The 60,948-nt window shown below is 57.4% G+C and overlaps 4 protein-coding genes across 12 annotated transcripts; 2 read left to right on the top strand and 2 right to left on the bottom strand.

Annotated features, from left to right (window-relative positions):
* Positions 1-562: 562 nt before the first annotated feature.
* On the top strand, positions 563-20,897 carry HCN2 (hyperpolarization activated cyclic nucleotide gated potassium and sodium channel 2). The gene is made up of 8 exons (XM_055552662.1): positions 563-1,212; positions 10,413-10,836; positions 11,837-11,998; positions 13,219-13,437; positions 14,515-14,661; positions 17,735-17,975; positions 18,138-18,302; positions 19,574-20,897. Exons 1-8 carry the CDS (start codon positions 563-565, stop codon positions 20,278-20,280), a joined length of 2,715 nt encoding a protein of 904 aa, XP_055408637.1. The 3' UTR covers positions 20,281-20,897.
* A 70-nt stretch (positions 20,898-20,967) lies between these two features.
* On the bottom strand, positions 20,968-34,381 carry POLRMT (RNA polymerase mitochondrial). Of its 2 annotated transcripts, XM_055552648.1 has the most exons (21): positions 34,202-34,381; positions 33,618-33,716; positions 30,764-31,356; positions 27,711-27,841; positions 27,435-27,627; positions 26,317-26,466; positions 25,971-26,135; positions 25,672-25,827; positions 25,204-25,428; positions 24,205-25,011; positions 23,722-23,844; positions 23,307-23,429; positions 22,931-23,110; positions 22,704-22,790; positions 22,514-22,627; positions 22,384-22,436; positions 22,176-22,274; positions 21,520-21,592; positions 21,293-21,384; positions 21,147-21,208; positions 20,968-21,063 (listed from the first exon to the last, which is right to left on the bottom strand). In XM_055552648.1, the coding sequence occupies exons 1-21, from the start codon at positions 34,287-34,289 to the stop codon at positions 21,014-21,016; spliced, it is 3,663 nt and encodes a 1,220-aa protein (XP_055408623.1). In that variant the 5' UTR covers positions 34,290-34,381; the 3' UTR covers positions 20,968-21,013. The 2 variants fall into 2 exon arrangements, with proteins under 2 accessions (XP_055408623.1, XP_055408630.1); XM_055552655.1 differs by lacking the exon at positions 34,202-34,381 and having other exon boundaries at positions 33,523-33,661.
* Positions 34,382-45,761: 11,380 nt separating this feature from the next.
* FGF22 (fibroblast growth factor 22) lies at positions 45,762-49,726 on the top strand. 4 transcript variants are annotated; one of them, XM_055552722.1, is made up of 4 exons: positions 45,762-46,030; positions 48,085-48,188; positions 48,286-48,488; positions 49,482-49,726. In XM_055552722.1, exons 1-3 carry the CDS (start codon positions 45,817-45,819, stop codon positions 48,478-48,480), a joined length of 513 nt encoding a protein of 170 aa, XP_055408697.1. In that variant the 5' UTR covers positions 45,762-45,816; the 3' UTR covers positions 48,481-48,488; positions 49,482-49,726. The 4 variants fall into 4 exon arrangements, with proteins under 4 accessions (XP_055408697.1, XP_055408686.1, XP_055408706.1 ...); XM_055552711.1 differs by having other exon boundaries at positions 48,309-48,488; XM_055552731.1 differs by having other exon boundaries at positions 48,085-48,184; positions 48,309-48,488.
* Positions 49,727-49,796: 70 nt separating this feature from the next.
* On the bottom strand, positions 49,797-57,741 carry RNF126 (ring finger protein 126). Of its 5 annotated transcripts, none has more exons than XM_055552681.1 (9): positions 57,559-57,740; positions 54,964-55,018; positions 52,566-52,624; positions 52,017-52,261; positions 51,255-51,323; positions 51,114-51,183; positions 50,571-50,664; positions 50,324-50,439; positions 49,797-50,236 (listed from the first exon to the last, which is right to left on the bottom strand). In XM_055552681.1, the coding sequence occupies exons 1-9, from the start codon at positions 57,631-57,633 to the stop codon at positions 50,090-50,092; spliced, it is 930 nt and encodes a 309-aa protein (XP_055408656.1). In that variant the 5' UTR covers positions 57,634-57,740; the 3' UTR covers positions 49,797-50,089. The 5 variants fall into 5 exon arrangements, with proteins under 5 accessions (XP_055408656.1, XP_055408665.1, XP_055408677.1 ...); XM_055552690.1 differs by lacking the exon at positions 54,964-55,018 and adding an exon at positions 52,354-52,420 and having other exon boundaries at positions 52,017-52,228; positions 57,559-57,738; XM_055552702.1 differs by lacking the exon at positions 54,964-55,018 and adding an exon at positions 52,354-52,420 and having other exon boundaries at positions 52,098-52,261; positions 57,559-57,738.
* Between the last annotated feature and the right edge of the window lie 3,207 nt (positions 57,742-60,948).

The raw sequence follows: 60,948 nt of genomic DNA on the forward strand, positions 1-60,948 counted from the left end.
CTCAAGTGACAAGGCAAGGAAGGGCTCTTGTGGCCTTTTATTATGGAAATTCTCAAACCTACAGAAAGGAGGGAGGCTGTCGCAGGGGCGGGTGGGGGGGCGGCCCCACTTCTCCGAGCCCCAGCGTCAGTGGTTCCCGCCCCGCTCTGCCCTCTGGAGAGAGGAGAACCGAAGCGCCAGGAGAAGGCCCCTCGCCAAGGTTGCGCGCCAAGGCCCCAGCTCCGCGGCTGGGCTCGGTGACCTTGGGCGCGTCCTTCCGTTTCGCGGGCCTCAGTTTCCCCTTCTGGGACTCAGCTTGATCGGGTCTCCAAGATCTTGAGCCGCGTGACCTTGGACTGTCCCCGACCCGGCGGCCTCAGTTTCCCGGGCGCAGGACCGGGGCGGGGCGCGCCGGGAGTGGGCGCGGGCAGAGGAGGGGCTCCCACCCCCGCCCCTCCCCCGCGACCGCGGCTCCGCCCCCCGCGGCTCCGCCCCGCCCTACCCCCGCCTTCCCCCCTCCCTTGGGCTCCGGCCGGCGGCGGCGGCGGCGGCTCCGCTCCGCACTGCCCGGCGCCGCCTCGCCATGGACGCGCGCGGGGGCGGCGGGCGGCCCGGGGAGAGCCCGGGCGCGACCCCCGCGCCGGGGCCGCCGCCGCCGCCGCCGCCGCCGCCCGCGGCCCCCCAGCAGCAGCCGCAGCCGCCGCCACCACCCGCGCCCCCTCCGGGGCTCGGACCGGCGCCCCCTCAGCAGGCGCCCCGGACCGAGGCGGCGCCCCCGGAGGCAGCAGATGAGGGCGGCCCGCGGGCCCGGCTCCGCAGCCGAGACAGCTCTTGCGGCCGCCCCGGCACCCCGGGCGCCGCGAGCACGGCCAAGGGCAGCCCGAACGGCGAGTGCGGGCGCGGCGAGCCGCAGTGCAGCCCCGCGGGGTCCGAGGGCCCGGCGCGGGGTCCCAAGGTGTCGTTCTCGTGCCGCGGGGCAGCCCCGGGGCCCGGGCCGGGCTCGGGCGCCGGGCCCGGGCCGGCGGACGAGGCGGGCAGCGAGGAGGCGGGCCCGGCGGGGGAGTCGCGCGGCAGCCAGGCCAGCTTCATGCAGCGCCAGTTCGGCGCGCTCCTGCAGCCGGGCGTCAACAAGTTCTCGTTGCGGATGTTCGGCAGTCAGAAGGCCGTGGAGCGCGAGCAGGAGCGCGTTAAGTCAGCGGGGGCCTGGATCATCCACCCTTACAGCGACTTCAGGTACTGTCGCTCGGAGGGCCAGCCGGCCCGCGCGGAGGGGCACAAGGAACGGACGCGCGCGGAGGCCGTCCTGGGAGCGCTTTTGGAAGGGCGGGGCGGTGCGCCCCACGGGTGACCTCGGGCCCCCCTCAGTGACCTCGGGCGAGTCCGGGACCCGCCCCAGAAGGACCTGGGCGCCAAAGGCGCCGCCCTTGGAGGGGCGCTGGGAGTTGCACGCAGGCTCGTGCCGTGACCCTGGCGCGCCCCCTCCCACGCAACCTGACATTCCCCGCCCTTCGAGTGGGCGCACGTCACGGGCCGCAGGACCAGGGTCTGAGCGCAGAGGGGCGGAGAGGACAAATAGAGGGGAACGTGGGCGCCAGGGAGGCGGAGGAGCGGAAGGAAGGAGGAAGGAAGGGCGCCCGGGAAGGACGCGCCTCGTAGAGGCTGGCGGAGAAAGGGTTAAGTGGACACGCCGGATCCCACGGTCTCCACCTGCGCCCCACGCCGCAGAGAGGCGCGCCCCGGGTCCCTGGGCCTGGGTGTTGCGCGAGGAGTGGATGCTGAGCGTGCTGGTATCCCACGGCCGTTTCTTCTCAGCCTCATAAGCTCTGGCGGCCGGGTGGCGTGCCCAGGTGTCAGTGGTTGGGTTGTCGATGTGGAGCCGGCTGGTGCGTGGAAAGGCTCAGAGCGAGGCTGGAGCAGGGTCATGCCGCGTTTGTTTGCAGTTCCGTTCCTGGGCGTGCGCTGTGTGGCCTGCGAGTGAAAACGATGCCTGTCACTGCAGTCCGTGTGTGTGATCAAGAGCATGTGACTGCGGGGGACGGGGGTCCTGGGGGCGCAGGCCGAGCGCTCTGGGGGGTGTGTCTGCACGGCAGATCGCGGCTGTATGTTGGGGAGAGATGGTGTGTGTGTGTGTGTGTGTGTGTGTGTGTTTAGTGATGTGCCCCTGACTGGAGTGTGTGAGCTAGGGTGCACAGGGTCTGTGTGCCCCCCTCCGCTCGCCTACTGGCTGTGGCTCCCAGGGAGGATGCGGTTTCAGCACCACGGACAGCAGTCCGGAGGCCTGCGGATCCTGTCCTTCCGCGAGTCCTCTCCTTCCGCGAGTCTCGGGTCTCCCCTCCTCTGGAGTAGGAGGTCTTTTGCCCCTGGACTCCCAGAGCTGTGAAAAGGGGCTGCGGGACTCTCCCTTTCTCTGGACGGCTGGGGAAACGGAGGTCCAGGGACACAAGTCAGGGGTAGAGGCTGGAGGAAAGTCCATGATTCCAGCTCCTCACCCTTCAGACCCTCCTGGGAGGTGAGTGCAGCCTTGACTAGAGGTTTGGGTTTGCGGAGAGGCCAGGGGCAGAGGTCCCAGGGTCATGTCCTGATGGGGTGGTGGGGGGCGGGGGGGTGCCTCCAGATGGTCCCGACCTGCCTGGGGGCTTTGCATCCTTCTGTAGATGGTTCTGGTCTGTGAAATGGGGATGGACTTGACTTCCAGGGCTCTCTGGCCCACCTGGTCCCCCTATGAACCGGGGGCTAACACCAGCTGGCTGGAAAGCGATATGGGGGACATGTGGGCACCGGGAGGTAGCTGCAGAAAGTAGTCATTCCCCTGTCCCCTCCAGCACGTCGGTTTGCAGCTTCCCCAGGACAGTGGGTGGCCCAAGCTTCCTCTCAGCTGCAGAAGGGATGGTGGTGCTGGGAGAAGGAGCTGGATGTCCCCATCCTTCTGCCTGTCCTGCACAGTCATTTGTGTGTCCCTGGGCAGGTACATTGTAAACTGGGGGTGATCAATGGGGTGGGGGCGAGGGAAGGGGCATGTGTGGCCTGTAGCTGGGACAAGGTAAGCCAGTCAAGGTAAAAACCCTAAGATCCTGCCAAGTTGGAGTGCAGCTACCCCAAATTTACACACCAGGAGAGGGGCACAAAGAGGTAAATTCACTTGCCCAAAGCAACACAGCTAGTCCCAAGCCAGGTAGAATGGGGATTCACGCCTAGGGAGGCTGGCCTCTGAATCCGCACTTTGGATTGTCAGGCAAGCTGGTCTCTGGCCATGTCCTGTCCAGGCCAAGAAGAAACAAGAGGAACAAAGGCATCCTGTGTTCATGGGTGTGTGTTAGTTTTAAGAACCATTCATAGAGCAGCAGGGAGGGTCCTTGGGTCTGCTTGTCCACACTTGGCTCTGTCTGTGCTGATGACCTGATGGTGCAGACACTGTCCGCGCTGGTGCCCAGGTGAGCCCTGGACACGACTGAGAAGGGAAATGAGGCCAAGAGGCCAAGGCTCCCACACCAGCCCTAGGACCACTTCCTTGAGCAACAACTTTGTTCAGGTTGACCTGGCACCTGTCTGGCATGGACGACAGGACAATTCACGTTTGATGAGCTGGAACAGCTGCAGCCACGCCTCAGTCCAAGGACCACGAGGGCTTCCAGGGAGAGGGAGTGTCAGCAGAGGCCTCGGGGAGGAGGGCTCTTGGGGAAGGTGACCAGACCGAGGCTTGGAGAGAGGAGCACAAGGTCTGGAACAGGCTGCGGAGGGGCTGGGGAAGTCTGTAGTGAGGCTTGCAGTCCCTGTGTATAGCCTGGAGCCCTTCCCAGGCTTCCCTGCCTCAGTTTCCCCAAATTCAAGGTGTACCCCACTTCTCTTGATCCGATTTGTGCCTGCGCCACCTGTGCACTTGGAAGCGGCCTTTTCCCCCTTGATACATTTACCGGCCGCTCACACACTCCCCCACCATGGTTTCCTGGGGCCTGGCATGCAGGGGGGGCCAGGATGATTTGGGGAGCCCATTGAGGGGCCCATGTGGGTGCCAGGTGAGGCCGTGAGTCAGGTCATGAGCCCCATTTCCTGGCAGCTTAGGACCAGCCCCAACCCCTTCTGGCATGTCTTCACTTTTTCATGGGGCTGTGGGTAACCCTAGAGCTGGCGCCTGGATACAGTCTACGAGCGTCTGTGGGGTTGGGGAGGGGAAAAGCATGTTCCAGGAACAACAGGAAGCTCTCCCCTCTGGACCATCCACTCCTTCTGCCACTTTCTTCACCTCCTCGGATGGTGGTCACTTGGGGATCAAGGCAGCTGTGGTTGAGTGGGGGCCTGGGCATGTCTGGGATGGGGGGCCAGTGGCCTTATCTCCCCAGAAAGAGTATGGGCGGTGGCTTCCCAGAGCCTTTCATCCTGTTTCCAAGTCTGTAAGCTCCTCTGAGTTCTGACCTGAGTCTCTCCTGCTGCTCAATGTTCCCAAATTGTGTGCCACCAGAAGGCCTGGTTTTGCAGGGAAAAGAGAAGTGGGTCCCTTCCCTGGCCCTCAGCAGAGTTCAGACAAAGCCAGGTCCTGTGGATGCTGGCCTGTATCTGTGACACCCTAGGGGACCCCAAGAGCCTGGGGTGGTAGAGGACTGGCCTGAAGATCCAACAGGACTAGAGGCCTTCTCCTGCCCCAGATGGCCCTATGGATCAGTGGGAGATCAGGATGCGTCAGCTCATGAGAATAAGCCCTGAATTATCCCAGGGGTGGTGGGGGTGGGGTGGGGTGGGGAGGGTAGGCAAGACAGGAACGGGGCCCAGAGCTTCCCTGGTTCTGAATCCAGCACTCAGAGTTGGGGGCAGTGGACATACCCATTTCCCAGGTGGAAGACCTGTGGCCCAGGCCCACCCAGCAGGGAGGAAGGGAGCTTCATTGTCCCTATGGGGGGTCGGGACCCCTTGTCACTCTACGGGGTTCCTGCCTGAAGTTGGAGCTTCTGGTCCTTGAATTCCCTGCTTCAGATTGTCACACACCTATGCCCTGTGTCCACATCCAGGGCCTGGGCATGACCTGGGGGCTCAGGGGGAATGCTGGGAGAGTTTACTTTATATAAGCTAGCTTCCTCAGCTACTCACTTGCTCAGGAAAGACCCTGCTTCACTTCCCCCAAACACAGCGAGCACAGGCCACCCCACCTCCTGCCTGAACACCACCCTCCACCCCTTCCTGGCAGGGATGTTTGTCCTTCTTACTTTAAACTCACTCCGGCCATGGCCCCCACAGCCCCACAGAGCCCGGCTCCCACACCTCTCATCGCTTTTCACCTCCCTTTATGCCCCTGCTCCAGCCCCAGGCCTTCCAGCTGCCCAAAAGGCAAACTCCATGCTGGCTGTTCCCTGGGCCCAGGATGCAGTGCCCTGTACTTTGCCTAGTGGCCCTTCTCCATCTTCTGCCCACATGCCACTTCCTCCGAGAAGCCCTCCTGATTCATCCTAGCTAAAGCAGCCCCCCTGAAGCATCCCAGTCATTTTTCTGTCTGTGTGGAACATCCAGCTCCCCACCTGGGCTGGGGCCCCGAGGGACTGACAGGTTTGTCTGGTCACCACGTATCCCCCTGGCCTGGCACCCAGTTGGCCCCACAGTCTGCCCTGTCTTGGGATCACCCAAGAATCCTCCCCCGGGGAGTCTCCCTTTCCAGATCACTGACACCTGCCTGGGATCTGTAACTCATGTCCAAGGGCTCAGGCCCTAATCCTCCACCACCCCCCCTTCCACCCCTCCAGGCTCATCCTTAATTGCAGATCTCCAGCCCCTAATCCCCTGGGATTTGCCTGATCTGATCCATAATTCCTAGACTGCCTCCTGCCCAGTTCTTGGTTCTCCAACCTGGAACGGAGGGAGCTGCTGCCCTTGTTCACCATGTCCATGGCCACCAGCTTCAGGCTCCTGGGACGCCCCTGCCGGCCCCTTGCCTAGTCCTGCCTGCCCGGTCCTGGAAGCACAGGCTGCTTGTCCAGTTTCCAGAGTTGAAGGGAGGGGCCTGGAGCACTGGAGATAGGAGGGTGATCACGTGGTCCCCAGCTCTGGTCCTGAGGTCTGACTGCCTGGCTTCCATCACTTAACTGTTTCCAGCCTCGGTTTCTCCATCTGCACAGAGAAAGGCCGGAGAGCTGCTGGAGTAGGTGCTGGGCTCCCGGTGGGCCCCACTGACATCAGAACCACCTGGGAGAGGGTTCTGAGTGCTCCTGTTCACAGAGTGCTGGGGTCATTGTGCTGAGCCCCCCACTTCCTGCCTGGGAGCCCTGGCCTTGCTGTCTTTCAGGACCCAGTTCCTATCTGGGCACAGGTGGGAACCAGGGCCTGAGTGTTTTCTCATGGGGTCTGTTTGTTCGGGAGGACTTCTCAGTACAGGGTTTACTTACCATCCCCAAAGACCCTGGGTAACTGAGGTAGCTGTGACCCCAGACCCTGAAGCCCTGACCTTGTCCTGGGAGTTCTTGGGGTCCTGGGGTGTTCCCTGGGTCCTGGTGGGAGGGGTCTCTGGGTCCCAAGGGTCCCTGGGTCCCAGGGAGTCTCTAGGTCCTGGGGGATGTCTCTGGGTCTCAGGGGTCTCTGAGTCCTGGGGATACTGGGAGGTATCTGGGTCCTGGGGGAGGTCTCTGAGTCCTGAGGAGTCTCTGGATCCCAGGGTGGGTCCATGAGTTCTGGGGAGGACATCTCTGGGTCATGGGAGGGCATCTCTGGGTCTTTGGAGGTCTCTGAGATGGCCTACTGTAGGAGGGGCTGCCGGGATTGGGCAGATAAGGCATGGAGGCTCAGAAGAGAGTGATCAGCCCTGGGGCTGCACAGCCCAAGGGGGCAGGCAGGCCCAGGAGAGGTGGAGGTACAGGCGAGGGGGGCCTGGAACCTATACCCCAGGCCTCAGTCCCCTCCTCCTGCCCACCTTCCAGGAGGACCACGTTGGCTGAAGGAGATGAGGCTGAGACCCTGGGCAACCAGGGATAGTTCCCAGTGACCAAGGGGCACTGGCCAGGGCTCAGGCCTGCAGGTGGAGATCCTGGCAGTGTGGGCAGTAGACAGGACAGGCCCAGGGGTGGCAGGCTGGCTCTCAAGTCTCTGACCCCGCATCCCAAGGCTGGGCCACCTCTCTGGTCTGTCAGTGGGGAAGTGTGGTGTCTGCCCACACCTGCCCCCCTGCCCACACCTGCCCCCCTACCCACACCCTGACTGCAGAACAAAAGGAGAGAACGTCTGTGATGTGTCACCTGGGGAGGGGAAGCACTTCTGCTTCTGGCCATTTAGACTTTCTGCCCCACCCTGGTGATTTCTAGGCCCCCCAATTTAGACTGTTTCTAACCCCCTCTCATGGGTTTCTGGGCTCTCTGGAGGTTTCTTCTTCACTGGCCTTCAGTTACTCTTTCCTACTTGCTTTGTCCTCAGGCATAAGCCCTTCAACCCCAAAACTGGGGCTGGGGGAGAAGGTCTCAATTCAGAAAGCGGGGAGTTAGGAGCTTTGCTGTGGACATGCTGGGGGTGGAGGTAGGGAGCAGGCAGGTGAGGCCCCTCAGTCAGGTTGGGGCTGGGGTCCTGGGGGTCTCAAGGCTGAGTAGATGATGCAGATCAGAGGTCTGAGCCCTACATCTGCTCTAGATTTATGTAAAGAAGGCCTTGAACTTGGAGCAGTCCTTTGTTCTGCCCTTATCACTCACCCCAGATCATGTTGACACTTTCATCTCTAAAGGTCTCCATCTATCTCCACCCCAAGGTGGGTTTCCCAGCTGGAGTCCCCACAGCCACTGGAAGAAGCCCTCAGCACGTGTGGGTGGACAGGGCCAGGTGACCCTCAAACCCTGCCTTTCCCTGGGCTCCTCCCAAACAGACAGAAGAAGAGACTGAGGTTCCCAGGGGCTGGAGGGACTTGCCAAGGTCACACTTGCCAGTGGGCAGGAGCCCAGACCTGGCTGTTGTCACCACCGTTTTGGACTTTGGGTCCTTTCCAGGCTTGGCTCTCGCAGACCAGGCTGCTGTGAACATCTTGTTACAAATCACTTTTTAATTTTTTTCTCTTCCTCTTGGATGATTTCCTTGGGATCAGTTCCCCGAAGTGGAAGGCCTGGGTTACTGGGCAGGTGAGGTGCTATGCTGCTGCTGCTGCTGCTAAGTCGCTTCAGTCGTGTCCAACTTTGTGCGACCCCATAGACGGCAGCCCACCAGGCTTCCTCTTCCCTAACAGGGCTGCTCCCGAGAGAACCAACCCACTGCGTCTCCCAAATCAGGGTGCTCACTGTAGTCAGGTCAGCACTGCTGTTTATACCTTTCTGTTAGTTTGTGCTAATTTGGGAGAGTCCCTCCAGCCCCTGGGAACCTCAGTCTCTTTTTCTGTCTGAGGGAGGTCCAGGAAGTGGCAGGCTTTGAGGGTTCCTCAGCCCTGTCCTGCCTGCATACACTAGAATCTTCTCCAAGAGGACGTGGGGACTCTGGCCATGATGGGGAGGGCGCCTGGCCTACCAGATGGCCCAGGACACCCACCTCAGGGTGGGCGTCTCTCCCTGCACTGTGAGAGGCAAAATCAAACAAAGGACTCTGTTCTGAATTTTAGACCATCCTTTGTCTGAATCTTGACAGGGAGTGTGGCCTCAGACCCCGATCTGGGGCATCCCTTCATCGCTAAGATCCTGGTCCTCGGTGTTCTCTTGTATACATGTGTTAACATAAATACAACATAGCATTTGGCCTTTAACCATTTAAAAGCGTACAGTCAAGTGACATTAAGTACATTCACAATGTTGCTCTATCACCACCTTTCATCCTTGCCAGAACATTTTCATCTTCCCAAACAGAAACTCCCCAGCCTCTGACAACCAGGAACCCACTCTCTGTGTCTGTGTATCTGCCTGTTCTGGACGTTTCCCATCAGTGGAATCACACCCCACGTGTCCTCCTGTGTCTGCTTCTCTCACTGAGCACCATGTTCTCAGGGTCCATTCACGTGGTAGCGAATATCAGGGCTTCTCCCCTTTTTGTGGCTGAGTGATGCTCCCATGTGTGGAGGGAACACATTATGTTTATCCACTGATGGATGCGTGGATTGTTTCCAATTCTGGCCACTGTAAGTCATGCCATGGTGGACACTGGTGTACAAGAGTCTGTTTGAATACCTGCTTTCCATCCTTGGGTGTAGGTCCAGGACCCATGTGGAATTGCCAGGCCACATGGTAACTTTAACTTTCTGCAGCGCTGGACAGTTTCGCATCAAGTAGTTTTGATTCCTGTTTGTTGCAGGGCTGGGCATCTTTCCATGTGGCCTTTGCTGCGTCCATCTGTCCTCACGGGTGAATGTTGAACTCAGGACACGGTGCCCGGCTGTTGATAGATTTATTCCTCAAATGACAGGCCGTTTCGCAAGAGCATAGCATTCCCAGGTGGAATTCTGGAATTGACCTCAGGCACACATTATCAGTCCTGGGTGTGTGGGTCTGGCAGCAGAAGCAACCAGTCATCCCATTTTTAGGCATATTTATCACATGAAACATCCAAGCCTGGCCAAGTTGGGTCACTCAGGTTCCTCTGTTGCCTGGCCCTGTGCTCTGCCTGCCAGGCCTTCCTCTTCCTTTCTCCCTGCCCCTGGGGCACCCCAGCCTCTTCCCTGTCTCCAGCGCCTCCCCTCCGCCCCCCGCCCCGTACCCTGAGCACTTTCAGAAATGGAGGGATAGCCAGTGACCCCTGCTCAACCTTCTGGTGCCCTACGGGGAAACCCAGTGGGGGTGGGGGTCCTGCACTCTGTCTGGCACCCATCCCATACCTGCAGCCACCGCCCAACCACCCAACACTCCTGGAGCCAATCCCCACCCCACCCCTCCAGTTTCTCCCTTGTCTCCTCCCTCCCTGCTCAGCCTTACTTCCTTTGGCACGCCAACCTTATGCCAGGCACATCGGACCTTTTTGGTCCCAGGAAACATTTAGTCAATTTTTGAGTGGCTATTCTAGGTCTCTGACTTCTTCAAAGAAAGACGGTCACGCTGGGCCTGTGAGAGGAACCGGGCTGGAGGAGTCCAGGCAGCAGTAGAGTGCAATCTGGGATGTGGGAGGGCTTCCTGGAGGCAAGGTCCACACTAGCCCTGTGTGCTAAGTCGCTTTAGTCATTTCCTATTCTTTGCAACCCCATGGACTATAACCCTCCAGGCTCCTCGATCCATGGGATTCTCCAGGCAAGAATACTGCCCTCCTCCAGGGGATCTTCCCAATCTAAGGATCGAACCTGTGTCTCTCACATCCCCTGCATTGGCAGGAAGGTTCTTTACCACTAGCGCCATCTGGGAAGCCCTCACCAACTATGACCCGGGGTGGGGGCAAATTGTCAGCTTCGCTGGAGTATGCGAGTTCTGGGCTGGTCTTCAATGGTACCTGCGTGCACAATGGGCCAGGCAGAAGCGCTCAGAGGAGGGCCCCACACAAAGGCAGAGTCGTGACTCATTGCACCTCGCCCCCAGGTTCTACTGGGACTTCACCATGCTGCTCTTCATGGTGGGAAACCTCATCATCATCCCCGTGGGCATCACCTTCTTCAAGGACGAGACCACGGCCCCATGGATTGTGTTCAATGTTGTCTCGGACACATTCTTCCTCATGGACCTGGTGCTGAACTTCCGCACGGGCATTGTGATCGAGGACAACACGGAGATCATCCTGGACCCCGAGAAGATCAAGAAGAAGTACCTGCGCACGTGGTTCGTGGTGGACTTCGTATCCTCCATCCCCGTGGACTACATCTTCCTCATCGTGGAGAAAGGCATCGACTCTGAGGTCTACAAGACGGCCCGCGCCCTGCGCATCGTGCGCTTCACCAAGATCCTCAGCCTGCTGCGCCTGCTCCGCTTGTCGCGCCTCATCCGCTACATCCATCAGTGGGAGGAGGTGAGTGGCTGCGCGTGGGCGCAGGGGCGGGGCCAAGGGCATGGGCGGGGTTTTGCGGGGCTGGTGGGCAGGGCCTGTGGGGCTGGGGCACAGAGGCAAGGGTGGGGTCAGTGGGGTCGTAATGGGCTGGAACTGGGCTGGGATGTAGGGGCAGGGTTGTGATGGGCGAGGGGGTGGTGATGGGTGAGGATGCCGTTGTGATGGGACCAGGCGATGGCTACAGGAGGCACCGGCAACAAAAAGGCCGGGCCATGATGGGAGACCCTTGGCGGGGGGTGCTGCAGGGTCCAGGGGCGTACTACAATGAGAAGACAGGCGGGATTAGACACACAAGAGTAGCGGTGTCACTTGAGTACACTGGGCGGAGTTACAGGAGCTGCGGAGACGGGCCTGGGAAACACGGGTGGAACCTGGGCGGATTGGGGGCGGGGAGCTAGGGGCGTGGCCACAGGAGCCCCTACCTGCTGGGGAGTGGGGTCACAGAAAGCACTGCATGAATCCTTGACACATCTGCAGCCCTTCCTTCATTCTGCCCTGTGAGAGGCAGACTTCACAGCCCTGTTGGCAATGGGGAAACTGAGGCCCCAAGAAGTGAAGTCTTGACCCTCTCTCCCAAGTTCAGACCCACTTCTGGACTCAGTGTGACCTGACTTCTGCAACCCTTGGCCACCATACGGGCTCAGTCACCAGCACTTTCCAGGACGGCGACAGGCTGCCAGGGGGGGTGTCGGTGGGGACTGGGTCACTGGAAGAGGCAGTGGTCCTCAGAGAGGACACTGGGTGGCTGGCCAGGCAGAGATTTGGTGCCTGGGTGGCAGGCTGGTAAGGGGCCACGTTCTCTAGTCTAGGGCACTTCATTACCTTGAAAGGCCTATGGGGAGTGGGGGCTACAAGGAGGTAAGGGCTGCCCCTCGTGGGGGACTGTGTCTTCCCACTGCTGGAGCATGAGTAACCATGGGTCTGCTGGACGCTCACGTGAGCTGCCCTGCCTCGCCCCTAGATCTTCCACATGACCTACGACCTGGCGAGCGCCGTCATGCGCATCTGCAACCTCATCAGCATGATGCTGCTCCTCTGCCACTGGGATGGCTGCCTGCAGTTCCTGGTGCCCATGCTTCAGGACTTCCCACGCAACTGCTGGGTCTCCATCAACGGCATGGTGGTGAGCCCCGCGCTCGTGTCCCCCCTGCGTGCCTGGAGCACAGGGCACCTGAAACCCTCTCTGGTGGTGAGCGCTCCGCTGGGCTGCTGTCCCAGTTGGAGCCTTGCAGGTCCAGAACTATGGAGATCCTTTGCCGTTTGAGGGCAGTAGAGCTGCTTTTGTCCCCCTCTCCCCTCTAGAAATCACGTCATCTGCTTATTGTGTTTTGTGATCCATTCCACTTTTATTTGCACGCATTTGTGTGCATGCTGTTGCTTAGTCATGTCTCTTTTCGACCCCCTGGAGTGCAGCCCACCAGGCTCCTCTGTCCGTGGGATTCTCCAGGCAAGAATACTGGAATGGGTTGCCATTTTCTCAAGGGGATTTTCCAAATCCAAGGATCAAACCCGCATCTCCTGCATTGGCAGGCAGACTCTTTCCCACTGACCCACCTGGGAAGCCCATTTTATTTGCACCCGTGTGTTTAAATGACAATTTTATCATAGTCCTCAAATGGGAAAGTGGTATCATCGGTCTTGAGAAGTAATAAATTGGGAGATTCAGGAGCACCTATTGCATTCTGGCTGAGACTGTTAACAAGTCTTTCTCCCGCTGGGGTGCATTTGGGGCACAGGGCAGGTGGGCATTAATGGGCGGGAGCAGTGGAGGGGAAAACCCTTGGGCGCCCAGCCCAGCGCCTGGCACAGCTGCCTGGCTGAGGCAGCTCATTGTCTGGCCGGACACCCGGGCATGTGGTCCTGTTTCCTGAACGGGGCCTGCTGCCCCTCCCCGCTGGTTCAACTGAGGACTGGCAGGGGGTGGTGGGTTTCTTCCTGGTCCTGTCTGATGCCTCTTCCACCCTGCCCCTCTGATCAGTTCAGTGTCCTCAGCTCACTGTCCCCAGGACTTCCCCATTCTTTGGCCTCAAAGACACTCATCAGAAGTTGTAAAGTGGTGAGGGCTCTTGAACACCCAGGGCTGGACTCTAGCTGCTCGGAGCCTGTTTCCCCAGGAATGAAGTGGGGAGGTGGCTTCACGCCGGCCCTCTGCTGAGTTGCTGTAACGTGTACACATCACGTTGGCTGCCTGAATCTAGTTCCCCTTGGTTGACTCTGGACACAGGGAGCTGGATGCCTGGGGAAGGGTGGGCAGGCAGGGCCCTGGGAGGGGGGGGGGGCGGTTGTCAAGAGGCTCCCTGGGGACTGTGAGCCCCTGCCCACCACCCACCCTTGGACTTGCAGAACCACTCATGGAGCGAGCTCTACTCCTTCGCACTGTTCAAGGCCATGAGCCACATGCTGTGCATCGGGTACGGGCGGCAGGCGCCAGAAAGCATGACGGACATCTGGCTGACCATGCTGAGCATGATCGTGGGTGCCACCTGCTACGCCATGTTCATTGGCCACGCCACCGCCCTCATCCAGTCGCTGGACTCCTCAAGGCGCCAGTACCAGGAGAAGGTCTGAGGGGGGAGGAACTGCCGAGGGTATGGGGTTCACCCCACATCCCTCCAGCTCCATGCATTGTGCTCAGGATGGAGGCCAGAGGGGTAGAGGGGATGGGGACCTCAAAAGGGTCTGTGGCTGTGATCAAGACTGAACACCCCCCTGCCTTGGTAGGGGGAGCAGCTCACAGGACAGTGAGAAAGCTCAGAGCCCTGAGGAAGAAGTCTAGAGGGGACACGGGGGCCGATGAAGGGGAAAGGACAGGGCCAGGAGACCCCTTGGTGAGGGGTGTCTCTGGGCTGTCCCAGGAAGGGTGGGGGTGCTGGGGTTGCTCAAGGACACAAGGGAGGCCTCTGGGAAGCAAGGATGTCCTGGGACTTGGCCTCCCTGGGGCCAGTCCAACGTGGCCCCATAGACCAGCACTTCCTGGAGGTCAGCTTCAGTCTTTTGCCTCAGTTTCCCCTCCCTCGGGCCAAGGGTGGCCCAGTTCCCCAAACCCTGCCCCACTGTCCCTGTACTGCTACCCCAGGGCTGGCCTTGGCCCAGCAGCTGCCGCACCCCCAGCAGTGGCCCAGCAGTCAGGTCGGCCGGGTCAGCTGGGCCTGGTGCCAGGCGCCCCGGCTGTCCGGAAGCCACCAGCCTCTCACCCAAACACGAGCTGGTGCCGCCACCCGCCCGCCGTCACGGGTTCCGCTGAGCTCAGGACAGCTGTGGCTGGGCGGGGCTAGCGCGGAAGCGGGGCCCGAGCTCCCCTGGGGGTGCCACCCTGGGGACAGTAGGGCCTGGCACCCTTCACTGGTGCCCTTGCCCCCAGCCCTGTTCAGGATGGGCTGGGCTGGCGATTTCTAAAAAGATCATCGAGGAGGGGGCCACCAAAGGGTCAGAGGCGGTGGGAGGGGTTGCCAGAAGATATTCAGGACACAGGAGTTAACTTTTACTGCCAGGGTTAAACTTATCGGGGGCATTTTAGCCGTTCATCTGAAATTCAGATTCCCTGAGTGTCCCATGTTGTCATGGTCATAAGCTGAGGCCCACTCAGGCTGGGGCTCTGGAGCAGACACTGCTGACCCGGGCCCCCCCATCCTGTTACAGTACAAGCAAGTGGAGCAGTACATGTCCTTCCACAAGCTGCCAGCCGACTTCCGCCAGAAGATCCACGACTACTACGAGCACCGCTACCAGGGCAAGATGTTCGACGAGGACAGCATCCTGGGCGAGCTCAACGGGCCCCTGAGGGAGGTAGGGGGTTCTGAGAGAAGTTAGCTCCTGGTGATCTGTATTTGATCTTTACTTAGACATTTACATCAAGTTAAACTGGCAAAACTGGATATAGGCAGAAAATAGCCATCTTCTGTCCTGTCCCTCCACAGGGTTCCTCCGGCTCTCCATCCATTTTGTTACAAAACCATGGACGCCTGTGGGCCTCCAGGTGTCCGCACTCCCAGTGCCCCCTCTCTGAGCCCCTCCTTCGCATTGAGGGAGGAGCTCGTGGTGCCCAGAGAGGCGAGGGAGGGGCGCACCCTTCGATCCCTCTGAGGGTGACACAAGGGACGCCCTGGGAGATGGTTCCCAAATGCTCAGTGAGAGGTGTGCCCCAAGGAGCTACACTCAGGTGCATTCTCTTCTTTTGGGAGAGTTTTCCTGTGATCAAGGGCTTGTTTATTTGTGTTTCTGTGAATTGTCCGTAACTTTTGTTTTCCTTCGGAACTTTTGGCCTTTTTTAGAAAATCTTATTTTTAATTGAAGTATAGTTGATCCTCTGGGAAGATCCCCTGGAGGAGGCCACAGCAACCCACTCCAGTATACTTGCCTAGAGAATCCACAGAGGAGCCTGGTGGGCTACAGTCCATGGGGCTGCAAAGAGTCAGACACTACTGAAGCAACTTAGCACAGTACACAGTTGATTTATAATGCTGTCAGTTTCTGGTGTACAGCAGTGACTCATCTATCTATACACACTTTTATAGATTCTTTTCCATTATGGTTTATTACAGGTTAAGAGCCTTCTGTGCTACATAGTAGGACCGTTATCTATTTTACATATAATATCTGCTAATCCCAAACTCTTCAATTACCTACCCCTTTCCCCTCTGGTCACTGTTTTGTTTTTGGCCAAACCATGAGGCTGCCAGATGGTTCCTCAACTAAGGATCAACCCAAATCTGGGCCCTTGGCAGTGACAGCGTCGAGTCCTAGTCACTGGACCTGCCAGGGAATTCCCTAAAAACCTGGAGGACTTTACCTCTTGGTGATGTAGATTTCCACCCCGTGACCATTTGTCTTTTTTGAGATTTTTTTCTGACATGGACCATTTTTAGTCGTCCTTGAATTTATTACACTATTGCTTCTGTGTTACGTTTTGGTTTTCTGGCCACAAGGTGTGTGGGATCTTGGCTTCCTAACCAGGGGTTGAATCTGCTGCAGCCCTGCATCAGAAGGTGAAATCTTAACCACTGGACTGCCAGGGAAGTCCCACCATTTGTCTTTAAACCTTGCTGATTGTGGTTTCTCCCCCATGTGGAATTTTTATGCTCTTTACATCAGGTACTCTGTGTATGCTTGCTGTGTACAACAGGTATTCCATGTATGCTTGCTGCATACAGCAGGTGCTCAAACCTGACTGCTGCACACAAGTCTTCAATATCTCCTCTCTGTGTATAGCAGGCATGCAGTATACATGCTCACTCTACAAAGCAGGTACCTAACACCTGCCTGCTATACACCTAGGTTTTAGAGAAATTCTCCTGTGTCTTCTTCCGATATGTGTAGTCTGTTTTGCATGTGGATCCCTGATGCCTTTGGAACCTGTCCTGGAACTGGTGTGAGGAAGGGTCCAGGCTCTCCTGCTGCGGGGCTGCACCCTCAGGCTCTGGGTGAACCGCCCTTGTGCTTGGTCTGTTTCTGGACTTTTCATCTGGCCCACAGGCCTGTCTGCTTTGTGTGCACCAAACCCACACTGTTTGTATCACAAGTTTTCAGTGTGTTTTGGTGCCCTGGAGGCTGAGTCCTCTGCTCTCTTTTATTTTGGGCTAAGCTGGGTCTTTGTTGCTACACAGGCTTTTCTCTAGTTGCGGTGTGCAGGCTTCTCATTGTGGTGGCTTCTCTTGTTTCAGAGCACAGGCTCTAGGGTGTGTAGGCTTCTCATTGCAGTGTCTTGTTTCCTGGACACAGGCTCTAGAGTGTGCGGGCTTCAGTAGTTGCGGCACACAGGCTCAGTAGCTGCGGTTCCCGGGCTCTAGAGCACAGGCTCAGCAGTTGCGGTACACTGGCTTAGCTGCTCCGTGGCATGTGGGATCTTCCCCAATCAGGGATCCAAGCTGTGGCTCCTGCATTGGCAGGCAGATTCTTTACCAACTGAGTCACCAGGAAAGCCCCCTGCTCTTCTTTAGTCATGGGTTTCCTGATGTTTCTGCTTGTGTATTCTGAGTGAACAACCCTGGTTGTTAAGAAGCGAGCCAGGCAGCATTTCCACAGGCTGTGCACTGTGGCCCTACCCAGGGAGAAAGGGTGTCTCCTGTGTCAGAGATGGTAAGCGGCATGTGTTCATGGCTCTTCTGTGCCTTTGGGGGGTTTCAGTGCATCTTCATGTAGGGTTGGACGTGTCTTGTTAAACTCATGCCGCGCCACCTCATGTAGCTCTTTATCTGGGTGGATACAGGGTCTTCTCACGCATTGCATCTTCTTTGGAGTGGCTTTGTTTGTACAAAAAGCTGGGTTTTCTCTTTATGGTAAGCACTCCTTCTTATTGAAATGTACCTTAGAGAAAAGTGCCCCTCCTGTCATCAGGGCTCACCTGATGGACATTCTATCAAGTAAAATCCGCACTTAACCCCTACACAGATCAAACATGAAATCTTCCCATCCCCCAAAGCTTCTCCACCAAAGATAAATGGTACCCTGTCTTCTACACCATGCATTCACTTTAAGACTCTTGGTTTTCATGTTGTTTTTTAAAAATCACTTGCTATTTTGACTAACTTCCCTTGTTATAGTTTTCCATTGACTCTTTTGGGTTTTTCAGGCAGTCCTATTAATAGAAAGAGTAAAGAGATAATTTTACTTTTTCCTTTCCAGTTCTTATAATGCTGGAATGCTTTCCCATGTCTAACAGCATCGACCAGTGTTGCCAACACAGAGTTAAACAGTAGGGAATCTTTCCCTGATCCTGTCCTTGGCAAAACTGCCTATTAAGATGCTGGTCTTTGGGCTGAAGTGTACAACTGCTTTCACAGACGGAGAATTTGAGAGGTGCAACCTCCAAAAGGAAGATAAGATGAGGAAGCCTGACACTGTCCCCCTCCCACCCCCACAGGAGATCGTCAACTTCAACTGCCGGAAACTGGTGGCCTCCATGCCACTGTTCGCCAATGCTGACCCCAACTTCGTCACAGCCATGCTGACCAAGCTCAAGTTTGAGGTCTTCCAGCCAGGCGACTACATCATCCGTGAGGGCACCATTGGCAAGAAGATGTACTTCATCCAACACGGCGTGGTCAGTGTGCTTACCAAGGGCAACAAGGAGATGAAGTTGTCTGATGGCTCCTACTTCGGGGGTGAGTGTTGGTGGGGAGCCAGAGGCCAGGGTGGCAAGCTTAGGGGCACAGGTGCAGCAGGAAGGACCCCAGATTGGGTGAGGGGAGCTGGGGTGCTCCGCTGGCTGGAAGGGCCCTGGGGGATGGCCCAGCAGTGAGGCCGCCACCCCTGGCCACACGCAGAGATCTGCCTGCTGACACGGGGCCGGCGCACGGCGAGCGTGCGGGCCGACACCTACTGCCGCCTCTACTCGCTGAGTGTGGACAACTTCAATGAGGTGCTGGAGGAGTACCCCATGATGAGGCGGGCCTTTGAGACAGTCGCCATTGACCGCCTGGATCGCATTGGTGAGTGGACACAGCGGTCAGCCTCAGTGGCCGCCCAGCAGGGACAGTCTGGGGGGTGGTGGTGCTATGGCCTAGCTGACCCTTAGGGCCTCTTCTCTGGTCTTGGGACCAGATTTCCCAACCCATTTTCTCCCTTGACTAAATACAGCCTGGCTTTCCCAAGGAAGAGGAAATTTCTGCTCAGCAGGCAAGTATTTGAGAACCTGCTGTGTGCCAGGAGGTGACAATGTGGCCCCTGAGGAGGATGTGGCAGCCACCCTCAGGCTTGTCACAGAGGAGAGGTGTGGGGGCAGGGAGCTTCCTTGTGATTCCAAGCAGAGACCCAGATGAGTAGGTGTTACCAGTAGAAAGACAGAGGGCATGACCTGGGAGTGGACACAGCATGTGCCAAGGCCCTGAGGTGGGAAAGGGGCCTAGATTACCTGGAGTCAGGGAAGCTGGGAGGAGGGAGGCTTGAGAGGGGTGGGCAGGCACAAGAGCCCTAGTGGGTGGTAGAGGAAAGCATATGGACTGTAGATCAGAAGCAACAGGGAGCTATGGATGATTCTAGGCAGGGGAGGACCTGATCAGATGTGTATCCTATGAGGCTGTGTGTATACAGGAGGACTCTGGGAGCCTGGCCTGTGTGTGTGTTGGGGGGTGTCCTGGGGAACCGGGGAGAGGCAGTGGAAGGGGTAATCTCAGAAATGGCTGAGCACTAGCTGAAGACTAGATGCAGGAGTCAGGGAGGCCCTTGGTACCGTGTGTGGGAACAGACACAATGAATGGCTGCAGGACCAAGAGAGGGTGTGAGGGGAGGAGAGCCAACAGAAAGAGGACTTCCCAGGATACAGAAAAAATACTCAGTATGTTTATAGACAACAAGCACATACAATGTAGCTCTATACAATAGGTGCTTAACATATGTACCATGTACAGTAAGTGCTCAACAGCAGCTTGCTACATATACCATAGACCTTCAGCATGTTGAAGGCAGCGCGCAAGGCACACCACGGGAATTCCTGACTGTGTACAAGCAGGAATTCCACATGTTAGCTACACATAAAGGTGCCTGCTTCCTGCTTTCTGTATACAGTAGGTGCACAATTTCAGCTTCTTATACGCAGCAGATACTGGAATCTGCTCACGCTGGCTGTGCAGTCAGGGTCCAATACCTGCTTGCTGGGCACACCAGGCACTAGGACACTGGCCTACTGGTTGGAGGAGGCGCCCAGGCATGCCTGCTGTGCAGAGGCTGGCACCTCTGACACCTCCCCCCGCCCCGCCCCCAGGCAAGAAGAACTCCATCCTGCTACACAAGGTGCAGCACGACCTCAACTCTGGCGTGTTTAACAACCAGGAGAACGCCATCATCCAGGAGATTGTCAAGTATGACCGCGAGATGGTGCAGCAGGCCGAGCTGGGCCAGCGTGTCGGCCTCTTCCCACCACCACCGCCACCTCCACAGGGCACCTCAGCCATCGCCACGCTGCAGCAGGCCGTGGCCATGAGCTTCTGCCCACAAGTCGCACGCCCGCTTGTTGGGCCCCTGGCACTCGGCTCGCCGCGCCTCGTGCGCCGCCTGCCCCCGGGGCCCGCGCCCACTGTTGCCACTGCTGCCGCCTCGCCTGGACCCGCCCCCGCAGCCAGTCCCCCTGGCGCGCCTGCCAGCCCCAGGGCACCGCGGACCTCGCCCTTCAGTGGCGCACCCGGCTCCCCTGCTGCGCCCCGCGCTGGGCCTGCGCTACCTGCGCGGCGCCTAAGCCGCGCCTCGCGCCCGCTGTCTGCCTCGCAGCCCTCGCTGCCCCACGGCGCACCCGGCCCCGCGGCCACGGCGCGACCGGCCAGCAGCTCCACGCCGCGCCTGGGGCCCACGCCCGCCACCCGGGTCGCAGCGCCTAGCCCGGACCGAAGGGACTCAGCCTCGCCCTCACCGGGCACCACCGGCGGACCCGACCCGCTGGACTCCGCGCGCTCACGCCTTTCGTCCAACTTGTGACCCTCACGCGCCGCCCCGAAATGGGGCGGGGCCGTCACCCAGACCAAAGCCATGCCATTGCGCAGCCCGGGCCGCCTGCCCCAGAAGCCATAGAGGAGATGTAGGTAGTTGTAGTCGGACGGGCGGCCCGGGCAGGTGGGAACAGCCCCCACCGTGCCCCATCCCCCCATCGCCCTGCGCCCACCCACATCGCCCCTGCCCCCAGCAGCCGCGCACGGGCGAGGGGGCTCCCTTCACCTCGGTGCCTCAGTTCCCCCAACTGTGAAGGGGGGACGGGCTGGCCGCGGCCGAGGGGAGAGGGCCGGGGAGGCTGCCCGCGCCCGCCCTCTGACGAGGATTGGTTTCTAAGTGCAATACTTGGCCTGCCGGCTTCCCGCTGCCTCCGTTGGGCTCATGCAATAACCAGCCCAGTCCCTGTCCAGGCGCATCCGCGGTGACCTCCCCGGAGCGGGCACACCCTTCTCCCTCCAGCGCCCCGGCGTGAGGGTGAGGCCGGGGGTCCCCGCCGTCGTGATGAATGTACTGACGAGCTGAGGCAGCAGCGCCCACCGCACCCCCCACGCCCCACTAACTCCCACACCCCCATTCCGCGCAATAAACAACAGCATTGGCGCCCAGCCTGCCGCGTCTGATTGCTCGGCGGGGACACCGAACGTAGCCACCCCTCCCCAGGCAGCAGCCCCCATGTGGCGACAGACCTTTATTCACACTAGAGTACAGGGTGGCCCGGCAGTCAGCTGAAAAAGAACGTGGAACGCTTCACCTGGTCCAAGTCAAAGGTCCCTGCAGAGCAGAGGGAGACTGTGGGTAGGCTCTGGGGGCCCCACCCCCAGCCCACAGGGGTGGCCACCCCGCCGGGGTCCCACCTGTCGGAGGCACAGACAGCAGAGTGTCCTTTAGTCTGGAGACCCACATGCTCTTGGAGGTTCTGAAGGCAAAGACAGGGTGGGGGTGAGGCCAGGGCAGCCTGGGGAAAGGACAGTAGCAGTGCGGGCGGGAGGGGGGACCTTACCTAGAATCGGAGCAGAACCGCTTGATGAGGAACCTGGACAGGTCATGGAGGATGGGCTGGCTGTGCAGTCTGACGAATTGCTCCCGGCAGACCTGGGGACCGGAAGCAGGGGCGGAGGGCATCAGCAGCCAGAAACCAGACCCAAGCGGCGTGGAGTGGGCTCCCCAGTCAAGTGGGGTGGGGAGGAGGCTGGGGATGCAAAGCCGCTAGTGGGCGCAGGGCCACACCTGGTTCATGACCCCGACGTCAGCCGCATGCGTCCAGAAGCAGTCGTGCACCGAGACGAAGGTCAGGCCCTTCCTGCAGCCAGAATGAGGGGCTCCTATAGAGGCGCTGCACCTCGAGGTCCCCTGCTCACAATCCACACCTCCCCCAACCCCCACCATTGACCCAGTTCTCACCTCAAGCCCCTTCCCACCACTCAATGATGCCCACCCTCCTCCTGCCTGCACCCCTGCATGCTCCAGCGGCTGTCTGTGTGCACACCCCGCTCAGCGGGTAGGTGACAAGTTCTCCTCTCAGGAAGATGCCTCTTTGCCACCAACCCCCAGCTGCTGCCTGATTCTCAGCTCCCTGTAGGGGGCTGCTGATGCTGGGCCCTGGTCCACCACAGGGCTCCATCCCAGGGTAGCCACCCAAGGGGAGGGGAGGTCAGTAACACAAAACTCCAGTGGACACCAGGCTCAGAACAGCCACACCACCATGTGAGCAGCTGTTCCTAACAACCGTCAATACTTCCCACCAGGTCAGAGGAGCTCAGGATAAACCAGACACCTTTGCCCGAACCTAGAATGTCCATGCACGTTGGGGGACCCTCAGAGGGCCAGCTTCACACTCAGAGCCCCTCCCCTACACTCCCACACGAGGACCCTGACCAGCACACCTGTAACAGTGCAGGGCGGTGAGCATCATGTGTGTGGAGTCCAGTGAGTGGATGAAGTTGGGTGGGAAGCCATTCTTCTGCTTCAGTGTGTTGGGCTTCCTGGGGGCGAGCAGGGTACACAGTCAGGACTCAGAGCCTGGCCACAGCCTGGGCCCCGCCCATCCCTACCCGGGTGGCCTCCTGCATGTCTGCCCGTGCCCACACTCACTGGTTGGTGTCCACGCTGCTGCTGAACGTGAGGCTCTGGAGCCCGCCTTTTATCTGCAGGGTTGGCATGGGGACACAGAGGTTGAGTCCTGCCCTGCTCAGTGGGGGTGGGCGTGGGGGACGGCACGTACCATGACCTTGGAGTCTCGGTGGTAGGGCTGGATGATGGGGACGCCCAGGGGCGTGATCCACTCCACAGCTGAGCCCGTGAGTGAGATGAGCCGGGCACTCTCAGTCAGCCAGCGCTGCGGGGACGGGCACCAGGTCAGCAGGGCTGGGTCTGGGGCCACAGCCCGGGGCAGGGGGAGGATGAGGCCTCACCTGGATGGACCGGGTGCCAGAGAACATCTCCTGGAGGCTGTTGAACACCTGGCGCACAAGGTAGTGAGATGCCTCCCACACGAACTCCTGGAGAAGGGTAGGGTGGATAGGGTTCAGGGTCCCTCACAGGAAGTCCCCCTGCACGCAGGGGGTGGGCTTGCTCTAGGGACCCCGCAAGTGGCAGAGCCAAGCCCCTCCGTCAGGACTACCTACTGCTGGATGCGCACCTGGGGGAAGTCCTCGAGCTCCCGGAGGCGCCTCTCGATCTGCAGGCGGCCACCGTAGCGGGTGACGCCGTACACCACGGTCATCACTGTCTGCTTGACCACCTTGCGGCTAATGAAGCCCTCCAGCACCTGGGCCACCCGCACTCCCTGCTTGGCATCCTGCCTGCGGAATACCTCCACCTGCAGAGGCAGTGGGCGGGGCCACCCACCCAGAGGTGGAAGTCTCCTCTCCTCTTGGGGGTCACCCCCTCTGCCTCCCGGGAACCCTACTCACGGCCTGGTATGGTGACAGCTGGTGGCCATGGGGTCCAGCATCCAGACCCTGGTGGGTTTGGGGGATCAGGGCACACGGGGGTGGGGGGGTCATGGCGCCTACCTGTGCAGCTACCTCACTGTACACGTCCTGTGGCAGGTCAGAGGGCGACAGGTTGACAGAGGTGGCCCCCGTGCTGTCCCGGCCCAGGGCAGCATAGTGCTGGAGGCCATTACAGGAGCCGTCCTGGGCAGGGGGTGGACAGTGACAAGACTGGGTGAGGTGGGCCAATGTCCGCAGTGGGGGGCTGGGGCTCCTGTTTCCCCAGCTCTGCTTAAGCAAGACCGCCCTGGACCCGCACACTGACAGGCAGCCAGGAACCTCTGCAACAGGGAACTGAGGCACAGAGAAGCCCTACCCGGGAACACCAGCCAGTGCAGAGTGGACACCATGCCATCCCTCAGCTCCTTAGCCTGAGGAAACTTTGGCCGAGCCCATGAGGGCTGGGCGTGCTCCACAGCAGGGTCCCCCAGCTTACCTGGTGAACCGGAAAGTGGGAGATGTAGGTGGTAGGGTCGGGGGAATGCACCACCTGGGCAATCTCCATGCAGCAGGCCAGGGTTTGCCAGGGCTCATCTGCTTCCATCCACCACTTCCGGCCCTGTGGGAGGCAGTGGGCAGGGTGAGGCCAGGCCCACGGTCTCCAGGCCCCACCCAGTGGGGTCAGAGCCAGCCTGGGAGTACTTCCTGGGCACAAGCAGCAGCTGGTTGGGCCCAGGTGGTAGAAGACATAGGAGGCCCTGGAGGCATGGAGAGGACCAGAGCAATGGACCAGGGAGGGGACCGGCCTGGAGAGAGGGCCACAGTGGTATGAGAGGTGGCAGTGCTGTCCACGGCCCAAGACAGAGAAAAGGCCAGCAGGAGAGTGCCAGGAAAGAAGCAAGGCTGGGGGTGCCTGCAGGGTTCTGAGGTGGGTGCGGGGGCGGCGGGGCACGCCCGATGGTGAGGGGTCAGAGCCCACCGTCATGGGTCGTTCAGCTGAGTCCAGGATGTCCTCCATCACCGCGTCTGCGTAGTCGCGGCGTGTCTGTAGTGACTCGCGCTTCTTGAGCCCTGTGAGGTTGATCAGGTGGATCTTGAGCCAGTCGAGGCCATGGGGGCCAAGTGGACGGCCCTGGGCAAACTCCAGCAGCGCGCGGGCCAGGTCACTGCCAAGGTGGTTGAAGTGTGGTGAACAGGGGTAGGTACGGCCTCGGAAGTCCATGTTATGCGGCAGCCAGAAGACGTGGTTCCGCAGATGCTGGGCCAGCGACAGACGGTAGAGTGCATCTGCGCGTAGGCTCTGCATCTCCCGTGCCACCTTCAGCCGCCGTGCCAGCTCCCGCCGCATCTCCGCCTTGTCAGCGGGTGAGGCCTCGGGCAGCAGGCAGCCCTTGGGGGTCTGGCGGCCCTCGGGGGGCCGGGGGGCCTCAGTGGGTGGGGCGGGCACGCCCAGGCGGGGGCAGCCCTTGTCCCTGAAGAGGTCAAGCACCAGGTCGAGCACGCGCCCATTGACGCGCCAAGCACAGTTGCCCAGCTGAGTGAGGGCATCCAGAGCGCCGTGCAGCTCGGCGGGTGGGCAGCGCTCCAGCAGGAGCTGGTGCTGCTGGGTGCCCTCCAAGGACCGCATCATCTTGGTGGGGCTCAGTAGGAAGGCGCCTGAGTGTGGTGACGTCCAGGGGAGGGGCGGGCACAGCATGGGCACCTCCGTGGACTCGAAGATCAGCGTGCGCTCCGCCGCTGTCTCCTGCAGCTGTGTGAAGGCTGGGTGTGGCTTCAGGATCCCGATCTGGAGGCAGGATAGGCCAAGAGGTCAGGATGCACTGTGAGGCAGCGAAGGAAGACACCAGGGTCCCCTCAGATGCCAGGACCCTGAGTCCAGGTCCTCAGGGTCTGGAGCCACAGCAGGATCCCAGAGCCCCACAGCCCCTAGGGTGCCCCCTCCCCCTTCCAGCACAGAGGAGCACCATCAGAGAAGTACCTGGCGGAAACTGCGGAAAGAATACACATGGTAGAGCACAGGGATGAGTGTGCTGGGGCCCCGGGGTGCTGCCAGGCTGCTGGGCATCTGCACGGCTCGCACCAGCACCTCTGCCAGCTGCTTGCCCAGCTGCACCAGCACAGACACAGGCCAGGGCTGCTCCGGGGGGGCCTCAGGCACGCCCAGCGCTTCCCAGTGCTGGCGAGGCAGGCAGGGCTCTGCTACCTGCGGGTGGGAGGGTGGTTCAGAGACCTGAGAGTCCAGATGCAGACCTAAAGACCCCGGCTCAGCCCCTGGCAACGAGCAGGGTTAGGTGAGGAAACTTAGGTGGAGTCTGGGGGCCAATCTGGCCACCCCAGGCATGGAGGGGGAGGGGGAGGGGACCTCTGCTTGAGGCCTGGGGCACCCGGCCCGGGCTCCCCAGAGCTCCTCGCCCGGGCTCCCCCTGCTCAGGCTCCCTGGCCTCACCTGGGTGTCCGAGGCCAGCAGGTGCAGGTACTCGAAGTAGCGCTGCTCTAGCTCTTCCACCTGGTTCCTGAGCCGCTTCCTCTTCAACACACGCAAGCCCAGCTCGTGCGCCAGGAAGAGAAGCGACTCGCCATGTGGGGGCAGCGCCTGCAGGGTCTGAGGGGCAGCCCCGGAGGACAGCACCATAAGCCCCATGCTCCATCGGGACCACCTGACCCACCCCCTGGCCCCTGCAGGAGCGCTCCTCCCACAGCCCCCCAGCCTATAGCAGTGGCCCCGCCCCCTCCTGGTGTGCACACCTGCAGCAGCAGCCCCACTAATTCCTTCTCACTGAGCAGGCACAGGTAGGGGAAGAGGGATGGGCGGCCTTCTGCGGCAGCGCGGGCCTCACTCTCCTTGGTCTCCTGCAGCTCCAGGGACAGCACCGACTCCCATTCGGCACGCAAGGCCGCCAGGGTCTTCCGCTGGCGATTGGAGGGGACAGGGCAGGGTTGTACAAGGAGTCACTACTGTGCCCAGGCAACCTGGCCCAGCCTGGTGGTAGAGGTCCTGGCTCAGAGAGAGGACCTAGTAGGACGGGTGCTGGGATGAACCCTGCCCAGCGGACACCCAGCTCAGCAGGCAGGAGCACCCCCAGCCCCTTACCGCCTGCAGGACCTCCTTGGTCAGGAGCGGGGCCTTCTCCACGGACTCCACGGTGACAGTGGTGGCCATCTCCACGCCAAGCTGCTGTCGGAAGAGGCCCTGCAGTTCCTTCAGGGACAAGTGCAGCTTCGGGTAGGACACAGAGGGGTCCTGCCGGGGCAACAGGCTGCCAGTGAGGCCCCGCTGCTGACCTCTCCACCCACCAGAGTAGAGCAGCGTCTCCCTGGCCTGGGGTGGGGGTGGGGGAGGTGCCAGAGACAGTGTGAGGCCCCGGATGCTGCTGTTTTCTCCTCCAACTTGCAACTGTGTGACCCTTCTAAAGATAGGTACACTAAAGATAGAAAACCCAAAATGTACATCCACACAAAGACTGGTCCACAGACAGCCACAGGAGCCTGGTTTATGGTGATCGAGTGTCCACCAAGGGATGATGGATAAACACCACGTGGTCCCTCCACACATGGGCATCCCTCAGCTGTGAAAAAAGAAGCTCAGACACTCGCTACCACCTGACGCTGAGAACATGATGCTCAGTGAGAGAAACAGACACAGGACACACGGGGTGTGATTCCACTGATGGGAAACGTTCAGAACAGGCCGATCCACACAGGGAGTGGGTTCCATGTTGGCAGGGGAGAGGGTAGGAGGTGACCACTGATGGGGATGGGCTTCCTTTCAGGGTTATGGAATGTTCTGGAGGTAGAGATCAATGTACTAAAAACAACCCACTGGATTATACTTTAAAAGGTGAACTGCAGGTCAGGAGAAGTCTGTCCCAGTAAAAAAAGAAAACTCCTTGCGTCGCCCCAGGGATCTGGGTGTTACGCTCTCCTCCACCCTGGGAGGTGGCTTTACCTCATGCGCCCTGTGCCGCCTGCAGCATTAGCTGTGCAGTTTCAGGTGGGTACACTGGCCCTGCAATACCCCTATGCTGTGCCTAGGGTGCGTCTCCATGTGGAAACCAAATATGGCAGGGTGTGGGCCCCCCAGGACAGGGCAGCCTCCCATCCACCAGCATGGGGTGGGGGGGCCAGTGCTGCCAGGAGAAACAAGGGGAGGGGCCGAGGCGCCCAGTGACCACCCGCCCCCTTCAGGTTCCCAGATGCAGGCCAGCTCACCTTGGCGTAGATCTCCTGGAGCAGTGGCGAGGTGTTGACCTGGGGTGGGGGCGGGGGTGGCGGCTGGGGGCTGAAGGCCGGTCTGGCCTTGCGCACAGCACGCAGGAGCTCCTCCCGCTCCTCTGCGCTCAGGGGCACGGCTGAGAAGAGCCCCTGCAGCGAAAGCCCGTCCTGCTCCATCTGCTTCAGGCACCTGAGGGCACACACACCCAGCTATTAGCACCAGCGGGGAGCCCCTGGGGTCCCACCCCAGCTCCACCACCGCCCCCTGCCCACCTTCGGATGGTGCCGGCATCCTGGTCCAGGCGCCCCATGCACTGCAGGGCGGCTGCATAGGACAGCAGGTCCGGGGCCAGGCCGGCATCTTTCAGCATGAAGAACACGTACATCAGCTCTTTGAAGGAGCCCTGGGGGGACCAAGCTGGGTGAGAGCCTGCAAGGGGGGTACGGGGGTGGGGGGGGCACGCCTGCTCCTTCCCCCAATTACCCCACCACAGGCCTCCCAGACAACTCAGCCAGCACCTTCCCCTTGGCCCTGAGGATCTAGGAGAAGTGCCACAGAGATGGGCATTGCCTGTGCCCTGCCCTGGGGCCTGCTCCCTGTCTGAGAGCTGGGTCTACACCCAGGACAGATGGGCCGGGGGCTGCTCAGTGTGGTGGTCACTGGGCACGCTAACCAGAGCTCAGTTTCATACCCAGTTTGGCAGCAGCAGGAGGCTGGTGCAGCTGAAGGAGATTGGCAAGGTCACAGAGAGCTCCATTGGACACGCTGGTCTAGAAGCAGCCCATCTCTCCTGCCTTTCTAAACTCACAGGACTGTCACCACCACCAGGAAAACACGCACAGACCCTGCACAGCATCCCCCCGCCCCCAGTGCCGAAGCCCTGGGCAACAGCCTTCACAGCTCCCAAAACCCAGCAGGGCTCCCCGTTCTGCAAATAGGAAAGCCAAGGCCCAGAGGGGAGGGGAAGGGTGTGGATCGAGGGGAGCACATGGCAGAAACAGGAGGGCCGCCTGACACATCCACCTGGAGCCTGAGCAGAGGGCCTTGTCTGGAACAGGTACTGTATACACGCTGGACGCTGTATGGCACTCAAGGCAGAGGTCAGGGAGACAGAGACACGCCTGAGGGACATAGCTGCCCAGGAGCCGGCAGAGGCAGGAAGGAAGGATGGGATGCAGGGAGGGGGGCCTGTCTCACCCTGACCTTGAACGTCAGGCCTCTGGGACTAACAGAAAATGAGCGTCTACTGCTGGAAGCCTCCCAGATGGTTCAGGTGTTCTGGGGCCCCAGAAAGCTTGTCTAATCAGAAACCTGCCGCCCTGACAGAACTCTCCGCTGGCAGATGCCAGAGGGCCAGCACCGCAGGAAAGGAGACTGACGCCTGGAACTGAGCAGGCCTCCCACAAAGACAACGCAGGAAACCCCCTGTGACTGTTGCCGTGGAGACCCTGGCGCCTCCCAGTGCTGCCAGGCTGCTCTGGGCCCCATTCTGTGCGTGAGTCAGCACAGCTGAGGCCCTGTTGAGAACCTGCCTCCCCAGAGCTGCACCCGCACTCGCCTCCCTCCTTCACCGCACTAAGACTTTCTCCGATGCTCCTCAGATGAGGGTGCAGACGCACAACAGGGAGGGTGCTGGGGAAGCTGTCTCCACAAGGGTGCTTAGGCAACTCTCCTCAGCAGTCACAGGTCAGAGAAGTCACAAGTGAAAAGAGCACTTCCCTTGAGGGAAGTGGCTAAAGCTGCACCCAGAGGGAAATTCACAGCTGGGGATGGCTGCACCATAACGTTCTCGTCCCAGACAGGAGCATCGAGGAGGCTGCCCTGAGAAGGGCCTACAGTGCCCCGTGCACCAGAGCCCTGGCTGAGTAACCACACAGGAATGCTGTCTTCTGGCCGTTTTGTCATTCTCACATTTTCCATCGAGGGCCACGTGTGACTTATAATTAACAAGTCTCAAGAATTGTTAAATGGCCACTTAAGAAAAGATGCTCAACATCACTATTAAAGAATGCAAATCAAAACTACAATGAGGTATCACCTCACACCAGTCAGAATGCCATCATCAAAAACTCTCTACAAATAATAAATGCTGGAGAGAATGTGGAGAAAAGGGAACCCTCTCAACCTGTTGGTGAAAATGAAAATTGATATAGCCACTGTAGAGAGTGGTATGGAGATTCCTTAAACAACTAGGAATAAACTACCATATGACCCAACAATCCCACTATGGGGCATATACCCCAAGAGAGCCACAATTCTAAAAGACACATGTAACTCAATGTTCACTGCATTCTAAGTCACTTCAGTTGTGTCAGACACTTTGAGACCCCACAGACTGTAGCCCGCCATGGGAGCAAAGAATACTGGAGTGGGTTGCCATTTCCTCCTCCAGGGAAATCTTCCTGACCCAGTGATCGAACCCACGTCTCTTATGTCTCCTGCACTGGCAGGCGGGTTCTTTACCACAAGTGCCACCTGGGAAGCACCCAAGATGTGGTACATATATACAATCGAATTCTACTCAGTCATAAAAAAAGAACAAATTTTGAAAAGTCAGTCCAAATGAGGTGGATGAACCTAGAGCCTGTTATACAGAGTGAAGTGAGTCAGGAAGTGAAAAACAAATATCGGTATTAATGCATACATATGGAATCTAGAAAAATGGTGCTCATGAACCTAACTGTGGGGAACAAGTGAAGACGCAGATACAGAGAACAGACTTGTGGACACGGGGTAGGGGGAAGGTGAGGGCTGGACGAAGGGAGAAAGCAGCAGCGACATATATACACGATCGTGTGTGAAACAGACACTGGCAATAAGTTGCTATGTGATGCAAGGAGCCAAACTGTGCGCTCTGTGATGACTGAGAGGGGTGGGGGGAGGGGGAGGTTCACAAGCGAGGGGTATTTGTATAATTATGGCTGATTTGCGTTGTTGTACAGAAGAAACCAAGACAGCATTGTAAAGCAATTTTCCTCCAATTAAAAAATAAATCAATGAAGAAGGAAATGACAACCCACTTTAGTATTCTTGCCTGGAAAATCCCATAGACAGAGGAGTCAATGGGCTACAGTCCACAAGGTCACAAAGAATCAGATAGGACTTAGCGACTAAACAACAACAAAAAGAGTAGATATAACTGATTCGCTGTGCTACCTAACACAACACTGTAAATCAACTATACTCCAATAAATTAAAAAAAAAATCTAAAAAAAAAAACCTGTCAGAATAATAAAAACTGAAGGCCTGACTCCTGGGGCTGAGAGACCAGAGTTGTGATCTAGGTGCCCCGGGTTGGCTCCCGCCTCCGACCCCAGCCCCTTACCTGGCGAGCCCAGCCAAGCATGACGGTGTTGTACATGGGGAGTGTGAGCAGCTGCTGCTGTGGGGCCCGGCTGTGCTGTGCAACCAGCACGTGGTGGGCCAGGGGCAGGTGGCCCGTGAGCAGGCAGCACTCCAGGAAGGCCAGGAGCTTCTGGCGCTGGCCCTCCAGCCGGGATTCGGAGCCCTCATCTGCCTCCTGGCTCAGCCTCTGAGGGGCCTCCTGCAGCAGCCGGGCCAGCTGCTCCTCCCAGGGGCTCTGCGGCCTCTTGCGCTCCCACTGCTGCAGCTGGCCCGCCAGCTTCCTGCTCAGCAGCCGCGGCTCCATGCGCAGACGCTTCTCCCAGGTCGGCTTCTCCATCTTCGGCAGCTTCCCCTCCAGATGCTGCCAGCGCTTCTCTATCAGCTGCTGATCCTTGTCCAGCTTCTGCACCCAGTGGCTGCTGAGCACGGGAGCAGCCCCTTCAGCCCCCACTGGGGCCTGCCTGGGGGGCCAGATGCCACCAGCCTCCGGGGCCTGAGCCATGGCCACCCTCTTCACCGTCACCTCCTCTGCCGTGCCCTCAGCCTGCAGTTGCCGCACCCGTGCCTTGAGCACTGTGGGGAGAGAGATGTCAGGGGACCCCGCTGTCAGGAGTGGGGATCAGTCCTGGGTGTGTGTCTGCTCACCACCAAATGCACAGGTCTGCCTGGGCTGCTCAAACCCAGCCCCGAAGGAGCTCCTGGAGTTGCCCACCACCTGCTCCTCGACATCCTCCCACCCCGGCAGCTCTGTCCTTCCCAGGGCTCTCTCCCTCCAGGTCTAGCCAGTCAGCGCCTCCTTGGGGCTCTGCCTTCAAAATCTACCCACAGCCCCTGCCTCCTTGAATCCCTGCCTCCCTTTCCTGTCGCCACTCCAGCTGTAATGCACATGCACAAGCGTTCACAGCCACAGCCCACCCCTGCCCTGTGCTGCTTCACAGCCAGCTCTCATGACCCTATGGGGTTTGGAGCCATTGAGTTGGTGAACAGGGATCGACCTCACCCAGGGAACACAGGGTTCCTGAGTGCCCCATCCCACTAGCAGATCCATGCATCACCCTGTTGTGAGTTTTCCCATCTGATACACCTTATTTCGTACACATATTCGTGATATATACATATACAACGGCCAATACTGGAACTCACTTCTGCACAAACTTCGCCGATCAGACAAATTTTCTCCAAAAGGCACATTACAGTCCCCTGGAGCTGAGGGGCTCAAGATGGTCCTGCAGCACCATGCCCGGGGCCATTTTAAACAGCTAAACCACCAACACACAGCACAAAATGCAAACACAGGGCACTAGATATACCCTGAAAAGGACGCCTACTGACAGAGTGTCACCCAGCTCCACCTCAGCTGAGAAGGTGTGCGCTGACTGGGGTTTCAGGTAAAGTTCAGCTGGTAGGAGATTCTGCAAACACAGAATCCGCGAATGTGAGGACCAATGGTACTTGTCTCCTGCCTGTGCCTCTCTCACTGTAACATCAGCCCAGACACAGGAGGGCTGGTCTGGAGCAGAAACACAGCAACAAGAAAGGCACAGCCCCCGCCTCAGTGGATGGAAAGTCAGCAGACACTTTCTGAACGTGCAGATGGTCAGTGGCAAAGTGCCACAAAGGGCACGAGGTGGCCACATCTGAACCCCCTGGGGGGTGACCGGGGACAAGTAGGTGCACTGATCCCGCTGGCAGAAGCCAAGGACGCTTGCAGAGGCCACAGGGCTCTGAGGCCCTCAATGGGGGTGGAGAGGGAATTCTGCCAGAAAGGATACAGCTGGAGGGTCGAGACTAGGGAGTGACATGAAGTGATCACATTTTCACACCCTGGGCTTTGCCTTAAAATAATGAGGTGGGTGAGAAATCAAAGAAGGTTGCTCTTAAAGCTGGTAGGACCTGTGGCTTCACTTCTGCACGTTTGGGATTTTCTGAAATCAGGCTTTTCTTTTTAAAGGCTCCCCCATCCCACTCCTGGCTGCTGGCCACTCACTGGATGTGGGGCAGGAGGGAAGCAGGAGGCATTGGACACCTGAGAGGGAGGGGACAGTGATGCCCCCAGCTCGCTCTGGAGATGCCAGGACCTGGCTGTCCATCCCCAGTGACAAAGACCACCAGCAGGCCCTATCAGGCGCCAAGTCCAGGAAGTTGAGCCAGGACCACTGAAGTCCGGCATGTCACAGGGCAAAACCCAGCTCTGCACACAGCAGTCCAGTCTCTCCAGCCACAATTTAGGCTTCAAGTCTCTCATCTATTAGGACTTCCTTGAGAGTTCAGTTGGTAAAGAATCTGCCTGTAATGCAGGAGACCCCGGTTTGATTCCTGGGTCAGGAAGATCCCTCAGAGAAGAGATAGGTTACCCACTCCAGTATTCTTGGGCTTCCCTTGTGGCTCAGCTGGTAAAGAATCTGCCTGCAATGTGGGAGACCTGGGTTCGATGATGCCCTGGAGAAGGGAAAGGCTACCCACTCCAGTATTCTGGCCTGGAGAATTCCATGGACTGCATAGTCCATGGGGTCTCAAAGAGTCCAACCCAACAGAGCAACTTTCACTTCATTCTCTCATCTGGAAAGTGGGAGCCCCTGGTGGGTTTGGGAAGACAAGGGAACTATAAGAGCTCACTGCACACAGCATTCACTTCACAGTGGCAAAAAGGGGGCCCGTGGACCACTAGAGAGCAGGACCCAGTGAGTTACCCCATCTTGCAGACTGACAACCCTTCTCAATGGGGTGGAACCAAGGAACCTTGGAGGAACGAAGGAGGTGGCTCCCAGGAGTGTGGTCGGCGGGGTGACAGTGAGAAAGGAGCATCAGGACCAGTGCCCTGGAATCAGGCTCACCCTCCAGCAGTTCCGCGTGGCCGCAGCCCTTCCGGCGGTCCTGCTCACAAGCGCTGGCAGACAAGCTCCTCTTTCGGCCCCAGACGCCACCAAGGGTCCCTGAGGGAGAGACCAGGGAGGCTGAGGCGGGTGGGTGTCAGGGCTGGGGCGGGGAGGGCCGTCGCAGGGTCAGGAATCGCAGGATCCGGGGCAAAGGAACCCTGAAGACCGTGCAACTGTCAGTGGTCACCCGTCTCAAAGGAAATACCACAGGGTAAGGGAAAAAGGAAACTGGGGCCTGAGTTCGAAGATAAATGGTTCCGCGAACTAAGGCACAGACAGTTCAAAGGTTAAAAACTCTAATTCGTAAATAGTGGGTCATGGGACTCCAAAAGAACCCAGGAATCAAAGGTCAAAGTGCACCGACGACCCCGGTCCGTAGAGTGGCCCAAGGGCGACTGAAAGCGGGATACAGTCACTCGGTTCGGCAGAATCGCCAAAGCAAGTCAGCTGGATCCCTGGGGTCGAGAAGCCAAAAGTCACGGCGGCGGGTGAGGGGGCAGAGCAGCGGTCCCGGCGTCATCCCCGGGCCTCCCCTGCGTTACCTTCTTCGGCCAGGAAGCAGGGGTGGCCCTTCGGCCACAGGGCCCTCCGAAGCCCCGCCGCCCCGCGGCCACAGCGCAGCGCCGACATGCCGCCTGCACGCGGGACCACCGCGCCACTGCAACGCGCCTGCGCCGCCTGCGCCCGCCGGGAGTTGTAGTTCCGCTGCCTACGGCGGCCGCGAAGAGACCACAAACCGGGAAGGCACCAGGGGAACCACAACTCCCAGGAGGCAGCGGGCCCTGAAGGGTGGGGCATGAGCCGGTAGTGCCCGCTGATTGGCTGTTCCCTGTCCAGGAGGGGCGGGACAGAGCCGTTGCTTGGGCAACACTCTAAGCCATCTTTGGGAGGACCCGGAACCTGAGTTTTGTTGTTATTTCTGTTTAAAGCGGTGGTTTCCAACGTTTTTGCCACCAGGGAGCGGTTTCGAAGACATTTTTTCCATCGGGGCGGAGGAGGAGGAAGATGGGTTGGGTTTTCCTCACTACTTACCTCTTTCTGTGTAGCTGGGTTCCCAACAGACCACAACGGGCAGGAGTAGTGGCCCAGGGGGTTGGGGACCCCTGGTTTAAGGAATAGTCCCCGAATAATTGGGCTTCTTAGGTGGCTCAGTGGTAAAGACTCCACCTGCCAATGCAGGAGACACGGGTTCCATCCCCGGGTGGGGACGTTCCCCTGGAGGAGGAAATGGCCACCCACTCCAGTATTCTTACCTGGAAAATTCCATGGACAGAGGAGTCTGGGGGCCTTACAGTCCACGGAGTCGCAAAGAGTCAGGCATGACTGAGCACTCACGCATGCCAAATAATTAGGACAGCATTCCGCAATTTACAAATTCCTGTCCATCTTCATTGATCCAATGATAGCTTTGGGGAGGTAACTATTACTATCTCCAGTTTATCGGGAGGAAACTGAGGTTCAGAAGGTAAATAAAGTTGCCCAAAGACACATCACGAATATCAGAGACACTGGAATGACCCCAGGCCCATCTGACTCCAAGTCCCAAAGCCAAGGATGAGCTGCATCACGGTGTTTCCTAAACTTTACCCTTATACACTCTTTCTGGCCTCTGTTTACCCACTAGTTTCCAAGGCCAGAAGTGGAGTGGGATGGGAAGAGCAATGATAATTGGAATAAAATACTCCCTGGAGCCTGAAACGTCTCCGCCCTAGTCTCCAGACAGATCCCACTCAGGGGTGAGCAAGCCAGAGCTTTAGAATCAGACCTGAAAGGTATGCCCCACCTTATCATTCGGGTGGAGAAACTGAGGTCAGGGGAGGGAGTGTCTATTCTGGGATCAGCTGGTATGTGAAGGATGATAATAGGAATAAGTGGTGTAACTTCCCTTCAAGCTGCAATCCTATCTAATACAAAAGCCTTGAGGCAAGAACAATTGTGGATAAACTGTTGGAATTGGAGCAGTGTTTGGGAGAGAGATGGTTGTTGTTCAGTTGCTATGTTGTGTCCCACTCTTTCTGACATGGACTGCATCACACCAGCCTCCCCTGTGATGCTATCTAACCAACTCATTCTCTGTCACTCCTTCCTGTCTCCAATCTTTCCCAGCATCAGGGTCTTTTCCAATGTCACCTCTTTGCATCAGGTGTCTGAGGTGTCGGAGCTTCAGCTTCAGCATCAGTGCTTCCAAAGAATATTCAGGGTTGATTCCCTTTGGAATTGACTGGTTTGATCTCCTTGCAGTCCAAGAGACTCAGTGGCGTCTCCTTCAGCACCACAGTGCAAAAGCATCAGTTCTTTAGCACTCAGCCTTCTTTATGGTCCCACTCTCGCATCCATACATGACTACTGGAAAAACCAAAGGTTTGACTAGACAGACCTTTGTTGGCAAAGTGATTTCTCTGCTTTTTTAATAATCTAGGCTTGTCATAGCTTTCCTTCCAAGGAGCAAGTGTCTTTTAATTTCATGGCTGCAGTCACTGTCCACAGTGATTTGGGAGCCCAAGAAAAGAAAATGTGTCACTGCTTCTACTTTTTCCCCTATTTGTCATGAAGAGATGTGACCAGATGTCATGATCTTAGTTTTTTTAATGTTGAATTTTAAGCCAGCTTTTTCACTCTGCTCTTTCACCCTCATCAAGAGGCTCTTTAGTTCCTCTTCGCTTTCTGCCATTAGAGGGGTATCATCTGCATATCTGAGGTTATTTATATTTCTCCTGACAATCTTGATTCCAGCTTGTGATTCATCCAGCCTGGCATTTTGCATGATGTACTCTACATAGAAGTTAAATAAGTAGGGTGACAATATGTAGCCTTGACGTACTACTTTCCCAGTCTGTTGTTCCATGTCTGGTTCTAACTGTTGCTTCTTGATCCACCTATAGGTTTCTCAGGAGACAAGTAAGATGGTCTGGTATTCCTGTCTCTTTAAGAATTTTCCACAGTTTTTGTAATCCACACAGTCAAAGCTTCCCTTGTAGCTCAGTCAGTAAAGAGTCTGCCTGCAATGCAGGAGACCCAGTTCGATCCCTGGGTTGGGAAGATTCCCCTGGAGAAGGAAATGGCAACTCACTCCAGTATTCTTGCTTGGAGAATCCCATGGACAGAGGAGCCTGGCAGGCTATAGTCTATGGAGTCGCAAGAATTGGACACGATTGAGTGACTAAGCACACACACAGTCAAAGGCTTTAGTGTAGTCAATGAAGCAGAAGTAGATGTTTTTCTGGAATTTCCTTGCTTTCTCTATGAGCCACGAATGTTGACGATTTGATTTCTGGTTTCTCTGCCTTTTCTAAACCTAGCTTGTACAGCAACTTGTATATCTGGAAGTTCTTGGTTCACATGCTGCTGAAGCCTAGCTTGAACGATTTTGAGCATTACCTTACTAGCATGTGAAATATGTGCAATTGTACAGCACTTTGAACATTCTTCGGCATTGCTCTTCTTTGGGATTAGAATGAAAACTGACCTTTTCCAGTCCTGTGGCCACTGCTGAGTTTTCCAAATGTGCTGATGTATTGAGTGCAGCACTTTAACAGCATCATCTTTTAGGATTTTAAATAGCTTAGCTGAATTCCATCACCTCCACTAGCTGGTTCATAGTAATGCTTCCTAAGGTCCACTTGACTTCACACTCCAGGATGTCTGGCTCTAGGTGAGTGACCACACCATCGTGGCTATCCAGACCATTAAGACCTTTTTTGTATAGTTCTCTGTGGCATAAGTAGTTGGGTCATAGATTTGGGTTACCATGATGTTGAATGGTTTGTCTTGGAAACAAACTGAAATCATTCTGTCATTTTTGAGATTGCACCCAAGTACTGCATTTTGAACTATTTTGTTGACTATGAGGGCTACTCCATTTCTTCTAAGGGATTCTTGCCCACAGTCGTAGATTTAATGGTCATCCGAGTTAAATGCACCCATTGCTGTCCATTTTAGTTCACTGATTGCTGAAACATCGATGTTCACTCTTGCCATCTCTGGCTTGACCACTTCCAATTTACCTTGATTCAGGTAACTAACATTCCAGGTTCCTGTGCAATATTGTTCCTTACAGCATTGGACTTTACTTTCATCACCAGACACATCCACAGTTAAGCATCATTTCCTGTTTGGCCCAGCTGCTTCATTCTTTTTGGAGCTTAGTAATTGCCCTCCCCTCTTCCCCAGTAGCATATTGGACACCTTCCAACCTAGGGGGTTGGGACTCATCTTCTGGTATCATATCTTTTTGCCTTTTTTGTTGATGGGGTTCTCAAGAATACTGAAGTGAGCTGCCATTTCCTCCTCCAATGGACTGCATTTTGTCAGAACTCTCCATCCTGACCCATCCATCTTGAGTGGCACAGCACAGCACGGCTCACAGCTTCACTGAGTTGTGCAAGCCCCTTCGCCATGACAAGGCTGTGATCTGTGAAGCAGTGGGAGAGAGAGACAAAGCTGGAAGGGTGTTCAGGGGTCACACTACAGCTGGCCTTGGGGCCTCAGCTCAAGCCGACACCTATCCCCAGATGCTCAGACCTCAGTCTCCCCAGTGTCAGTGTCGAGAGTGGAGGCTGAACCTGAACTTTAAAGGGGCCTTACTCCCAGGTCTGGGAGCTCTTAACAGCACATTCCAGACGCAGCTGCCCACGCGGGCCTGTGCGACGTGATGCCACTGGCTGGGAATGTTTTCAACAGATGGCAGCGTCCTCTGGAACCCACCCATTCCACCCCAATATGCCCTGGGGGGCCGTGACCTCAGAAGTGACTCACACCTGGGGTTGCCTTCCTGGTCTCAAGCGGGGTATGCTGAGTCAGCTGGACCCCCCCGCCCCCCCTACTCCCTGAGACCTAAAGACAGCCACTTACATCCCCACAGGCTGGCAGTGCAAGGAGCCTGGGCTGGAAGCCAAGACTTCTGAATTCTTTTGCCTCAGTTTTCTCTTCTGTTCACTGGGACATCACATGCCCTAAAGCAGTGTCTCCTCACAAGCCAGCTCTTCTCTCAGTTTCTGCTCAGTTTCTGCCTCTCAGTTGCACTCAGGTTCTGAGTGGGGGTGGTCTCTTTTGGTGCCACCTGTGTGTCACCATATCATGGCTCGCAGGCTGGGGTCCTGCTGCTCTGAGACCTTGTCACATGGTCTCTTCTCTTTGTATTTCTTCTTCAGCTGTCAGTGAGTCAGTGTGTGGCTCTGGTTTTCCACTCCGGATGGGGATATCATGTTTCCTTGTAAAACTGAAGCAAGAAAATATGAATAACCCATGAGACAGGTGGAGACAGATGCCCTTAAGAGAGGGACGTGGTGTCGAGATGTTGTGGCTTAGGCAAGACTACATTTCAGAAGCTGTTCATGTATGCCAGTGAACATACTAAAGAGATGCCAAAACATCTCACCCAGATCAAACAAAGAGATGGTCAGATGAGTTTAGGCTGTGGCACTCTCTATGAGACTTCAGTAGTGTTGAAAGGAAGGAGAGGGATAACTTGGGAGATTAGAATTGACATATACACACTGCTATATATAAAATAGATAACTGAGAGGTCCCTGGTGGTCCCAGAAATCTTCCTGCCAGTGTAGGGGACATGGATTTGATTCCTGGTTGGGGAAGATCCCTTGAGCAACTAAGCCCATCTGCCACTTTGGGCTATTGAGCCTCTGCTCTGTAGCCTGTACTCTGCAATAAGAGAAGCTACCATGATGAGAAGCCCGCACGCCACCACAGAGTAGCCCCACTTCCAGCAACAAAGAGCCAGCAGAGTTAAAAAAGAAAAAAAAAAGGGGGGCGGATAACTAATGGGACTTCTCTGGAGGTTTAGAGGTTAACGTTTCAAGTTTCCACTGCAGGAGGCATGTGTTCGATCCCTGATAGGGGAATAAGATCCCACATGCTGCACAGCGTGGCCAAAAAGGTAAAAATAGTTTTAAAATAAATAATGAATAACTAAAATAGATAACTAATAAGGACCTACTGCATAGCTCAGGGAACTCTACTCAATACTCTGTAATGACCTATATGGGAAAAAAATGTAAAAAAGAGTGGATGTGTGTATACGTATAACCAATTCACTTTGCTGTACCCTAGAAACTAACACAATATTGTAAATCAACTACACTTCAATAAACAATTAATTAAAAAATGAAGACGTGTTGAGAAAGGCAAGGGCAACTCTCTAGATGAAAGGGTATGGCATCACATTCTCTGGGCCACTGTAACAAATGACCACAAACTTGGTATCTCAAACAACAGATATGTCTTTTCTCATATTTCTGAAGACAAGACATTCAGAACTAGCATCACTGGGATGAAATGAGGGTGTGGGCAAAGCCGTGACTTGTTCGGAGGTGCCCGGGGAAGGTCCTTCCTGCTTCTTCCAGCTTCTGGAGCCCCAGGCATCCTGAGCTGGTGGCGGCCTCCCTCCAGCCTCTGCCTTTTTTGTCACTGGCCTCTGCTCTGAGTCTGTGTCTCTCATAAGGATACTTGCAGCTGCATTTAGGGCCCCTGAGGACAATCTCCTTGTCTGAAGACCTTAATTTAATGGCAGCTGCCAAGACTCTTTCCAAATAAGGTCAAATCCACAGGTTCCGGGGGTTAGAATATAGACATGTCTTTGTGGATCTTTATTCATTCAGTCACAGAGACAAAGGGGAAGGGAGGGCCCTGCATGTGCCCCACCTGGATTTGGGATGAGAAAAAAAGGTGCTGGAGGATGTCACAGTGACAAGAGGGGACACTGGAGCATAGATGAGGGATGATGTTGCAGCCTGGCTTCTGTGGAGGACCTCAGGGTTCAAGGCTCATTTGGGAATTCCCTGGTAGTCCAGTGGTTAGGACTTGGCTCTTTCACTGCGGAGGGCCCAGGTTCAGGGAACTAAAATCTCACAAGCTGTGCAGCCTGACCAAAAGGGAAAAAAAAAAAAAAAGGCAAAACAATTGAACCAATAGACTTAAGGGTGAAGCAGCCGAATGTCAGAGGCTGCCTCTTGAACAGCCATGTACATAAACAGACCACAGGTGTGTATTTTTCCTGGTAAAACATGGAACACTGCACACATCAAAAATACAGTTCAATTAATTTTCCAGAACACAGGGTGTTCCAGAGAAGACCCAACCCCTGAAACCCTCTCACACCCCCCATCACTGCCCTCAAGGATGACAGCCTTTGGACAGTTCTCACGGTGGGTGGGTTGGTTTTCTAGACTGTCCCACAGACAGACCTCTGCTATGTCCAACTGCTTCTTGTTCTGAAAGTCATCCACGTTGTTGTGTGTTCAGGGTGTTACTCTTTTTTCATGGCTGCATGGTGTGATTTTGCTGCAGTGTATATATCCATCCTCCAGCTGATGGAAATAAATAATATGAAGAATTGAGAACTCCCAGAACAGGGCGTTCATTGTGCTGCTCTTGTAACTTGTCCATAGGCTTGACGTCTTCCAGAAAAGCACAGCAACACACCACTGTACCCTGCTGGGATGGCTGCAGTCAAAACCATGGCCCATAACAGCTGCCAGTGAAGAGGTGGGGACACTGGAGCCCTTGTGCACAGCTGGTGGGAATGTAAGATGGGGCAGCTGCTGTGGAATAAGGCCCTCAAAAAGCCAACCAGGGACTTTCTTGGTGGTCCAGTAGTTGAGAATCTGCCTTCCAATGCAGGGGATATGGGTTTGATTCCTCCTTAGGGAACTAAGACCTCACATGCTGCAGGGCAACAAGGCCTGTGTGCCGCCACTAGAGAAGCCTGCCTGCCACAACTAAGACCCTAGGTAGGCAAATAAATTAATTATTTAATTTTTAAAAAAGAAGCCAACCACAGAATCACCATATAACCCAGCAGCTCCACTCCTGGGTACCTGCATGAGAGAAATGGAGACTTGTGTTCACACATAAACTTGTACATGAATGTCCACAGCAGCACAATTCACAACAGCCAAAATGTGGAAACAACCTCAAATCCATCTATAGATGATCGATAGAATATGGTCCTTTCACACAGGGAGCATCACTTGGTCATGAAAAGAAGAGATGCCCTGACACCCACTACCACATGGATGGACTTTGAGAACACGATGCTCAGTGAGAGAAGCGGACATAGAAGGACACACAGGGTGTGATTCCACTCATGGGAAACGTCTGGAACAGGTAGATCCACAGACAGAGAAATTGGGTTGTCAGGGGCTGCGGGAGGGGGTGGGAGTGCTGCTGATGAGAACAGGGCTTCTCTTTGGGAGATGGAATGTTCTGGAATTAGAGCTAAGCATCAACAACTCTGTGCTAAAAGCACTAATTGCAGTTTCCTGGGTGAACTGTGTGATGTGTGAACTCTGTCTCAGTGATGCTGTTGTTAGAAGCACCTGGAGCACAGCTGTCTTTCCAGGCATGTTCCCCTCAACCCTGGTCACACAGAGTCCTGGATCTTGTCCTCCTGGCAGGTTGGGGTTGGGACAGTCTAGGAAGGGAAGACCAAGCTCCTGGTGGGCCGGGACTGAAGGTGTCATTCGGAGGACCAGCAAGGTCATGGACTATCTCATCCATCCTTCTGGCCTGCCTCTCCTGCCCTATCTTCCAGAGGAGGAGCCAAGACTTGGGAGGGTGATGCCCGTGGGCAAATCCCTCTGAGTATAAGGATACGGGCTGAGCGGGACCCCCATCTCAGTCCTGGGTGTCTGTCATACCCCTGCATGATCCTACTAGGCAGGATGAGGAGTGGTGGATCCCCAGAACCACCAGGGAGGCATGTTGGCCATGCATCTGGCTGGACTGGTTGCCCCCCAGAAGTCCATTAGGGCAGGCTTGTGCTACTTAAATGTGCCTTCTGTAGCTGTGGCCGTAGGAATGAGGCACCGGAAGCTGAAAGGCAGGGCTCTGAGCCCAGGCATGTGTCCTGTGTGGGGCTTGGGGGAAGGCCCTGCCCTGCTTGGGCCTCAGTTTCCCTGCTTGGCAATGTTGCTGCTTGGCTGAGTCTGTGAAGCTTCACTGCACTCACCTCGTGGGGCCCAAGGCTCCAGGTGTGTCTGTACATGACAAGCAGGTGTGGGTGTAATTGAGGTAGCCCCATTCCTACCCCCTTGGATGGGCAAAGCCAGATGCTAGGGATGGGCGCTGGCCTTGGTCAGCATCCCTGTTCCCATTGGCTGGCCTTGGACACGCCTACCTCTCCATCCTCCTGTCAGCCACCTTCCTGCCCAAATACCTCTGCTCACAGTATCCTTCAAATAGTTCACCTGCTCCTCTACCACATTTCCCAGGGCCAACCCCTCAGTGGAACCCCAGCCACCAGCCTGGCTCTCAGGAAGCTCCAGTTGGAAGGGTAGACTGACCCCCACCCCCGTACTCCTGGGCATGGCCACCCAGTCCAGGGGTCTGGGTAACATGGACAGACATTTGGGCCAGAACTTCCATCCCAACCTCTGACCCCTGGGCAGCTCTCTGTCTCCTGTTTTTCTGCCCAATTTTTCCATCTCTCTGTCTCTCTCATGCTGTCTCTGTCTTACCCATCTCTATCCCAACTGACTCTGTCTCTCCTTGTAGCTTTATCTCTTGTTTCTCTGTCTCTCCCTCTCAGTCTCTTGTTTCTGACTGTCTCTCTGTCTGTCTCTCTCTGTTTCTGGCTCTCTCTCTCTTTTCTAACCTTTTTTTGACAAATTGAAGTGTAGTTAATTTACAATGTTGTGGACTTCCTTAGTCAAGAGAGGACACCGGTTCAATCCCTGGTAGGGGAAGAATCCACATGCCATGGGGCAACTAAGCCCATGCGCCTCACCGCAACTCCAGAGTAGCCCTCACTCGCTGCAACTAGAGAAAGTCTGTGTGCAGCAACAAAGACCCAGCACAGCCAAAAAGAAATATATAAATTTTTTTACAATGTTGTGTTAGTTTCACATGTATAGCAAAGTGATTTGGTTATACATACAGATTCCTTTTCAGATTCTTTTCCTTTAAGCTGCTCCTTCTTAGTCGCTCTGTCTGTGTTCGACTCTTTGCGACCCTATGGACGCATGATGCCCTCCAGGCTCCTCTGTTCATAGGGATTCTCCAGGCAAGAATACTGGATGGGTTGCCATGCCCTCCTCCAGGGCATCTTCCAAACCCAGGTCTCCCGCATTGCAGGTGGATTCTTCACCGTCTGAGCCACCAGGGAAATCCAAGAATACTGGAGTGGGTAGGTTATTATTCAGATCAGATCAGTCGCTCAGATGTGTCCGACTCTTTGCGACCCCATGAATCGCAACACACCAGGCCTCCCTGTCCACCACCAACTCCCGGAGTTCACTCAGACTCACGTCCATCGAGTCAGTGATGCCATCCAGCCATCTCATCCTCTGTCGTCCCCTTCTCCTCCTGCCTCCAATCCCTCCCAGGATCAGGGTCTTTTCCAATGAGTCAACTCTTCGCATGAGGTGGCCAAAGTACTGGAGTTTCAGCTTTAGCATCATTCCTTCCAAATAAATCCCAGGGCTGATCTCCTTCAGAATGGACTGGTTGGATCTCCTTGCAGTCCAAGGGACTCTCAAGAGTCTTCTCCAACACCACAGTTCAAAAGCATCAATTCTTCGGCACTCAGCCTTCTTCACAGTCCAACTCTCACATCCATACATAACCACAGGAAAAACCATAGCCTTGACTAGACGGACCTTTGTTGGCAAAGTAATGTCTCTGCTTTTGAATATGCTATCTAGGTTGGTCATAACTTTCCTTTCAAGGAGTAAGCGTCTTTTAATTTCATGGCTGCAGTCACCATCTGTAGTGATTTTGGAGCCCAGAAAAATAAAGTCTGACACCGTTTCCACTGTTTCCCCATCTATTTCCCATGAAGTGGTGGGACCGGATGCCATGATCTTCGTTTTCTGAATGTTGAGCTTTAAGCCAACTTTTTCACTCTCCACTTTCACTTTCATCAAGAGGCTTTTGAGTTCCTCTTCACTTTCTGCCATAAGGGTGGTGTCATCTGCATATCTGAGGTTATTGATATTTCTCCCGGCAATCTTGATTCCAGCTTGTGCTTCTTCCAGTCCAGTGTTTCTCATGATGTACTCTGCATATAAGTTAAATAAACAGGGTGACAATATACAGCCTTGACGTACTCCTTTTCCTATTTGGAACCAGCCTGTTGTTCCATGTCCAGTTCTAACTGTTGCTTCCTGACATGCATACAGATTTCTCAAGAGGCAGATCAGGTGGTCTGGTATTCCCATCTCTTTCAGAATTTTCCACAGTTTATTGTGATCCACACAGCCAAAGGCTTTGGCATAGTCAATAAAGCAGAAATAGATGTTTTTCTGGAACTCTCTTGCTTTTTCCATGATCCAGCGGATGTTGGCAATTTGATCTCTGGTTCCTCTGCCTTTTCTAAAACCAGCTTGAACATCAGGAAGTTCATGGTTCACATATTGCTGAAGCCTGGCTTGGAGAATTTTGAGCATTACTTTACCAGCGTGTGAGATGAGTGCAATTGTGTGGTAGTTTGAGCATTCTTTGGCATTGCCTTTCTTTGGGATTGGAATGAAAACGGACCTTTTCCAGTCCTGTGGCCACTGCTGAGTTTTCCAAATGTGTTGGCATATTGAGTGCAGCACTTTCACAGCATCATCTTTCAGGATTTGGAATAGCTCCACTGGAATTCCATCACCTCCACTAGCTTTGTTCGTAGTGATGCTTTCAAAGGCCCACTTGACTTCACATTCCAGGATATTATTAGTACAAGATAATGAAGGTAGTTCCCTACACCGTTGGCTCTGTCTTTATGTCTCTCTGTCTCTGACTCCCTGTGGGTCTCTGCAGTCTACCTCTTTAACACTCACACGCCCGCAGTCCGTTCACACCAATCTGGTGACTCAAGGAGAAGCACCGCTCTCCCCGCCCCGCAAGACAAACACGCGCAGTGACCGCAGGGTTTTCCTCAATCTGCCGGGGCCGCCCACCCTCCCCGCTCCAGAGGCGTAGTTGTTCCGCCGTCTGGGCTCTGGCCCCGCCCTGAGGAGCCGCATTGGTCGGTCCCCGGACCACATCCCCGCCCCGCATCCTGACCCGCCCCCTCTGGAGCTGGCCCCGCCCCCGAGGCTTCCAATTGGCCTGCGTGGGGCGGCCGGGTCGGTTGCTCGGCTCGCAGATCTCGCAATGGCAGAGCCGCGGATGCTCGCGGGGAGGCGAGAACAGGCAGCGAGTTGGGCGCGTGGCCATGCGCGGCCGCCTATGGCTGGGCCTGGTGTGGCTTTTGCTGGCACGGGCGCCCGGCGCCGCGGGGACACCAAACACTCCGCGGAGACCGCGCAGCTACCCGCACCTGGAGGGCGACGTGCGTTGGCGGCGTCTCTTCTCTTCCACCCACTTCTTCCTGCTCGTGGACCCCAGCGGCCGCGTGCAAGGCACCCGCTGGCGCGACAACCCTGACAGTGAGTAGCCGGGACCGCTGCCCGGGGCCGGGGGACAGGGCAGATAGGCGGACAAAGGCAAATAGCAAAGGCAGGGCTGGGCAGCAGGGATGTGACACCAACTCAGGTTCTGTGCACAGTTCTCGTTCCTTCTCTCATTTGAGGGAGGTTCTGGAGGCTCCTTCGGCTGCGTGGTGGCGGCCAAGTCATTTCCCGTCTGGGGCCTCAGTTTCCTCAACTATAAAATGGGCCCAACCCACTTGGAAGGAGGGTTGAACAGTTGAGGTCAAGGTCATGGGGGAAGCTCCCACCTCCAGGCCTGGCTCAGCAGCAGAAGGGTCTCAGAGAGATAGTTGAGGTTGGGACCACGGGGGCTCCAGAGGGGAAGGGGAGGGGAAGCTGGGACTCCGGGAAGAGCCTCCATGGGCCCAGCACATAATGAGGTGAGGGCAGAGTTGAGTCTGAACTCTGAACTCCCCAGCCTGCAAAACCAAACTCAGGGCCCTTCTGAGTTGGGGTCCCCTCTATGTCTTCCTGGACACCCACTTGGCAGATGAGGAAACTAAGGCACAGAGAGGGCAAATGACCTACCTGGGGTGGGAGGTGGGGGTATGGAGCTGGGGCTCTACAGTGCCCAGAACCTCACTGAGTTGGTGTCACATCCCTGCTGCCCTGACCAGGAAACACTCAATAAGTGTTTGTGGAATGTATGAGGTAAGAGGAGATGAAGGGGCAAAGAAAGAGAAGGAGGAGATTGGCAATAAAAGGGAGGCTAGGGCAGTCAATGACCCCAGGCCTGTCTCAGTCTCCCTGCAGCTCTGAGACTGGGCAGAGTGGGAGTAGGGGAGCTGAGGCAGTGCTGGCCACTGCCTGAATCACCACCATTAGGGCAGATAATCACCTTGCCCTTCCCAGTTGCTTTCATCTGGGGCTCTCAAGGCCCTCATTAGTCTCACCAGACGAGGGCAAGGACAGGGGCACTGGCTGGGCGGGTCACTCAGTGGTGGGCATGGCCAGGCAGGGTGGCCCTGGGCTGGGGGTGAAGTCTGGCTCTGCTGGATGGCTTAGGATAGTCACTGCTTCTTTCTGAGCCTTGGTTTCCCCACCTGGAACTGGGTGTCTCACCCAAAAAACAGCTGGTGCAGATGTCCTGTGGGACATGGGGTGAGTGCCCCATCACCAAAGGCATCCAAGTCCAGGCTGAACACCAGAGGGCAGGGCTTTGACTCCAGATTAGGCCCCTGTGCCTGGGTGGGGCTCAGAGTGTGAGCTGGGGCTTGTCCCCCAACCCTGCTCCACTGGACAGGAAACATCAGCTCAGATGGGGCAGGGCTGCCCTAGGGTCACCCATCCAGCAACAGGGCCTGAGAAACTGGCTCTGCCACCTCTCAGGCCTCAGTTTCCCCACCTGGGAAGTGGGCACAGTTAGCACCTTTCTCCTGGAGCTGTGTGTGGGCTTGGTGGGATACAATGCCTGGCATACAGTTGGCACTCAAGCAGTGTTAGAGGTAGTGTTGATCTGAACACCTTGTGCCCCACCCCCAGGCCGTTGGCTGGGCGGTGTCTCCCCTGTAAAGACATGGGCCTGGCTAGCCGAGCTGTCACCATCAGTTATGGTAACAGCACTGTGGGGACTGTGGGCAAGGCCCGCGGGGCCTGTGCTCACTGCCAGGGGTCTATATCTGTCACAGAGGCACTCACCTCCTCTGACTTGGTTTTCTCACCCCTGACTAACAGGCTCCCCGCTACTGCAAAGCTTGGGGATGATCTCCACTGGCCTCCAGAGAAAGGCCTTACTCCTTCCCCACTGATTCCCACCCCTACCACCTCCCCTGCCCCGCCCCCCTGGCTTGGAGTACTCTTTCCCCCACCCGTCAGTCCCACAGCTTCAGGACTTGCATGGCCCCTGGTGCGTCCCCACGCCCAGCACAGGGCCAGGCACACAGGAGGTACTTGGGAAATGTTTCCAATGGGGAATGTTTCCCGCGTGAATGAATGAATGAACAGAGAGAGCGGGTGGGGGGGGAGTAGGGGAGTGGGGAGTGGGCGAGCCCTGACAGAGCCCCTCCCTGCAGGCGTCCTGGAGATCCGATCCATCCGTGTGGGCGTCGTGGTGCTCAAGGCGGTGCACAGTGGCTTCTACGTGGCCATGAACCGCCTTGGCAGACTCTATGGGTCGGTGAGTGGAAGTGCACAGGGCGGTCGGGGGTGCGCGCAGAAGTGTGCGGGGGCGTGTTCGGGGGCGTGTCCAGGGCCGCTCACTGCCCACCCCGCAGCGGTTCTGCGCTGCGCACTGCAGGTTCCGGGAACGCATCGAGGAGAACGGCTACAACACCTACGCGTCAGTCCGCTGGCGCCACCAAGGCCGGCCTATGTTCCTGGCTCTGGACGGTCGGGGCGCCCCGAGGCTCGGGGGCCGCACACAGCAACACCACCCGTCCACGCTCTTCCTGCCAGTCCTGGTCTCCTGAGTCCCAGGGTCAGTGACGCCTGGTCCGAGATTCCGGGAGATGCGTGAGGCTGGGGAAGGCGGGGTTTGGGGCGAGCCCGTGTCCAGTTACTCACTGGTTTCACCTGCATTGAGCACCTGCTCTGCTGGGCACAGGGAACACCACCAGACCCCACAGATGTGGCCCCGCGCTCAGAGAGACTGAGTTGGAGGGGAGGTGGACAGTGAGCTGAGCAGGGGCGTAAGGAATCCAGCCACAAGCTGGGGGCCAGGGAGGCTTCAACAAAGGCACCAGTCAGGCTGGAGACGGGGAGGCAAACATGCCGGGGTGGGAACCTACTGGGGTGTTTGAGGCAGCAAGGAGGTGGGGAGGCTGGGGGCTGGGGTACACTGATGCCATGGACTGGCAGGGCCTGGTCCCAGGGCTCATGGACATGTCACCTCATGGGGCATAGGGGACTTTGCAGGTGGGATTAAGGTCCCTAAGATGGGGACAACCCTGGATCCTCCGGGGGGCCCCAGTGTCATCACAGGGTCCTTATAAGAGGGAGGTGGGGGGGTCAGAGGCAGAGAGACAGGAGATGCTGCGCTGCTGGCTGTGAGGATGGAGGGAGGGGCTGTGAGCCAGGGATGTGGCACCTCTAGAAACTGGAAAAGTGGGGAGTCGGTACTCCCCTGGAGCTTCGGGAGGGACTAGCCCTGCCCACGCCTGGATTTAGCCTTCTAAGACCCAAATTGTGACCCCAAGACTGAAGTTGATAAACGTGTTGTTTTAAGCCATCAAGTTTGGTGATTTGTCACAGCCATCCTTGCAGACCCACACACACTGGCCTCAGAGCCCCTTATAAGGTGTGCAGCGCCTTGGGGTGTGCAGGCCGAGGGGGGTCCCAGGTCAGCTTCCTGGGGGCTGAGCTCCCCCAGGGGGGGCAGGGGTGGAGCCAGGAGGTGGGGGAGGCTCCCACCCCTCCCAGTGGCCATTTCCACTTAAAAGACCAATTTGGGGGGCACTCCCATGGGGTACAGGCTGGACACTCACCCACAGAGGGAGCAGAGTGATCCTGCTGTGGACAGACTGGGCCCCAGGCTGCACCGACGCACACAAGGAATACGCCGACCACCGGCTTCTTTCTAAGTAGGTGTATTTTTAAATAGCTTTCAAGATACACATATTTTCTCCTTTAAAAAATGTCTGTCAGAGCAGTCTTGTCCTTGTTTCACTGGTTATCCTGGTGTCCCAGGCCCTAGTGTTCAGGGTGGGGAGCAGGGCCTGTCCACGCAGCCAGGACCCCAGCTGAGTGGCTCCACCCCGTCTCTCCATAGATCATGCAGGGCCGCGAATGAACTCAAATGTCCATTTATTTCAAAGCAGTAATAATTTAAAATTATAAAAACCTTTCCGCTGTTGAACATGTAGAGGGTGAGGTCAGAGACCAAGGGGAGGGAAGGTGGGACGCCCGGGCAGTGTGTGCGGGCGCCCGGCCCAGCCGGGTTGTCCCTGGGGAGGCCGAGCTCCCTCCGCAGCCTGGAAGGGTGGGTCCTCCGAGCCTCCTCCGCGGCGGGCCCGGTGGCGCTGCAGTCCGTGGGCACGTGGGCTGTCTGCTGTTGCCCTGGGGGCTGGTCAGCCGGTTTGCTCAGGAGCTGCTGGCCGGGTTCTCATTGCCAGGTGAGCTGGAGGACGAGGAGGAGGAGGAGGAGAAGCTCACCCCAGCCAGGCCCGGGGGGTCAGTGGCCGTGTTCTGTCCTGTGAGGCTTTTTCGGCAGACGGGGCAGCTGTCGTGCTTTGCAAGACAGAGAGGAGAGGGAACAGTTCAGAGGCAGTGGGGGTGAGGGGTTCGGGGGAGTGTCCCGGCCGGCCCACCGCTCACCTGCTCCAGCCAGGGCACGATGCAGCCATCGTGGAAGAGGTGGTTGCAGGGCAGCTGCCGCACATGCTCACCCAGCCCATAGTCATCCTTGCACACGGGGCACTCCAGCCCCGAGCCTGCAGGGCAGGAGTGCATCTCTCAGGGCAGCTCCCCTGCAGCCCTGCCCAAGGTGTCCCGGGGAGGAGGGGTCACTGGCCCAAACCCAACCCCAACCCCCCACCCCACCGCTGACCCCTGGGGCTCGTACCAACATGTTCCTCAGTCACGGGCACGGTGGGGAGGGCCTGGATTTTCTCTTTGTCTGCGGGTGGGGGACCCGTGTTTTCAAACTGATTGAGGAGCTGAAAGACAAGAGGCCAGAGAGCAGGTGGGCTGGTGGGGCCCCTCGCCCCACGGGGCTATGAAATGCAAGGCGGGGTTACCTGCAAAAGCACCGAGGCCCAGTTTGTCCTGGCCCGACCCTGAGGGGTCAGAGGTCAGCTGCCCCAGGAGGCCCAGCCCTGGGCTTCTGCCCACTCTTCTGCTCATCACCACCTTGTAGCCAGGGCTGGTAGCCACCCCAGGGACACCACGGCCCCTTCCTAGGGCCAGGGTGGCTCCCAAGTCCTCACATGGCTACAACCAGGGGGCAGGCACCCGTGACAGAATATGCAGCAGAAGGCCCCAAGGTGGCTACAGCCCCGCCTCATAAGTGCCACCCAAGACACAGACACGGGAGACACTCTGTCCTCCTGGGGCAGAGTCCAGCCTGTAGGGTTGTCCCCACACCAGCTGAGCAAGGCCCTTGTACCTGCGTGATGATGGCGTCCAGGCCGTTGGCCCCCCAGGCGTAGTCCATCGGGTTTGAATGCAGGACGCCCCTGGGCAGAGAAGGCTGGGGTTCAAGTGGCAGAGGGGTGGGCCGGGCACAGGGGGCCCCTCCCCTACTCACCAGGGGCCCAGGCCCAGGTTGGGGATGGTGGCCGGGGTGATGATGCCATTGACCAGCTGCTGGATGATCCTGGAACAGAGTGGCCAGGCCCGTGGTTAGCGCCCTTAAGAGGAGGGTCCAATGTAGGGGGCCTGGACTCTCAACTGGTGAGAAAAAGCCCAAACACAAGGGTGCTGGGGTAGAGGTCTCCTTGAGGCCTGGACAGTGCCGGTTGATACACAGTTGCATCCACCCCCATTTTGCAACCAAGAAGGAGTGCCATGGGGGGAGTTAGGGGGGGACCAGGAGCTCTGGAGTCAGCCCTGTTCCTCACAGCGGCCCTGAAACATGCCAGCGAGGTCACAGTGAGTCAGGCCATGTCCGGGGCTGGACTAGCCTCGGCCTGCCTGCAATCAAGCTCCATCTACAAAGACCCACAGGACGCTCAGCCCTGTGTCCCGTGGAGCTAGGACGGGCCTTCTAGGTCTTCCCATCCTGTCCTCAGGACCCTGCACGCAGGAGGGGCGAGGACACCGGATACTGCCGTTTGCCTGTGCCCTGGGGCGGAGGCCTCTCTCTGAAGGACACTGAGGGGCACACGGCCTCTCAGCCAACCTGGACCCACAGGGGACCCGCCCTGCCTGGAGGACGGCCCCTGAGCCAGCACCCATGCCTTGTGCCCACAGCACCTCCTGAAAGGACAGCTGGTTGCTCTGCCTGAGCGGGTGGGGTGGGCTGGACGCCCCAAGCCCCCCGCCCGCGGCCACCCCCGGGCCCCCTCACCCTTCCAGCGTGGGGACGCCTTCATGCCGGCCGGTGGCCCGCCGCGCGGTGAGGCGGGCGCGGGGCTGCCGGGCGCCGTACCGGTGCCGGGAGTGCTGCTCTCGCTCCCGCCGGCTCTCGGGGTCCCTGCTATCATCAGCCTGCGCCCCAGGGGGGAACGTGGGGATCTCGAAGCTGTCGTCAAAGATGCCGAAAGCAAAGTGCCCATAGCCCTGCGGCAGCGTGAACAGGGGCTGGTCCACATTCTGCAGAGAGGAGGGCCATCATCATGGGACAGGGGCCAGGGCTGGGCGGGAGGTGGGCAGCCCTCACAGGGAGCGGGGAGGCTGCCTCTCACCTCGAACGGTTGCTGCCGGCTCTGGTCCGCAGAGGCTGTGGAGGGGGCTGAACCATTCTCTGCACTCCTGAGGACAGGCACCATTAGCAGCAGGAGCACCCCACCCCAGACAGATGGCCAGAGGGTCAGATGAAGGCGGACCCCCTCCACCCCTGACCCAGGTCCAGCCAGCGCACCCTTGGGCTGAGGGTCCATGAGGGGGGCAGCCTTACCTGGTCTCCTCCGGAAGCTCCTCGATAAACCCAGACTCGCATCTTGGGCAGATGTAATCCTGGGGAGGACAGGGCAGGCAAGCATGATCTCAGGGCAAGGCGGTGTGTGTGTGTGTGTGTGTGTGTGTGTGTGTGTGTGTGACTCATCTCAAGGGCCCAGGTGAGAACCTGCTAGCTCCAGCCGTGTGGCCCCAGGCAGGGCTGGTGCACTGACTTCCTTGCCCACATGGTGGGCCGTGACCTTGGAAGTTACATCCCCAACCTCCCACGTCCCTGAGTCCATCAGCCTGTGCTCCCCACAGTGACAGAAGTCACAGTTTCGGGGCCTCCACTCAGCCACGTGGCCTGATGAAGGCTCTGACAAAGCCTGCAGCAAAGGGCCAGCTGACACGGGTCCAGGGAAGTTTCCCAACTTGGGGGACCTGAGAATGTTCCCTAACACCTCCACACCCACACAAGTATAAAGGAGGAGAGTGACTAGGAGAGTGACTAGTGGGGCTCCAGGACCACCTGGGCCTCAGAGACCAACTCCCAAGGAGGCAGCCACCGAGGGTGGGAGGCATACCCAGGCAGAGGAACCGGCCTGCAGAACATTCTGGACTGCCTGAGGTGTGGCCTGTGACCCCAGGCTGGACAGCCAGCAGGCAGACTGTGATGTCTCCAGTCAGCAGAGAGGTGGCCCTGCCCCTCAGGGACAGGGAGCCTGAGCGCCAAATCCACTAGTTGGGCCTGGAACTGGCTCAGGTCCACATGTGTTCTAAGGCTGCAAGCGTGAGGTGCTTCCACTGAGGCCGCCCATGGTCCCAGTCCCCAGGAGCCTGGGGCACCGATGGCTGGGCCACCCTCTGTAGGGAACAATATGGAGGTGTGTGGGGTGTGGCCTGCCCTGAAGATGCTGGGGGCCAGGCACCTGTCAGGAAGGCGGGACCCCCACCTGCTCCACTGCAGAGAGCAAAGGGGCTAGGGAATCAAAGGACACCTCCTGAGCCGGGCGGGAGGGTAGGCCAGAGCTGCACATGTCCCGGGGACCTGTGTCCAGATGTGTAATGAACTCTTACGATTCAACAACAAAAGACAAACGCCCCAGTTAGAAAACGGCCAGAGGATCAGAACAGCATTCTCCACAGACAGACAGTTGGCAATGAACCAAGAAGAGATGTACACGTGATCTGCCAACAGGCAAACGCAAACCAAAACCAGCGGGACACACTCCACATCCACCCAGATGGCTGGACCCACAGAGCTGACAGGGACCACTGTGGGAGGCGGCGCAGAAATTGGAACCCCCACATGCAGGTGGACTATGAAATGGGGCAGTGTCCTCAGAAAACAGTCATGGTCACCCCATGACCCTGCAATTGCCCCACCAGGCACCCACCAGGGTGACAGAGACAGGTCCACACAGAAACCCACACATGCACAGCAGCCAAACATAACCACATGTCCCTCCACCCCCGGGAGCATCACTCAGACAAGGAAAGGAAAGCCCTGACACTTGCTACCATGTGGACGGACCCTGAGAACACGGTGCTCATTGAGAGAAGTAGACACAGAACACAGAGTGTGATTCCACTGATGGGAAACATCCAGAACAGGCAGATCCACAGACAGAGTGGGATCCTGGTTGTCAGGGACCAAGAAGGTGACTGCTGATGGGGACGGGTCTTCTTGTTGAGTAACCAAATGTCCTGGACGAGGACACTGGTGATGGCCGGCTGCAAGACCTGAGCTTTAAGTGGGTGGGACATGTGGCACTGAAACTGTGAACCAGGAACAGCAGGACAGCAGCCCTCTGCCCTCCTGAGCAGGGGCGTGGGGCCCAGGGGAGGCTCCCCCAGGGAGTGCCCACCATAGCTGTCACTGGCATGGGGTTTCCAGGGCTGTCACTCAGCCTGTCGTTTACTTCAACATTTCATAGGCCAAGAAACGCAGTCACTGGAGGCTCTGTGCTTGGTAGCCAAGGTTCTTGCCCACTCCAGGAGGCTGCAGGGGGAGGACAATGGATAGGGGCAAACGTGGCTGCAGTTGAGTCTGAGCTGACTGAGGTAAGGAAGCTGGGAACCTTCTGGCCTGGGTCAACAGGAAGGCCCAGAACCTCCCTGAAGCCTGGCGGAACCCCCGTGAGAAAACTCTCTCTCCCGGGCACCCTTCCCAGGCCTGCACCCTGCCCTGGGCAAGCCTGGGAGAGCCAGGGCGGGGTGAGCAACACGCCCACTGGAGATAGGGTGTCTGTCCTCCACCCCTGAGGCTCACTGCTGCTCCTGGGACCTGAGAGCCAATCACCATGCCATCCTCAGGGGTCCCTGTGTTCCCCGAGCCCCAGCACAACCCAGACCGGCCATCTCAGGGCCTAGGCCTCTCCCTGTCCTGGGTCCCCACAGCCTGAGCTGGTATCTACCTGGCTTGCCCCCTCTCGGAAGCTGGGTCCCGGCTGCAAGCCTCCATCTCCCCACCTGCAAATGGAGGGTAGTCTCAACCCCAGGCTCTGGAATTGGCCCCTGAGCCACAGTGACCTGGTTTCAGGGAAGCCCCAGACTCTGCTGCACATGCAGAAGGTCCAGACCTGGGTCTTCAATGCTCCCTCCTCCAGAGGCCGCACATCCCAGAAATTTAATTACCTCACCGTGACAGAAATGGGGACACCCTGGGATGGAATGATCACCCCCCATAGGACAGAGTCTATATACCTTGGCAGGGCCCTAGCTCGTGAGCACCTATCCCCAGCTGACAGCTTCTCTCCTGAGACCAGGGTGAATACTCCCTCATTATTACCATGGCAACAGCGGCCCACAGGACAGACCGTGCACTCCATTCACTCAGCACTTGCTCCCTACAGTAGGCCCTTGGAGACAGGCCTCACCCTTCATGCCACATGCAGACCCCAGGTTCCTGGCCAGGTGAGTGTCGGGGAACGGGGGACATTGAGGTGGGAGCTGGAGAGATGATGGCCTTAACACTGAGCTGGCAGGTGGACCAGCCTGCGCCCCAGGGGCTCCGTGCAGAGGACGGACCTTCTCTCTTCACCCTGACGGCTCTCCGAGGTGACCTGTTCGACGGAACAGAGCTTGTTCCCGTCCCCCCGACCCTGCTCAGGGACACTTCTGAGAAGAATCAGGGGTGTCCATAGGACAGCAGACAGAACCATGACCGCCACCAGTCAGGCCACCAGGAGCCTGGCCCGTGGATGTCCTAGATCCACCTCATCCCCGGTGCTCCCGTTTCCTGGGGGATCGAGTCTGGGCCTGTGCGCCGAAGCAGAGGCCTCTGAGCTGGCCGGCCTGCCCGGTTCCTGCTCCCACACGCCCATTCCAGGCAGGCACCCGCCCTTCCGGGGCATCCTGGCCCCCTTGTGCCGGCACTCTTGAGCACAGGGGTGCCCTCGCCAACCCATCTGATGGGCGAGGAGAATGAGGCAGAGTCTCATGGCTGCAGGGAGAAACCCCGGGAGCAGAGAGCCTGCAGCCACCCGAGTCTCACTGCCCCAGTGGGGCAGGGGGAGGTGGGAGGGGTGCTGCTGGCGGGAGCCTCCCACTGTCACCAGGTTAAGAGCCCACCTCCCTACCCTCATGAACACCAAGTGCACCCCTACTCATAAACAGACACCTGTCTACAGGACCCCGTCAAACCCCTCCCAAACCCACAAATCAGTCCCCTTGCCTCCAATATTTGCTAACAGAATTTACCAACATTCCAACAAATCAAATATTTGCCAATCATTTGCTCAGCATTGGCTCCCTGTAAACTCTGAGAGCAAAGGTCATGGCTACCTTGTCACCACTGGATCCTGTGACTAGAAAGGCCCTCGCCAGCTCAGTGTCCACAGACTGTCCACAGAGATCAGGATCCTTCTGGTCCGAGACTACATGGCCAGGATCCGGCCGCGTGCTGGCCCTGGGAAGGGAGGCCAGAACAGCTAACTACACAGACTACTTGGCCCCGGGCTGCCGATGGCTGTGGACAGGTCACTCTGGGGTAAGCCCAAGGCCCAGGGCCTGTCCGGGGCTCACACCAGCTGCAAGGGGCTCCCTGCAGCTCACCTAGGCTAGAGGGCTGTCCCGCCAACCCGACCGTTCCTGCCAGTGGAGAAAACCAGACCCAGAGCTGGGGCGCACAGGAAGCCGGAAGAGGCAGAAGCAGTACGTCTTCCGGGAGGCTGGAGTTGAGGAGTCGGACAAGTCTCGGCCCCCCGAGTCTGCTCGCTCACCGAGGTTTCCATTTATCTGCCGGTCCTCATCCCCTTGCCTCTGGAAGCCACACCACCCTTCCCTTATCTTACACTCTCCTCCTGGGTCCGGGCACCCGTCTCCATTCTAGCTCACTCTCCTCTGTGGCTGGGATAATGCCCACGACTCCTGCTAACTCCCCCAGGGAAGTCCACAGCAAGAAAAGCAGGGATGGGAATCTGGTTCTTAAATCAGCCAGATGACCAAGGAGAGCTGGTGCTCAATCAATCGTCGCCACCCACAGCCCCTTTCCCTGGCCCCCCACATCGCCCTCTTCCTGTTCCTCCTGAGCTGGCCGAGCGGCAAATGCCACGAGCGGGGCCGGCCAGGGGTGCCGTGCCTTCTAGCCTTCCTCCCAGTCAGCGGGGGAGGGTCGGCCAAGAGGGGGACACCGACCCCATCCCGGACCTACCCACTCGGAAGTTCCGGGCTGAGGGGCCTGGAAACCGAGCCTTTCACGAGCAGCTGTCCCGCGGCCTCCACCCGGATGAGAGCACAGGGCCCACCTGGGTCCTGACCCCGGGCCCCGGAAGGCGCAAGAACGCCGGCTCGGGCCGCCGTCGGGCCTGGGAGAGCTACGGCTCTCTCCCACGAGGCGCCCGCAGCGCTGACCGCGCTCGGGGCCGACTCCGCTCCCTCCCGGTCATCGGCCTCGCTGCGCCACCAGGGCCGCCGCTTCCGGGCCCTCCGCGGGGACCTCAGTTTCCCCGTCCGTGCCAACTCGCCTCGGGCCAAGGCAGTGGCCCCCGCCCGCCCGGCCTGGGCCTCACCGGCAGGCGCGGCACGATCTCGACTGAGCAGCAGTGGCAGAAGTACCGTCCGGGCTGCGGCGACGCCTCGGCCATGGCCACCGCCGCCTCCTCCGCGCCGCCCGCCCCCCGCGCGGCGCCCGCCGCCGGCCGTTTGCTGCTCCCTCGCCGGCCGACGAGCCCGCGCACGCTCACGCACGGCACGCACAGCACGCACGGCGTGAGGAGGGGAAGGGCAGCGGAAACGGGACAGGCACCGCGCGAGGCGGGCGGTGGCTCGGGTGACGGTGGCCGCCGAGGAGCAAACTAGGAGCGGAGCTGGGCGGGGGTGGGACCATGGGCGAGGCCTTGCTGGGCGGTTGCCCGCCGTAGCAACCTGGATCAGGGCCTGAGGTGGGTTTGGAGGTGGGCCAGGCTCGACGGCTAAGTGGAAGGCCGAGGGCGGGGTTGGGGCGGGGTGGGGCCAAACCCCTCCTCTTCTACAAAACTGCTACCAGCTCCCACCCCGACCCTCCTAGTTCCCTCATTATTTCTTCTATTGCCAAGACCCACCTGTTTGGAAATCAGTCCTGAATATTCATTGGAAGGATTGATGCTGAAGCTGAAACTCTTAATACTTTGGCCACCTGATGCAAAGAACCGACTCGTTGGAAAAGACCCTGATGAAAGATTGAAGGCGGGAGGAGAAGGGGATGACAGAGGATGAGATGGTTGGATGGCATCAACGACACAATGGATATGAGTTTGAGCAGGCTTCGGGAGTTGGTGATGGATAGGGAAGCCTGGTGTGCTGCAGTCCATGGGGTCGCAAAAAATCGGACACGATTGAGCGACTGAACCGAGTGACTGACTTACCTGTTTCTCACTTCTCTGCCCTCACTGCTCCTGGGATGCTCCGGTGCGCACTCACCTCCGGGCGTTTGCACGGGCTGTAACCTTGCCCTGGTGCACCGTTGCCTAGATACCCACATGGCTTTCTTCCCCCACACCTTTCAAGTCTGTTCAAATGTCCACCTATTGAGGCATGTTCCGCAACAGCGCTTAGGTCCATATGATAAACTGTAGGGTCAGTTCCACAACAAAAGGGATTTTTGTATCTTGTTCCCAGCTGGACTCAGAACAGGGCCTGGCACACAAGCTTTACATAAACATTCTCCGAATGCATGCAGACAGGAGACCCATTCCTGGATCAAGGAGGCCTGCTCTCCCATGCCTCAGTGTGACACTTGGCATAAGAGACTCTGAGCGAGGTGTGGCCTTGTTTCCATGATGCCTCAGGGTGAGGAGAGGGCAAAAAACCTACCCCTCCTCTCAAAATTAATCAGGCCAGGATCATTTCTGAAGTTAGTTTCAGGACAATTATATGCTTATTTCCTTACCCACTAGACAAACATTCATGAAGCTCCTGTTGCATGCCAGACTCTGCTGGGGTGCAAGGACATAGCAGAGGAAACCACAGACAGGAAATGAAAGTGGTTTTCTGAAATACTCCATGACTGGAGGACACAGAGCAGGCTGCAGACGCCCCAGCCCCACGGGACTGAGCCAGGGGATGAGCCCCTAGGGTACACTTGGCTCTGCCTGGAGAGACAGACAGAACTTCCCACGGGACAGGACCTTAGAGCCAGGAATTTGAGTAATGAATAGGAGTTAGATGGAGGTGGGATTCCTGCTGAGAGTTGGGAGTATTGGAGCTAGAGTGTCAAAGAATTACAAATTGGAGCCTGTGCATAAAGGGTCTTGAATGTCAAGAGGCAAGGAATAGGGACTTGTCTGCCAGCCACCATCTTGCACCCCTCAAAGCTCAGAGGTGATTCCAAGGCATTCCTGCTCTGACCACCAGAGAGCGCCCCAGCCCTGTTGCTGGGAAACAAGCCCTGTTGCTGGGGCAAAAGACACCCCCCTCCCCAATTTGCCTCCACCCAACCCTCCCCTGAGGGATATAGGGAGGGGCCCTTTGCTTCAGACCTTTACTGACTAGCTCCTGACTTGTTTCACACCAGACATACATTCATTGATTCATTCATCCTACAGAAGTTTCATTTTGTTTTTTTTGTTTGGTTTGTTTTTTTCTTTTCCTTTTGACTTATGGGATCTTAGTTCCCCAACCAGGGATTGAACCTGAGCCCAGAGCAGTGAGACCACCTTGTTCTAACTACTAAACTGCCAGGGAATTCCCCATCCTGCAAAAGTTTATGAAGTACCACCCAAGAGGACTTGGAGTCAGTGGGCTCACAGCATTCAAATCCCACCAAGTCACACTGGCTATGGGGCCCTGGGCAACTCACTTAACCTCTCTGGGCAGGTGGCAGAAACTTCCTCTTGAGGGTTTGAGATTGGATTATGCTTGAGGTTCCTGTGGGCCATGCGGCCTTCCTGAGTTCATCTACCCTTCTGGCACCTATCCCCAGCCCAATGCAGTCTCATTGGCCCCCATGAGTGGGCCGAACTGCAACCCGCCTCAGGGCCTTTGCCTGGTCATGCCCTCTGCTGGGAGTCCCATTCCCACCATCCTTTCTCTTTTGCTGCTTCTCAGAAGGCTGCTCTGATCCTGTCCTGGGGGAGCCCAGTGCCCTGTTCCTTCTCTCCCCAACTCAGCCACCCCCAGATCCAGGAGTTATCAGTGGTATCTCCTAATATGTGAAGCCAATACCCAGAATATAGTAGGTGCTCAATAGATTCTTGAATAAAAGAACAATTAGTGAGTGCCTGCTGTGTTCCAGGCCTGAGTAGGGTGCTGGGAATGCAATGGAAACAAGAATATGGAGTTTTGTATCTTATAAAACTAAGCGCTTAGGATGTGCCAGCCAGATGTTTAATCCTCACACAAGCATCAGGATGTGGGAGCAATGAAGACTCTTGTTTTACAGATGAGAAAGTGAAAGTGAAAGTCACTCAGTCCTGTTTGACTTTTGGCAAGCCCATTAACTATATGGTCCATGGAATTCTCCAAGCCAGAATACCGGAGTGGTTAGCCTTTCCCTTCTCCAGGGGATCTTTCCAACCCAGGATCGAACCCAAGTCTCCTGCTTTGCAGTAGACTGAGGCTCAAACACGGTCACGCAGCAGACACAACCATTGGACCTCTGGGTCTGGGCTCCTTGCCCTGCTGGTTACCCTGGGACTGGGACATCCAAATTCAGGTAATCACGCCGGTATCTGCATGTGATCCAGAGGTCCTGATGTTCTGGGGCCTCAGGCATCCATTTATGACCGGTGGGCACCTTGCTGCTGCCACTGATGGGACAGATGTGTGATAGGAGGCCTGGCCACCCCAGGGCTCTCTGATTGTGGGGTGCCTCCTGACGGGTTCTCAGCATTTTCTTGAATAGTCTTTGAAAGTGGATTAGGAAGTAACCCCTCAGCACAGGACCATTTCATCCCCTAGTCACTGACTTGGGTTCAAATCCA

The sequence above is a fragment of the Bubalus kerabau genome, chromosome 1, assembly GCF_029407905.1.
Source record: "Bubalus kerabau isolate K-KA32 ecotype Philippines breed swamp buffalo chromosome 1, PCC_UOA_SB_1v2, whole genome shotgun sequence".
Classification (NCBI taxonomy): domain Eukaryota; kingdom Metazoa; phylum Chordata; class Mammalia; order Artiodactyla; family Bovidae; genus Bubalus; species Bubalus kerabau.

Bases quoted from the DNA above. Each gene is read 5' to 3' on its own strand.
- HCN2 (XM_055552662.1), top strand. From the start codon at position 563: ATGGACGCGCGCGGGGGCGGCGGGCGGCCCGGGGAGAGCCCGGGCGCG. The intron at 1,213-10,412 runs GTACTGTCGCTC...CCTCGCCCCCAG, and splicing joins CACCCTTACAGCGACTTCAG to GTTCTACTGGGACTTCACCA. The intron at 13,438-14,514 runs GTCTGAGGGGGG...ATCCTGTTACAG, and splicing joins GGCGCCAGTACCAGGAGAAG to TACAAGCAAGTGGAGCAGTA.
- POLRMT (XM_055552648.1), bottom strand. From the start codon at position 34,289: ATGTCGGCGCTGCGCTGTGGCCGCGGGGCGGCGGGGCTTCGGAGGGCC. The intron at 26,467-27,434 runs GTGAGCTGGCCT...TTGCCCCGGCAG, and splicing joins TCCAGGAGATCTACGCCAAG to GACCCCTCTGTGTCCTACCC. The intron at 21,385-21,519 runs GTGTGGCCCTGC...TCCGGTCCCCAG, and splicing joins ACGTCGGGGTCATGAACCAG to GTCTGCCGGGAGCAATTCGT.
- FGF22 (XM_055552704.1), top strand. From the start codon at position 45,817: ATGCGCGGCCGCCTATGGCTGGGCCTGGTGTGGCTTTTGCTGGCACGG. The intron at 46,031-48,084 runs GTGAGTAGCCGG...CCCTCCCTGCAG, and splicing joins CTGGCGCGACAACCCTGACA to GCGTCCTGGAGATCCGATCC. The intron at 48,189-48,308 runs GTGAGTGGAAGT...TGCGCACTGCAG, and splicing joins TTGGCAGACTCTATGGGTCG to GTTCCGGGAACGCATCGAGG.
- RNF126 (XM_055552673.1), bottom strand. From the start codon at position 57,633: ATGGCCGAGGCGTCGCCGCAGCCCGGACGGTACTTCTGCCACTGCTGC. The intron at 52,421-52,565 runs GTAAGGCTGCCC...GCCTGTCCTCAG, and splicing joins GAGCTTCCGGAGGAGACCAG to GAGTGCAGAGAATGGTTCAG. The intron at 50,237-50,323 runs GTGAGCGGTGGG...TGTCTTGCAAAG, and splicing joins TCGTGCCCTGGCTGGAGCAG to CACGACAGCTGCCCCGTCTG.